Source organism: Lactuca serriola, chromosome 3, assembly GCF_051521515.1.
Source record: "Lactuca serriola cultivar US96UC23 chromosome 3, Lser_US96UC23_V15, whole genome shotgun sequence".
NCBI classification, from domain to species: Eukaryota; Viridiplantae; Streptophyta; class Magnoliopsida; order Asterales; family Asteraceae; genus Lactuca; species Lactuca serriola.
The window spans coordinates 261,830,391-261,902,479 of record NC_136410.1 but is presented as its reverse complement, the minus strand read 5'-3'; positions in this window follow the sequence as shown (position 1 = coordinate 261,902,479).

Genomic DNA, 72,089 nt, shown 5'->3' with positions numbered 1-72,089 from the left:
AGTAAGCTCGGGGATGTATGGTCAGTCCTGGGAATGGCATAGCCTGATCAACTATGCTGGCCCGATGAGTAATTAGCATATGCCCTAGAATGGTTGTGATATGTTAACAAGTCTAAAAACTTACCAACAATACCATAAGGAGAACAGTAGAACCTAAATATAAAATACTATATGGGTATCTACTACAAGCTATTTATACACTAGATTCTTATACCTCTCTTCTTGCGTAGATTTAAATGGCTGGATTTCATCATGGCGACCCGTACTTCCCAAATGAAGGCAATGCTGGGTGGATCGAAGAAGAGCCCGAAGACGAGCATCCAATCCCTTTGGATGATCACCGTCGCAGAAGGCTTTTCTGATGGATCCGACTCTGAGCCTGAAGTCAACAACCTACCGCCAGTAGTTCAAGCCCCAAACAACAACCCCCGACCAGCTTTTCCAGGTCCTACACCTTTGTGGGCAACCAACTTGAATCGTTGGAGCGATGAACAAGGTCAACCCTTACCTTACTTTGGGGACCGAAGCTTTTACAATCTCAGCGAAGGTGGCTCTGCGGATCGAGCTCTGCCCGTCATTATCCGCAGGATAGCTTGTAACGATGAACAAGGTCGAGCAGCCATCGACCGAGTCATGGAGATTGATGCCAACTCTAGTGTCAACACAGTCCGCATCCGCCGTCTGGAAGAGGAAATGGAATGGACCAGGAGAACCAATGAAACACTGCAGCAACAGCTGGCTGCCTCCCGAGCTGAAGTCATGGAGCTTCGAGCCCGTCAGAGGGCTCATGAGCGACACCTCCAAGAGGTGGTTCGTTAAGTGGCAGACCTCAGGGTTCGCCCGAGGAATTCCCATCGCTGTTAGAAGATGTCAAGTACATCTTTGTCTTCTGGTTAAGGAATAGCCTTTAGTATCTGTGCTCTTAGTAGCACTTGTCTGTAAAATATTCCAAACTTTCAGTACTCTAACTAGGAATCTAGGGACTGTCAAACTCTCCGTATGGTATGATGTAAGACCTAATCTTAGGTCGATTTTACCTGAACTTATTACATCAGTAATACCAGTATTATTGACAACTACCTAATCTGTGGGAAAAATCTGTACACTTGTGTTTTCCTACTAATCTTCCATGTTGCAATCTCAAACACTCATTCAACTGTTGGGCTATGGTTAGTTAGTCCATGTGTCACTCTCACCCCACTTACAATTGATTCTTACCATTGTGTTTATCTTTATAAACTTATAGTTGAAAGATGCCTCCTCGCAAATCTACCAGGAATAACCCTGCACCTCCACCACCTCCTCCTCCTCCTCCGGTCATCGATACTGCAGCCCTGAATGCTGCCATAGCTACAGCAGTGGCAACTGCCATGGCTCAGTATCACTCTACTGATGCCAGCAGAGGTGGAACCCCTGTTGACTCTATTCCTGCTGAAATCCCTGTGCGCTCGAGAGGGTGCTCCTACAAGGATTTCACCAACTGCAAGCCGAAGTCCTTTCAGGGAACCGGCGGAGTCATTGCCCTCTCGTAATGGTTTGAGAAGACCGAATCAGTCTTCGAAATTTGTTCGTGCCCTGCTGCGAGCAAAGTCAAATATGCCGCATGCACCTTTGAAGGAAAAGCCCTGACGTGCTGGAACGGCCACGTTAAAGCGCTAACTCTCGTAGTGGCAAATGACATGAGTTGGGAAACCATAAAGGACCTCATGATTGAGGAATACTGCCCGAGGGGCGAAATCCAGAAATTGGAGCAGGAGCTGTTGAGCCTAACCATGAAGAGCTCCGACGTAGTCTTGTATACAGCCAGATTCAGCGAACTGGTGGCCCTCTACCCCAATATGATTCCCACTGAAGGGAAAAAGATCAAGAGGTACATATGGGGGCTAGTGCCTCCATATCAGGGGAATGTTCTATCATCAAACCCTGCTACCTTCGACAGTGCCAAGCGACTGGCACAGCGACTCATAGACCATGGAGTCAAAACCCCTCCAGCAACAACAACCCTAGCCCTCTCGGAACCCTCCAAACCCGCTGACATAAAGCGGAAGTTCTGGGAGGAGAAGAAGAAACAGCAAACTGCCAAAAAGCAGCAATTTATGGCAGTGCATGCCGCAATAACCCCTGTTGCTCCGGTGGGGCAGTATGCTGGAAATTTGCCTAAGCGCAACAAATGTAACTACCACCACAACGGCTCCTGCCGTGAAATGTAGTGCTCTAACTGCAACAGGAAAGGACACACAGTCCGTTTCTGTAAATCTCCAGCGAGGCCGATCACCCAAGTCCCCGGCTCTAGCGTGAGCTAGACCTGCTATGGATGTGGCGAGGCGGGCCACTATAAGAGGGACTGCCCCAAAGCAATGAATGCTGGTGGAGCAGAGAGAGTACTAGCAATAGGCCATGGGGAAGCAGTTGCTGACCCGACGGTGGTGACTGGTACGTTCCTCCTCGATAACTCCTATGCATGCATTCTGTTCGATTGTGGAGCGAAGTGAAGCTTCGTGAACCATAAATTTGCTCGCATGCTTAAACAACAACCACACACACTTAAAGAACAATTCACAGTAGAAATGGCTAATGGAAAAACTGAAAGCACGAATAGCATATACTTAGGTTGTACCCTAACTCTAGATAACCATTCATTCCCAATCGACCTCATGCCGGTCTCGATTAAAAGCTTAGACGTTATCATCGGCATGGATTGGTTAAGCCTTCGTCGCGCTGACATCATGTGCTATGAGAAAGCAGTCCGTCTAAACCTCCTGTCTAACGAAACTCTTATCATCAACGCCGACAAACCTAGTGTGAGACTTCGTATAATATCAAGTATTCAGGCACAGAAGTATCTACATAAAGAATACCAGGCATTCCTTGCTCACGTTGTCGATACGAGCCTCGAAACGAAAGAACTAAAGAACATTCCAGTAGTGAGCGACTTTCCCGACATCTTCCCAGAAGAGCTACCAGGATTACCTCCGCAACGACAGGTCGACTTCAGAATCGACTTAGTCCCGGGAGCTACCCCAGTAGCCAAGTCGCCCTACCGATTAGCACCAGCGGAGATGCAGGAACTATCTGGTCAACTTAACGAACTGCTCAGCAAGGGCTTTATAAGACCAAGTTTCTCGCCTTGGGGAGCACCGGTCTTATTCGTTAAGAAGAAATACGGATCATTCCGTATGTGTATCGACTACAGAGAACTCAACAAACTAATGGTAAAAAATTGTTACCCTCTGCCTCGCATAGACGATCTATTTGACCAACTGCAAGGGGTGAACTACTTTTCCAAAATTGATCTAAGATCCGGATATCAGCAATTACGAGTGCTAGAGGAGGATGTTCCAAAGACAGCCTTCCGAACTCGTTACGGACACTACGAGTTCGTGGTGATGCCATTTGGATTGACCAATGCGCCCACAGTCTTCATGGATCTGATGAATAGAGTATGCCGACCTTACTTGGATTAGTTCGTCATTGTTTTCATTGATGACATCCTGATCTACTCCCAAAGTAAGGAAGAGCATGGCGATCATCTGCGACAAGTTCTAAGAACTTTACGAACGGAGAAGCTCTATGCCAAGTTCTCTAAATGTGAATTTTGGATCTGAAGAGTCGAATTCTTAGGACACGTGGTAAGCGAAGAGGGAATCCACGTGGACCCATCCAAAATTAAGGCCATTGAGAACTGGTCAGCACCGAAGACGCCTACAGAAATTCGTCAATTTCTAGGTCTCGCTGGCTACTACTGCAGGTTCATACAGAACTTCTGCCGAATAGCGAAACCTCTTACAACACTGACCCAGAAAGGCGTGGCCTTTGACAGAGAAGAGAAACAGGAAAGAGCGTTCCAAACCCTCAAGCGAGGTTTGTGCACCGTACCAATACTATCCCTCCCCGAAGGAATAGAAGACTTTGTAGTCTATTGCGATGCATCGAATCAAGGGCTCAGGTGTGTTTTGATGCAGCGAGGTAAGGTCATCGCCTACGCCTCGAGACAGTTGAAGACACACGAAGTTAACTACACAACCCATGATCTTGAGCTAGGAGCAGTTGTGTTTGCTCTGAAGATCTGGAGACATTACTTGTATGGAACGAAAAGAACTATCTTTACCGACCACAAGAGTTTACAACACATATTCAATCAGAAGGAGCTCAACATGAGACAACGACGGTGGATCGAGCTACTCAGTGACTACGAATGCAAAATTCCTTATCATCCGGGTAAAGCGAACGTAGTAGCAGTCGCCCTAAGTCGGAAGGAATATTCTGGTCAAAGAGTCAAGTCGTTGACAATGAATATCCAGTCACACTTGTCTAAGCAAATTCAGGCGGCCCAGCTTGAAGCCATGAAACCTGAAAACATGACGAGTGAATCCCTTAGAGGAATGGATAAAAATTTAGAAGCCAGGGGTGGCGGAGCCTTATATTTCATGAACCAGATCTGGACACCGAAGCACGGTGGTTTCCGAGACTTGGTCATGACCGAGGCGCACAACACTCGGTATTCCGTCCACCCAGGTTCAGATAAGATGTATCTGGATCTTAAAAAGTTATACTAGTGGCCTAATATGAAAGCAGAGATTGCTACCTTCGTAAGTAAATGCCTTACTTGTGCAAAGGTTAAGGTCGAGTACCAGAATCCCTCCGGTTTACTATAACAACCAGAGATCCCGGAATGGAAGTGGGAGCGGATCACTATGGATTTCATAACCAAGTTGCCCAAGACAACGGGTGGACTTGATACCATATGGGTCATCGTCGATAGATTGAGCAAGTCTGTACACTTCCTGCCTATCAAAGAAACTGACAAGATGGAGAAGCTTACGAGAACATACATTAGGGAAATCGTACGGCTACAAGGCGTACCTATATCCATTATCTCCGATAAAGATAGTAGGTTCACCTCAAGATTCTGGCAATCGCTACAACATTCCCTGGGAACAAGGTTGGACATGAGCATACATCCACGGACCGACGAACAAAGTGAGAGGACCATCCAAACACTGGAAGATATGTTGAGAGCATGTGTGATTGACTTTGGAAAGGCATGGGATACTCATTTACCCCTTGTCGAATTTTCCTACAATAACATTTATCACACGAGCATCAAGGCTGCTCCATTTGAAGCCCTCTATGGCCGAAAGTGCAGATCCCCTCTGTGCTAGGCTGAAGTGGGTGATACCCAATTAGCTAGGGGGCAAGTTTCTGACATTACTCTCACAGGCCCGGAAATCATTCGGGAAACGATAGAGAAGATCGTTCAGATCCGTGAACGATTGAAAGCCTCTAGAGACCGACAGAAGAGCTACGCTGATAAGCGAAGGAAACCTTTGAAATTCCAGGTGGGAGACCGAGTCCTTCTTAAAGTCTCACCCTGGAAGGGCTTGATATGCTTCGGTAAGCGTGGGAAGCTTAATCCGAGATATATAGGGCCTTTCAAGATTCTCGCAAGAATCGGCCCTATAGCTTATAAACTCAATCTACCTGACGAACTTCGTAACGTACATTCTACATTCCACGTAACTAACTTGAAAAAGTGTCTGTCCGACGAGACTCTTGTAATCCCACTTGACGAGATCGAGATCAATGAGAGCCTCAACTTCGTGGAAGAACCAGTAGAGATCATGGACCGAGAAGTCAAGCAGACGAAGCAAAGCCGTATCCCGATTGTGAAGGTTCGCTGGAACGCCAAGCAAGGACCGGAACTCACTTGGGAGCGTGAGGATCAGATGAAACTGAAATATCCTCATCTTTTTGCTTAGTTATTTGTAACTACTTTATTTGTTTAGACTTTAATTTCGGGACGAAATTCCCTTTAACAGGGGGATGATGTGACAACCCAAAATTTCCATTCGGTCAAACCCTAAAAGTCAACCACTTCGTATCATAAGTTAATGTCATTATTTCTTATTTTTAGGAAATATAAAGTTCGTTTGATTATTTTAATATTATTTTTAAACAAACGGATGAATGAAAGTGTCGTCTCGGGTATTGAATTTCAAGAACCGCAAACACCTCGCGTCTTAGAAGTTCCCGACCAAACTATTTGGATTGGGTCGAAAAATCACCTAAAAATCCGTAAACTCATGCATATGCATGAGTTTACTCCCTAAGACTAAGCCATTTGTGTTTACTCCCCAATTTCAGAAAAGAGTAAACTCCAAAAAGGCTTTCAAGTATCATCCTAAATTTCATTCCAAATCTTCAAACGTGTAAGTGTTCTAACCATTTCAAGTTAGTAAAACACTTAATCTAGTGTTTGTACATCTAATCATCCACTCATATGTGTATTTTGTCTAGATTTCCAAAACACCAAGAACACACACTAACTGTTCTTGGCCTATTAGTTCAAATCAAGCCTCCTAATAGTAAGTACTTCCATCCTTGAGTGTTATTAAGCTAGTATTACATTTAAACATCAAGAAATTATATCAAGAACACAAGGTTAGAAGTGTTCGTGGTCCAAGAATGTTCTTGGGTCATAAACACCTTAAATGGCACCAAAGTGTGCCTAAGTCCCTAATCTAAGTCCTAGTTGATGTATAAACCATCCTTGACATGTTTAAACATTTCCTTATTGTGTTTAAGCCGTGAAAAACATCAAAGACCAACATTTATAGGTGTTTACGGTTTGGGGATCTCCCAAAACCGTAAACACCCTAAAGTGTGGTTAAGTTGGTCATTTTCCTTCCTTAGGACTAAAAACTAGCTTATACACTTACCTAATTGTGTTAAGGACTTGAAAACATGGCAATACCCTTTTCCATGAGGGTTTATGGTAGTAAACCAAAAGGGAAATGTGTATGAGGCCGTAGACTCCTCCAAGGAGTGTTTTTGATGCCCTAGTCCCTTCCAAAGGCCAAATCACTTAGTAGAAATGCTTCAATAGGCTTGTTAAACCATAAAACAACACATGGTCAACAAGAATAGAGTTTACGACCATAAACTCTAGAGTTTACTGCCGTAAACTCCTTAGGGTATGACCATCAAAACCGTAAACTCCAAGGGAGTTTACCCTTGAACTCCAAACACACTAGCTTTGCCCTACCAACACTCGGATGCAATCCTTGTGATCTTTAACACTTGAAACAAAGTGTTTTCATGTTCTAGAGTGTTCCCACTTAATTTATTAGTTATAAATTGGCTAATTACTTATATATATATATATATATATATATATATATATATATATATATATATATATATATATATATGTTCATTATATGATAACTAGGCTCGTGCGTGTGTACAAGTCTTCCTTTGTCACTTAGCACCGTACCCGACACTTCAATCCAAACCACTCACCACAAGTGAGTTCATAACCCTTTAACTAACCTTTTGAAATACTTTTAAATGTTTTAAATGCTTCAATAAGGGGGGGGGGGAATACAAGTTGAATAGTTATAGTTATTACATCAATCACATGCGATTAATAACTACATACTGTTCAAACTGTTTATCAAACTGTTTTACTTCAAACTGCTTTACAAACTCTTTTACTTATCAATTACTTTTACTTAAGCTCTTTTATACTTATTATAAATTGCATGCCTGTATATGTATATTTATATAAGCAATGTTTAAAAGGCTTAGGAAGGCCGCCCGCCCTATTTCCTTTTCACGCTTGAGATGTGGTCTGGTGGGATATCGGGTAGCCGTCCGAAGGTCGTTTCAATATTAATTATATATCATGTGTACATATATAGTCATAAAAGTTCTTCCATATTAATGCGTACCAGTTACATCATTAGTAAGTTACCATCGGGGTAGCACGGGTTAATACTTATACTATTGCCAGATCAATGAGTCAGTTCATTCATGAGTCAGTACATATTACTATGAGAACATATACATTACATTACTATGAGAATATATACAACTATACTAGAAGAAGAACATGTACAATTATACTAGGAAGAGAACATATACAAACAATACTAGAACGAGTAACAATACATTACATATACATGAATATGGTAACATTTGTGATCCACTGTATTGGAGCATGCCTTCAATGTCATGGCCCGAGTTGTAGCCAGAGTCTCTTGGAGGGAGAGTGTGAGTGTGCGTATAGATCTATAATGGATTGACTATCCGACACCATGCTGCTAGCTACAGCCGGACTTGCAGGTCTGCGGGTGCCAAACGTCATACCTTTTTACGACCTCCATTTGTCGTTGTTACCTAGTCGATATTATGGTACAATTAATCACTTGAAACCTTAATATAAATCCGGTTTATGGTAGTTAGTACAGCAGTAGTTCTTATAATACAACATTGCAGTACTACAATAATTTACCCTTTACATACGTTTGGTGATCATTTCACTTAAACATTAATGTACAAACTATATTTTGTTAATGATAGTTAGACTTGGGAAAATTACACACTTTTACGATAAATGAACATACAAAATAGTTACGCCTTGGTAGAAGGCTACTTTTAATAGAAAATATAGGTTTTTCTAAGAGATTCAAACATTTTGATACAAACACCAACACTAAAATACTTATGAACTCACCAGCATAATGCTGATAAACTCTTTCAAAATAACTTGTATTCTGAGGTCCTTAGTAGATAGGTACTGAGGCAGCTTTTGAGAAGATGGAGCGCATCCAAGACTCATCTTATTATTTTGATTTACTTTTTGATGTTTATAACTATACGGAGCACACTTGTATTAAAATTATATATTTATTGCAATGGATGATGTTGTTTGCTTATTTATTGTTATACTGTGTTGTGATACTTTACATGACGTCCTCTGCCCCAAAATGTTTCCGCCGTTCTTGGTTTTGGGGTGTGACATATTGAGTATGTTGCTATGCTATAGCAATCAGTAGGTCTATCCCCAAGTATTGAACATGCTGATGGAGTATGCTGAAGACTTTGTATGGGTTTTGTTAGTTATATGATCAGGTTCTGAGTATATATGTGTTATTAGGTAGAAACTTGTTCTACAAGTTGTGAAGGACATTATTTAGGCATTCTTGGGTAATAGAGGAGGTGAGTACCTCCAGGATGGAGTGTTGGACATCTAAAGTGACGACAACAGTGTAGATAGGTTATCGGGAGCATTCTAGTCACGAGATGAGGGCCGGAGAGGGCATTCAAGACTCATGTTGTGGGCTGAAAGGCAATCCAGACCTATGTTGAGGACCGTGTAAAGGTATTACAGTCATAAGCTGTGGTCATATAGATTTTGTTGGTTATGTCTCTTGTAGGAACGCGTTCGGAATATATGTATTGTTGAGATTCAGGGGAGTTGCACTCGGTTGTGACGAATCAGAGGATGGTGGATGAGACGCAAGGATAGATCCTTGGATCTCAAGTTATGAGTAGACTAGAGTTATGTTCATTGAGGTATTCCAATCTAGGTATTCCATCTTGTGGATGACCGGACCCTATGATTGATTGGACCTGATGATGTGTTTAAAACAAACTAGTTTTAATCCTAACAAGCTCAAATGAAAACAAACACACGTAGGCAGTGTACCTATCGATAGTAGTTTAGTTTAAGCAAGTAGGGTATCGAACACAGGGAACGGTAACAATCAAATAAGTACTAGTATTATCTAATTAAAAATAATTACATAAAAAAGGGGTTTTCTCTAGTTTTTCAAGACTAGAAACTTAATCAAGCACTTTAAAACTCAAACAAAGACAATTAACAACTAAGAAGAATAAGAAAGGACAACTAGATTCAATGATAAAAGAGACTTCTGTTTAGATTCGATTCATTTATTCCTATGGTTGATTTCGTGGCAAGTGCAATGAATTAATATGTCAATGGTTACCGATTCCTAATGTGATTGGGCTCATGTTCACTATTACCAATCCTTTAGTAGACAAGTTAATTCAAATAGTGGCCAGTTGATTAAACTAACAAGTTTCCTAGTGTTCAGTTCATATCAAATAAGAATTGTAATAATAGCTAATCAAATTTGTTCAATTTAATCAACTCATATGTGGTTGTTCATTACACAAGCTCACACATTGATTTACATATTTTCTAGTTAACCCTAGTTTCATGCTCACTATTCCTAGGCATACAATCTTGTATTCACAAAACTATATGAATCAAGTAATCAAGAAGATGTTCATGCAACTAAATAACTTACTTAATGACAGAAAACATTTATCATCAATACATGAGGATCTTTAACAAGCTTAAAAAGATGAATAACCAAATTAATATTAATCCAACCACTCAATCAAACCATGTTCATAAGATTATCTCATCCAAACAGAAGTAAAAAGCTTTTAGCTCATATCTACAACAAGTAATAACCTAAAATCAAAATCTACTGATTCAAACATGGTTCAAAACAAAGATTAAGAAAAGAAGAATGATTATTTTCCTTTGATTCTCTTTGAAATTGTCTCTTATGTTGAAATCTCGAAAATAGCAGCTCCAAGAACCCTTCTGGTCTTCAAAAGTCGCAGCTAGCCTCCAGCAAAAGTTAGGGTTCGAATGAGAAGAGTTTCTATATATAAATTCTGAAAACAGCGTCAACTCGACGACTTTTTAAGAATAACTCGTCTAGTTTTTTCGATAATCCGCGTATACCGCGTGTACGGCAAGGCATCTACGAATCAGGAACATTCTGACAAAACTCGTCGAGTTTAGGCCCAACTTGTCGAGTTTTTCCGGAATCAACATTTTCTCAAAACACGAAAGTTGTCCAAAATTGTATCTGGTTTTCAGAACATTTTGGATCTCTTCAATTGGAGTTACGGTTCATGAGATATGGCCAAAACACTGATGATGGGTCAAGCTGTCCAGCAACATCCTTCTTTCTTCAAAATTCAAGATCCAAGCTTTCAATCGCCAATTCCGCTTCCTTTTCCTTCCGAGCATGTATTTTATTGCTGAAATTGAAATGTTAAGCTAATTAAGTACCTTTTGTCCATAAAATGATATAAAAACAACATAAAGTATTAACATAATGCATGCATTTTATTACTAAATATGCCCATATCAAAATACCCCACACTTGACATTTGCTTGCCCCCAAGCAAAACTGAATTTTAGCACACTAATATCACATAAGACAATCCCAATTGAACCCATCCATTATGCCATGACTGCAACACATGCATTTGTGTCTAAAATTTTCCTAAGGACCCCCCTCAATTCTAAATACTCACAATCCTCATAAACACTCGTCCACTTCTTTTGAAAAACGCTCATTTTATGCATCCCTCCGAATCCATCCCCAGAAAACTTTCTTAACCTCAAGTAATTTTTGGTTAAATCCCCAAGCATACATATGATAAAAATAACCTAGAAAAGAAAATTACAACTAAAAGGCAAATACAACTTTTGATTGAATCTTTTATACTTTGTAGCTTTTCTTCATGATATTCTTCTTTGTCTTCATAGCTTTGTAGATTCTTTATTCAAACATTTCATCAGTCTTTTTTTCAAAAAAAAATTTCTCTTTTTACTTTTTTTCTTCATGATATTCTTCTTTGTCTTCATAGCTTTGTAGCTTTGTGACTTTTTTTTTCACTCAAACTAAAAACCTAGAGAAAAAAAAAACATATGCTTACGCAAGGGGATTTAACTTCATCCTTTATTGGCTAAAGATATTAGTCTAGTGTGCAATGACTACTTAAGCTCTCCTGGATACATTTCAAGTACACGATGCTAAACATATTGTGATCCTCAAACTAAGTGAGGTTGTGTTTTTGTCCCATGATTTCACTAGAATAAAGGAGGCCACAAATGCATTATAACGTGTATAGGCTCAACTAAACATTTGGTTTCTCAAGGAATCATCAAACACAGTACTAGCATGGAATCCTAATTGCTTTTACCAAATTTTTTTGAATTAATCCTAGCAATTTTTATGTAATTTTTTTTCAAACCAAGCAAGGATTCTAATTTTGACTAAATGTAATCAACCCCCTACCCCACACTTAAGTTCTAAAATGTCCCCATTGCATGTTAAAACAATTAAAGAACGCAAAAGTAAAGAGAGAATTGGAACAGACTGTAACGCCCGTAGATCCGGGCTAGACAATTTAGAGGCAATAGGGGTCGATAACGACCTTTCGACAAAAGATTATTAAGAATAAATAATCTCAACTAAGTTTTAGTATATGTTACAAGGTTTCCGTACATATAAAGTGCGTCGAAATCCGAGTTATAACAAAGAAGTTATGACCCGTCGAAGTTTCGCGACGGAACCGACACGATACCGGGAGGCGTAAATAGTGAATTTAAGATAAAGCGAGATTTAGCCTTAGCGATCTAAACGAAAGTTGTAGTTTATGTTAAACCGATAGTCTGCATAAAAAGAACATCCAAAACTGACTTCGTATGAGGAAGTTGTGATTTTTCTAAGATTTACCATAGCAGTGCACAGCCCGAAATCTGAATGTTAGATCGGTCAATTTTTAGCCAAAATAATCTAAACGATAAATGAAGATATCGTTAATAGGAGTTAAACGATAAAAAGACAGTCGAAAACAGAGCTTGTATGAGAAAGATATGGACGAAGCTTAGTCCCTACTCTTCGAGCGTTGCGAATTCGATATAGTTTTGTAAATGTGAGATAGAGTGAGAATTAGGCGACGGGATCTAAATGAAAGTTGTAGTACTTGTAAATACCAACGTGTGGATATATAGAACATCGATAATAGAGCTCGTATGCAAAAGTTATGGACGAAGCTTAGTCCTTACTTTTCGAGCGCGGCGAATTCGATATAGTTTTGTAAATCCGAGATAGAATGAGAATTAGCCAACAAGGTCTAAATGAGAGTTGATATCTCATTAATAGGAACTCAAAGGTAAAAAGACAGACAAAAATGGAGCTCGTATGCGAAAGTTATAGACGAAGCTTAGTCTCTACTTTTCGAGCGCGGCGAGTTCGATACAGTTTTGTAAATCCGAGATAGAATGAGAATTAGCCAACGAGGTCTAAATGAAAGTTGAATATCTCATTAATAGGAACTCAACAGTAAAAAGACAGACAAAAATGGAGCTTGTATGCAAAAGTTACAGACGAAGCTTGGAGATTACTTTACTATACAATTCCTATAAATAAGAGATGAACTCTTCATAATTTTCTCACACCTTCAAACCTTTCTTTCTCTCTCTAACTTCTCCCTAATCTCCCTAAACCCCTCCCAAGTCTAGGGAACCTCCCTATCACGAGAAGAAAGCCCCGGAGCGCCCTACGGCTCCGAGAAGAAAAGTTTTCGGCTCGGAAACGCTGCTCCAGCGAAGCCCGGTTTTTAAAAACCCGCTGTAAGTGAGCTACACCTATACTATATTTAATATAGATTTTATTTAATTATAGTAACATTATTAGGACCTTAAAATAATTATTTGGGCTATTATTATTGTCACACCCCCAAACCTGAACGGCGGAAACGTTCGGGGGCGGATGACTTCATGTGGTAGCGTAACAATTGAATACATAGTAAAGAAAGCAATACAACCATCATATATATAATTGAAAGTTTACATTTGTCAAAAAGTACATGTTCAAAACCAATTACAATATGATGTCAAAATGTGAGATTTAAGTGGCGCCACAGCGTCCCATCTTCAAAAGCGTATTGTTACCTGTAGTTACTGAATCCCTGGGACATACAAGTAATTTTTGAAAGAGTAGATCAGCATTTAAGCTGGTGAGTTTCATAAGTATTTAAATGACAATGTTTGTATGAAATGAAATGTTTTGTCCTTGGTTGTGTTGTGTTTAGAAAATCCTATATTTTCTACTAGTATAAAAGTAGCCTTCTCTCAAGACCAATGTTGGTTTCTAAAATGTTTGTAAGTGTAAAATAACCAATGTGTTTGAAAACCTTGTAAATCAATGCATTTTGAATACCCCATGTGAGTTTTATAACCATACTATTGACTCGGAATGCCTATACACAACGTTCATCAGGCGTTGGAATGTTATGACGTTTGTCACCCCAAATGGTGGACTGTAGCTAACAGTCAGGGTGCGGGTTGTCAAGCCCGTATAGATCTATACACAAACACCATGCTCCCCCTCCAAGGGATTCTGGTATATAAAACAGGACTTGAAATGTGTACTCGAACGTACGTGAACTTAATGTCTCACAAAACCGTGGTATAAAAACAGATTTACGTGTTAAAATGTTTGTTTGTTCTTCTATATGAAAGTGACTTCTTGAAAATCATGTTTCTAGAATGTAAAAGTTAGCAATATCCTCGTAAAACTATACCTATTATAGTTTTCTAAAAGTGTGACTTGTTTGTTTAGAAAATGCCTAGAAAAGGAATCACATTTCATAACTGTATAGATTTTTGTAGAGCCTAAGGTAGGCAAGTATACATATAATCTAAGAAAATGTTTAGTTTATACATGCAATACAACAATTTATATTTTTAAAGATAGGATTCTATTGTAATATATTTTGTATACGAGAGTTCCCTATAAAGTTTGTAAATCACATATGATTCTACTTAATAAAAGTGTATAAAAATATTTATATATAACACCCGATAGTAGTCGTGTGTTTTACTTGTAATTCCCCCCCTTAGAAAGCATATAAAAGCATTTAGAATATTTAAAAAGGGTTAATTAAGGGGTATGAACTCACTTGAAAGTTTGAAGATAGCGAGATGGAAAACCGGGCAGAGTTTCGTCTTGGGAAACAGATTTTTCTCGGGATTCTCGGGAATCTCGGGAGTAAAATCGACCCTCGGGACTTGAGCAAAAAGACCAGAGCTTCGGGGTAGTGCGGGCACGGAAAATGAGGCAAAACGCAAGAAAATAAAGAGAGAATGAGTAAAATTTCCGGGAACCCTCGCATTTCTATTTATAGGGGGCTGAACCGCCTCGGTACGCGGGGCGTACCCTCGTACGCAGCGCGTACGCGTACGTCATGCATGACCGAGTCCTCGACTGCCTCGGCTTCGGATGGGACGAAAAGGGGGTAGCTTCGCATAGGGGCGACGTGGACGGACCGAGACCAAGGCCCTCGCGTACGCGGGGTGTACGAGGTTACGCGGCGCGTAACTCGGATGAGGACGCTGACTCCTCCTTCGGATATTACCGGATTTTGAATTAAATTTATATATAATTTATTTAATAAACTTCAAAAAATCATATCTTCTTCATACGAACTCCGTTTTCGATGGTCTTTATATCCACGTGTAGGTGAGACTACGCTCTACAACTTTCGTTTAGACTCCGTTGGCAAATTCCGAAATTATTTTTATTATTTATTTATAAAATGACATGATTAAGGAATTTCTTTAAAAATTCATAACTTCTTTATCTGACGTCGGTTTTTGCCAGACTTTTCACCGCTGAAATACCATTGTCGAGACCTTCGATTCTCGTTTAGGTCATTTCGGCCAAAAGTCGCTCGATCTCGGATTCGAGCTTTTAGCTGTCTGCTGCTAAGCCGAACTTGGAAAAATCTTAACTTCAATATACGAAGCCGGATTTGGGCATTATTTTTACGTACGATCCCGGTTTAATGATATTAAACATAGTAGGTAGTTAAATAGAAACTTTTTGGACATTTTATTATCAAATTTAATTTCTTTAACTCGAAAGTGGTTACAATACTTGACTTATTAGGCCATTACAAAGAGTTGAAACATCGGGTTGTCACATCATCCCCCCGTTAGAGAGAATTTCGTCCCGAAATTTAAAGTAGTAAAGATACTAGTGAACATGAAAGAGATGAGGGTACTTTTGTTTCATCTGAACTTCGCGTTCCCATGGGAATTCAGGTCCCCACTTGGCGTTCCAGCGAACCTTCACGATGGGTATGCGACTTTGTTTTGTTTGCTTGACCTCTCGGTCCATGATTTCTACCGGTTCTTCCACAAAGTTGAGGCTCTCGTTGATCTCGATCTCGTCGAGTGGAATAACAAGAGTCTTATCGGACAGACACTTTTTCAAGTTCGAGACGTGGAAGGTTGGATGTATGTTACTAAGTTCACGCGGTAGGTTAAGCTTGTAAGCCATAGGGCCGATTCTGGAAAGAATCTCGAAAGGCCCTATGTATCTTGGATTTAGTTTCCCACGCTTTCCAAAGCGTATTAAACCCTTCCACGGTGAGATCTTTAATAAAACGTGGTCTCCTACCTAGAATTCCAAAGGTTTCCTCCTTTGGTCAGTGTAGCTTTTCTGTCGGTCTCTAGAGGCTTTCAATCGTTCACGAATCTGAACGATCTTCTCTGTCGTTTCTCGTATGATTTCCGGACCGGTGAGAGTGCTTTCAGGAACTCTTCCTCTAGCTAACTGGGTATCGCCAACTTCAGTCCAGCACATAGGGGATCTGCACTTTCGACCATAGAGGGCTTCAAACGGAGCAGCCTTTATGCTTGTATGATAACTATTGTTGTATGAAAATTTGACAAGGGGTAAATGGATATCCCATGCCTTTCCAAAGTCAATCACACAGGCTCTTAGCATATCTTCTAAAGTTTGTATCGTTCTCTCACTTTGCCCATATGTTTGTGGGTGGTAGGCTGTACTGATGTCTAGCCTAGTCCCCAGGGAACTTTGTAGTGACTGCCAGAATCTTGAAGTGAATCTACTATCTCTATCGGAGATAATGGATATCGGAACACCATGCAGTCGCACTACTTCCCTTAAGTAAGTTCTTGTAAGCTTTTCCATTTTGTCAGTCTCCTTGATGGGTAGGAAATGTGCGGATTTGGTTAATCTGTCGACGATGACCCATATGGTATCGAGTCCACTCGTCGTCTTGGGTAACTTGGTTATGAAGTCCATAGTAATCCGCTCCCATTTCAATTCTGGTATCTCCGGTTGTTGTAGTAATCCTGACGGTTTCTGATACTCGACCTTAACCTTAGCGCAAGTAAGGCATTTACTTGCGAAGGTAGCAATGTCTGCTTTCATGTTAGGCCACCAGTATAGTTTCTTAAGATCCAGATACATTTTATCTGAACCTGGGTGAACGGAATATCTTGAGTTGTGTGCTTCGGTCATGACTACGTTTCTGAAACCACCATGTTTCGGGGTCCAGATTCGGTCCATGAGATAGTAGGCTCCGCCACTCTTGACTTCTAGATTCTTTTCCATTCCTCGCAGGGATTCACCCGCCACATTTTCAGGTTGCAAAGCTTCCATTTGTTCCGCCTTAATTTGTGTGGATAAGTGGGAATGGATAGTCATAGTCAGAGATTTGACCCTCCGACCAGTGTATTCCTTTCGACTGAGGGCGTCAGCTACCACGTTGGCCTTGCCACGATGATAACGAATTTCGCATTCGTAGTCATTTAGTAACTCAACCCATCGTCGTTGCCGCATGTTGAGTTCCTTCTGATCGAAAATGTGTTGAAGGCTCTTGTGATTGGTGAAAATAGTACTCTTTGTTCCGTATAAGTAGTGTCTCCAGATCTTCAGAGCAAATACCACTGCTCCTAACTCAAGATCGTGTGTCGTATAGTTCACTTCGTGTGTCTTAAGCTGTCCGGAGGCATAAGCAATAACCTTCCCTCTCTGCATAAGAACACAACCAAGTCCTTGATTTGACGCATCGCAATACACTACGAACTCTTTTATCCCTTCGGGGAGGGATAGTATCGGTGCGATGCACAAGGCTTGTTTTAGCGTCTGGAACGCCTTCTCTTGTTTCGCTTCCCAGTCAAAGGCCACGCCTTTCTGGGTTAATGTAGTAAGAGGTTTCGCAATGCTAGAAAAGTTCTTTATGAATCTGCGATAGTAGCCAGCGAGACCTAGAACTTGACGAATTTCTGTAGGTGTCTTTGGTGCCGACCAGTTCTCAATGGCCTTAATTTTGGAGGGGTCCATGTGTATCCCTTTCTCGCTAATAACGTGGCCTAAAAATTCGACTCTTCGAATCAAAAATTCGCATTTAGAGAACTTCGCATAGAGTTTCTCCGTTCGCAGTGTTTCTAGGACTTTTCGTAGGTGCTGACTATGCTCTTCCTCACTTCGGGAGTAGACAAGTATATCATCGATAAAGACGATGACGAACTGATCCAAGTAAGGACGGCATACCCTATTCATTAGGTCCATAAATACTGTTGGTGCATTGGTTAATCCGAACGGCATCACTACAAATTCGTAGTGTCCATAACGAGTTTGGAAAGCTGTCTTTGGAATATCCCCCTCTAGAACTTGTAATTGGTGATATCCGGATCGTAGATCTATCTTTGAGAAGTAGTTTGCTCCTTGAAGTTGATCAAATAGGTCGTCAATACGAGTTAGAGTATAACGGTTCTTGACAGTAAGTTTGTTCAGCTCTCTGTAGTCGTTGCACATATGGAACGATCCGTCTTTCTTCTTTACAAACAGGACCGGTGCTCCCCAAGGTGAGAAAATTGGTCTTATGAATCCTTTTTGAAGGAGTTCATTAATTTGACTGGAAAGTTCCTGCATCTCTGCTGGTACGAGACGATAAGGCGACTTCGCTACTGGGGTAGCCCCTAGAACTAAGTCAATTCTGAATTCGTGGTAATCCTGGTAGTTCTTCTGGAAAGATATCGGGAAAGTCGCGTACTACTGAAATGTTCTTGATGTCCTTCAGTTCTTGACTTGTATCAACGATGTGCGCTAGGAATGCTCGACAATCCTTCTGCAAGCACTTTCGAGCTTGGATGCACGAAATGATGCGAAGGTTTGTACTTGATTTTTCGCCGTAGATAACTAATGTTTCGTTGTTAGGGAGATTAAGACGGACTGCTTTCTCAAAGCACATGATGTCGGCGTGAAGAAGACTCAACCAATCCATGCCGACTATGACGTCGAAACTTTTAATTTGGACCGGCATGAGATTGGTTGGAAAAGAATGGCCGTTTAAAGTTAACGTACATCCCATGTATATGCAGTTAGTGTTTTCAGTTTTTACATTAGCCATCTCTACAGTGAATGATTTTTCTAACTTGCTAGGTTTAGGTTTAAGTGAATGAATAAAGTTTGGCTCACGAAGCTTCTCTCCGCTCCACTATTGAATAATATGCATGCATATGAATTATCGAGTAGGAACGTACCAACAACTACAGTTGGGTCAGCTACAGCTTCGTCGTGGCCTATCGCCAAAACTCGTCCCACACCGCCGGTGCCTGCAGCCTTAGGGCAGTTCCTCTTGTAGTGGCCCACCTCGCCACAACCGTAGCAAGTCTGGCCTACACCCGCACTAGGAACTTGAGTGATCGGCTTTGCGGGGTCCTTGCAGAAACGTGTTGTGTGTCCCTTTCTGTTACAGTTGGCACACTGCATTTCCCGACAAGGTCCATGGTGGTGGTAAGTGCATTTGGTGCACTTTGGAAGGTTACCTACATAAGGCTTTGTGGGGTAGGGATTTGTAGGGACTGTAGTAGGTACAGTGGCAGCATTCACTGAAACCAGTTGTTTCTTTGCGGATTCTTAGGAAGACCCACCCTTCCCTTTATTCCATACTCTCTTCCTGTTGTTGTTGTTGTTGTTGTTGTTTCCTTTCTGTGGTTCTGGTGCAGAAACGGTTGAGTTCTGATGACCTCCGTAGTCAATCAGAGATTGTGCCAGTTCCTTAGCACTTTCAAAGGTGTCAGGTTTGGAAGCTAATAAGCTTGATCGTATTTGGGGCGTCAGTCCCCAGACGTACCTTTCTATTTTCTTGCTCTTGGGAGCAATCATATCTGGGCAAAGGATTGCCAGATCGCAGAATCTGTTGGTATAAGTTGCGATGTCGGTACCAATCATTCCGAGAGTCCATAGTTCGTGCTCGAGCTTTTGAATCTCTCCCCGTGGGCAGTATTCTCTCATCATCATGGCTTTTAGGCTCTCCCAGCTTATGGAGTTTGCCACTATCAGGGTAAGTACTTTAACGTGGCCATTCCACCAAGTTAAAGCTCTATCAATAAGGGTGAAAGTTGCAAATTTGACTTTGCTGCGCTTGGGACAGGAGCAGATTTCAAAGATTGACTCTGTCCTTTCAATCCACTGTCTCAGGGCTATCACACCACTAGATCCATAAAACATCCGGGGCTTGGCATTAGTAAAGTCCTTATAGGTGCATTCTCGGGGTGGTCCATGACTCTCGCCATGGTTGGATGGGTGTGTGCCAGATCCCGAGCCATTAGTACTCGAGTTATTGATCTGTGACATGGCAGCTGCTACCGCTGCGGTGACTGCTGCTTGGAAGATAACAGCATCAAATTGAGGTGGTGGAGGTGGTGGTGGTACAGGTGCTTCCCCACCGTTGCTTCGCCTTGGATTCCTACGCGGAGGCATCCTTCAACTATAGGTTGAAAAGGAAAAGATAAGAATTCCATAGAATAGAAAATTAATGTGACTCATGAACTAAATTGCTATAGTTCAACAACAGATGCTAGTATGAGTCGTAAAATAAAAGAATGAAAGTTATTTGTAAGACTGAAAGTATGAAACAAGTATTTGGTTTCTCAAAGACTTTTCAAGGTTTGAACGAAATACTCAACGTATTAATAATAGTGTCACTTATATTAATATAAAAGTTGATACAACGATCATGAAAATTTGACCCCTATAAGGGTCTCCGATTACAAAGTTCAAGAAATTTAAAGACTTTTAGCCGAGGTCCTAAGTTATAACAAAATTTGAGTCTTTGACAAGCATTACTTGCGACGTAGGTTGCGCTTGGAGCTTGACTATGCATCTGATTGCTTCGACTCCATTAGACGCCTATCAAAATCGGCTTCTTGTTCCCTCAGTTCAGTGAGGGCTGCAATCATTTGTGCTTGGAATGCCTCGGTTTGGAGTTGAGCACTGTCTTGTATCTTGTCCAGCCTACGGATGTCAGAAGTGTGAACCTGTACTTCCACGTTGACATCCCGGAGTCGGCTAGCTTGAACTCCGGACTGATAGGACTGATTGGCTAGCTTACCCACCATTACTTGGTGTGCCCGATCAGCCGAACCTCTGCCGCAGACATCATAGAAGTCCCGACACATGCCGTAGGAAGGGCGTAAGTTCTGTTGTTGGCTCCAATGATGGAGGTGACTTCCCCAGACGGGAGTCGGTCCTTGAAAGTTCCTTACGAAGATGGGAGGTTGAACGGGTGGTGGATCGATCACTTCCGGTTCTGAGTCGGTACCGGAGTCATCATCCACTTCTATGGGTTCCTCTTCCTCTTCGGGATCATCTTCGACCCATCATCCGTTGCCTTGGTTGGGAAAGTAGGGGTCGCCGGGGTGGTGAAATCCAGCCATTTGACTGTACGAGAAATAGGGTTATAAGAGTTGAATAAAGTTGAAACTTGCAAAACATGTAAGTTAAACTAGTTTAGGTAGCAAATACTCCTATAGTATTTAAATTCTTGTGTTTGATTCCAGTAACGGTTTGGTAAGTTTTGACTTGTTGCTTACTACGATCATTCCTCGATATACGTTGGTCCAATCTCGGGCAAATATAGTTGATCACGCTATATTTGTCCAAAATCTGATTACATATATCGAGTCTTAATCGTAGTGTCAACTAGTCTAAATACTTGTTGTATAGTTAGATATCATGAAAATAATTTGTTGTATGCATGTAATTGTATTTAAATGAACTATCAATTTAAGTTAAACGTAACGCTGCTTAAGCGTAAAAAGAAAAATGTTTTGTCAGAGAGTGTTAGTCCCTTAAGCATTTATAGTTTGTATATCTTATGTGGTTCGATATACTTAGTTCACTATAAACATTGCTCTGATACCAATCTGTCACACCCCCAAACCTGAACGGCGGAAACGTTCGGGGGTGGATGACTTCATGTGGTAGCGTAACAATTGAATACATAGTAAAGAAAACAATACAACCATCATATATATAATAGAAAGTTTACATTTGTCAAAAAGTACATGTTCAAAACCAATTACAATATGATGTCAAAATGTGAGATTTAAGTGGCGCCACAGCATCCCTTCTTCAAAAGCGTATTGTTACCTGTAGTTATTGAATCCCTGGGACATACAAGAAATTTTTGAAAGAGTAGATCAGCATTTAAGCTGGTGAGTTTCATAAGTATTTAAATGACAATGTTTGTATGAAATGAAATGTTTTATCCTTGGTTATGTTGTGTTTAGAAAATCCTATATTTTCTACTAGTATAAAAGTAGCCTTCTCTCAAGACCAATGTTTGTTTCTAAAATGTATGTAAGTGTAAAATAACCAATGTGTTTGAAAACCTTGTAAATCAATGCATTTTGAATACCCCATGTGAGTTTTATAACCATACTATTGACTTGAAATGCCTATACACAATGTTCTTCAGGCGTTGGAATGTTATGACGTTTGTCACCCCAAATGGTGGACTGTAGCTAACAGTCAGGGTGCGGGTTGTCAAGCCCGTATAGATCTATACACAAACACCATGCTCCCCCTCCAAGGGATTCTGGTATATAAAACAGGACTTGAAATGTGTACTCGAACGTACGTGAACTTAATGTCTCACAAAACCGTGGTATAAAAACAGATTTACGTGTTAAAATGTTTGTTTGTTCTTGTATATGAAAGTGACTTCTTGAAAATCATGTTTCTAGTATGTAAAAGTTAGCAATATCCTCGTAAAACTATACCTATTATAGTTTTCTAAAAGTGTGACTTGTTTGTATAGAAAATGCCTAGAAAAGGAATCACATTTTATAACTGTATAGATTTTTGTAGAGCCTAAGGTAGGCAAGTATACATATAATCTAAGAAAATGTTTAGTTTATACATGCAATACAACAATTTATATTTTTAAAGATAGGATTCTATTGTAATATATTTTGTATACGAGAGTTCCCTATAAAGTTTGTAAATCACATATGATTCTACTTAATAAAAGTGTATAAAAATATTTATATATAACACCCGATAGTAGTCGTGTGTTTTACTTGTAATTCCCCCCCTTAGAAAGCATATAAAAGCATTTAGAATATTTAAAAAGGGTTAATTAAGGGGTATGAACTCACTTGAAAGTTTGAAGATAGCGAGATGGAAAACCGGGCAGAGTTTCGTCTTGGGAAACAGATTTTTCTCGGGATTCTCGGGAATCTCGGGAGTAAAATCGACCCTCGGGACTTGAGCAAAAAGACCAGAGCTTCGGGGTAGTGCGGGCACGGAAAATGAGGCAAAACGCAAGAAAATAAAGAGAGAATGAGTAAAATTTCCGGGAACCCTCGCATTTCTATTTATAGGGGGCTGAACCGCCTCGGTACGCGGGGCGTACCCTCGTACGCAGCGCGTACGCGTACGTCATGCATGACCGAGTCCTCGACTGCCTCGGCTTCGGATGGGACGAAAAGGGGGTAGCTTCGCATAGGGGCGACGTGGACGGACCGAGACCAAGGCCCTCGCGTACGCGGGGTGTACGAGGTTACGCGGCGCGTAACTCGGATGAGGACGCTGACTCCTCCTTCGGATATTACCGGATTTTGAATTAAATTTATATATAATTTATTTAATAAACTTCAAAAAATCATATCTTCTTCATACGAACTCCGTTTTCGATGGTCTTTATATCCACGTGTAGGTGAGACTACGCTCTACAACTTTCGTTTAGACTCCGTTGGCAAATTCCGAAATTATTTTTATTATTTATTTATAAAATGACATGATTAAGGAATTTCTTTAAAAATTCATAACTTCTTTATCTGACGTCGGTTTTTGCCAGACTTTTCACCGCTGAAATACCATTGTCGAGACCTTCGATTCTCGTTTAGGTCATTTCGGCCAAAAGTCGCTCGATCTCGGATTCGAGCTTTTAGCTGTCTGCTGCTAAGCCGAACTTGGAAAAATCTTAACTTCAATATACGAAGCCGGATTTGGGCATTATTTTTACGTACGATCCCGGTTTAATGATATTAAACATAGTAGGTAGTTAAATAGAAACTTTTTGGACATTTTATTATCAAATTTAATTTCTTTAACTCGAAAGTGGTTACAATACTTGACTTATTAGGCCATTACAAAGAGTTGAAACATCGGGTTGTCACATCATCCCCCCGTTAGAGAGAATTTCGTCCCGAAATTTAAAGTAGTAAAGATACTAGTGAACATGAAAGAGATGAGGGTACTTTTGTTTCATCTGAACTTCGCGTTCCCATGGGAATTCAGGTCCCCACTTGGCGTTCCAGCGAACCTTCACGATGGGTATGCGACTTTGTTTTGTTTGCTTGACCTCTCGGTCCATGATTTCTACCGGTTCTTCCACAAAGTTGAGGCTCTCGTTGATCTCGATCTCGTCGAGTGGAATAACAAGAGTCTTATCGGACAGACACTTTTTCAAGTTCGAGACGTGGAAGGTTGGATGTATGTTACTAAGTTCACGCGGTAGGTTAAGCTTGTAAGCCATAGGGCCGATTCTGGAAAGAATCTCGAAAGGCCCTATGTATCTTGGATTTAGTTTCCCACGCTTTCCAAAGCGTATTAAACCCTTCCACGGTGAGATCTTTAATAAAACGTGGTCTCCTACCTAGAATTCCAAAGGTTTCCTCCTTTGGTCAGTGTAGCTTTTCTGTCGGTCTCTAGAGGCTTTCAATCGTTCACGAATCTGAACGATCTTCTCTGTCGTTTCTCGTATGATTTCCGGACCGGTGAGAGTGCTTTCAGGAACTCTTCCTCTAGCTAACTGGGTATCGCCAACTTCAGTCCAGCACAGAGGGGATCTGCACTTTCGACCATAGAGGGCTTCAAACGGAGCAGCCTTTATGCTTGTATGATAACTATTGTTGTATGAAAATTTGACAAGGGGTAAATGGATATCCCATGCCTTTCCAAAGTCAATCACACAGGCTCTTAGCATATCTTCTAAAGTTTGTATCGTTCTCTCACTTTGCCCATATGTTTGTGGGTGGTAGGCTGTACTGATGTCTAGCCTAGTCCCCAGGGAACTTTGTAGTGACTGCCAGAATCTTGAAGTGAATCTACTATCTCTATCGGAGATAATGGATATCGGAACACCATGCAGTCGCACTACTTCCCTTAAGTAAGTTCTTGTAAGCTTTTCCATTTTGTCAGTCTCCTTGATGGGTAGGAAATGTGCGGATTTGGTTAATCTGTCGACGATGACCCATATGGTATCGAGTCCACTCGTCGTCTTGGGTAACTTGGTTATGAAGTCCATAGTAATCCGCTCCCATTTCAATTCTGGTATCTCCGGTTGTTGTAGTAATCCTGACGGTTTCTGATACTCGACCTTAACCTTAGCGCAAGTAAGGCATTTACTTGCGAAGGTAGCAATGTCTGCTTTCATGTTAGGCCACCAGTATAGTTTCTTAAGATCCAGATACATTTTATCTGAACCTGGGTGAACGGAATATCTTGAGTTGTGTGCTTCGGTCATGACTACGTTTCTGAAACCACCATGTTTCGGGGTCCAGATTCGGTCCATGAGATAGTAGGCTCCGCCACTCTTGACTTCTAGATTCTTTTCCATTCCTCGCAGGGATTCACCCGCCACATTTTCAGGTTGCAAAGCTTCCATTTGTTCCGCCTTAATTTGTGTGGATAAGTGGGAATGGATAGTCATAGTCAGAGATTTGACCCTCCGACCAGTGTATTCCTTTCGACTGAGGGCGTCAGCTACCACGTTGGCCTTGCCACGATGATAACGAATTTCGCATTCGTAGTCATTTAGTAACTCAACCCATCGTCGTTGCCGCATGTTGAGTTCCTTCTGATCGAAAATGTGTTGAAGGCTCTTGTGATTGGTGAAAATAGTACTCTTTGTTCCGTATAAGTAGTGTCTCCAGATCTTCAGAGCAAATACCACTGCTCCTAACTCAAGATCGTGTGTCGTATAGTTCACTTCGTGTGTCTTAAGCTGTCCGGAGGCATAAGCAATAACCTTCCCTCTCTGCATAAGAACACAACCAAGTCCTTGATTTGACGCATCGCAATACACTACGAACTCTTTTATCCCTTCGGGGAGGGATAGTATCGGTGCGATGCACAAGGCTTGTTTTAGCGTCTGGAACGCCTTCTCTTGTTTCGCTTCCCAGTCAAAGGCCACGCCTTTCTGGGTTAATGTAGTAAGAGGTTTCGCAATGCTAGAAAAGTTCTTTATGAATCTGCGATAGTAGCCAGCGAGACCTAGAACTTGACGAATTTCTGTAGGTGTCTTTGGTGCCGACCAGTTCTCAATGGCCTTAATTTTGGAGGGGTCCATGTGTATCCCTTTCTCGCTAATAACGTGGCCTAAAAATTCGACTCTTCGAATCAAAAATTCGCATTTAGAGAACTTCGCATAGAGTTTCTCCGTTCGCAGTGTTTCTAGGACTTTTCGTAGGTGCTGACTATGCTCTTCCTCACTTCGGGAGTAGACAAGTATATCATCGATAAAGACGATGACGAACTGATCCAAGTAAGGACGGCATACCCTATTCATTAGGTCCATAAATACTGTTGGTGCATTGGTTAATCCGAACGGCATCACTACAAATTCGTAGTGTCCATAACGAGTTTGGAAAGCTGTCTTTGGAATATCCCCCTCTAGAACTTGTAATTGGTGATATCCGGATCGTAGATCTATCTTTGAGAAGTAGTTTGCTCCTTGAAGTTGATCAAATAGGTCGTCAATACGAGGTAGAGTATAACGGTTCTTGACAGTAAGTTTGTTCAGCTCTCTGTAGTCGTTGCACATATGGAACGATCCGTCTTTCTTCTTTACAAACAGGACCGGTGCTCCCCAAGGTGAGAAAATTGGTCTTATGAATCCTTTTTGAAGGAGTTCATTAATTTGACTGGAAAGTTCCTGCATCTCTGCTGGTACGAGACGATAAGGCGACTTCGCTACTGGGGTAGCCCCTGGAACTAAGTCAATTCTGAATTCGTGGTAATCCTGGTAGTTCTTCTGGAAAGATATCGGGAAAGTCGCGTACTACTGAAATGTTCTTGATGTCCTTCAGTTCTTGACTTGTATCAACGATGTGCGCTAGGAATGCTCGACAATCCTTCTGCAAGCACTTTCGAGCTTGGATGCACGAAATGATGCGAAGGTTTGTACTTGATTTTTCGCCGTAGATAACTAATGTTTCGTTTTTAGGGAGATTAAGACGGACTGCTTTCTCAAAGCACATGATGTCGGCGTGAAGAAGACTCAACCAATCCATGCCGACTATGACGTCGAAACTTTTAATTTGGACCGGCATGAGATTGGTTGGAAAAGAATGGCCGTTTAAAGTTAACGTACATCCCATGTATATGCAGTTAGTGTTTTCGGTTTTTACATTAGCCATCTCTACAGTGAATGATTTTTCTAACTTGCTAGGTTTAGGTTTAAGTGAATGAATAAAGTTTGGCTCACGAAGCTTCTCTCCGCTCCACTATTGAATAATATGCATGCATATGAATTATCGAGTAGGAACGTACCAACAACTACAGTTGGGTCAGCTACAGCTTCGTCGTGGCCTATCGCCAAAACTCGTCCCACACCGCCGGTGCCTGCAGCCTTAGGGCAGTTCCTCTTGTAGTGGCCCACCTCGCCACAACCGTAGCAAGTCTGGCCTACACCCGCACTGGGAACTTGAGTGATCGGCTTTGCGGGGTCCTTGCAGAAACGTGTTGTGTGTCCCTTTCTGTTACAGTTGGCACACTGCATTTCCCGACAAGGTCCATGGTGGTGGTAAGTGCATTTGGTGCACTTTGGAAGGTTACCTACATAAGGCTTTGTGGGGTAGGGATTTGTAGGGACTGTAGTAGGTACAGTGGCAGCATTCACTGAAACCAGTTGTTTCTTTGCGGATTCTTAGGAAGACCCACCCTTCCCTTTATTCCATACTCTCTTCCTGTTGTTGTTGTTGTTGTTGTTGTTGTTGTTTCCTTTCTGTGGTTCTGGTGCAGAAACGGTTGAGTTCTGATGACCTCCGTAGTCAATCAGAGATTGTGCCAGTTCCTTAGCACTTTCAAAGGTGTCAGGTTTGGAAGCTAATAAGCTTGATCGTATTTGGGGCGTCAGTCCCCAGACGTACCTTTCTATTTTCTTGCTCTTGGGAGCAATCATATCTGGGCAAAGGATTGCCAGATCGCAGAATCTGTTGGTATAAGTTGCGATGTCGGTACCAATCATTCCGAGAGTCCATAGTTCGTGCTCGAGCTTTTGAATCTCTCCCCGTGGTCAGTATTCTCTCATCATCATGGCTTTTAGGCTCTCCCAGCTTATGGAGTTTGCCACTATCAGGGTAAGTACTTTAACGTGGCCATTCCACCAAGTTAAAGCTCTATCAATAAGGGTGAAAGTTGCAAATTTGACTTTGCTGCGCTTGGGACAGGAGCAGATTTCAAAGATTGACTCTGTCCTTTCAATCCACTGTCTCAGGGCTATCACACCACTAGATCCATAAAACATCCGGGGCTTGGCATTAGTAAAGTCCTTATAGGTGCATTCTCGGGGTGGTCCATGACTCTCGCCATGGTTGGATGGGTGTGTGCCAGATCCCGAGCCATTAGTACTCGAGTTATTGATCTGTGACATGGCAGCTGCTACCGCTGCGGTGACTGCTGCTTGGAAGATAACAGCATCAAATTGAGGTGGTGGAGGTGGTGGTGGTACAGGTGCTTCCCCACCGTTGCTTCGCCTTGGATTCCTACGCGGAGGCATCCTTCAACTATAGGTTGAAAAGGAAAAGATAAGAATTCCATAGAATAGAAAATTAATGTGACTCATGAACTAAATTGCTATAGTTCAACAACAGATGCTAGTATGAGTCTTAAAATAAAAGAATGAAAGTTATTTGTAAGACTGAAAGTATGAAACAAGTATTTGGTTTCTCAAAGACTTTTCAAGGTTTGAACGAAATACTCAACGTATTAATAATAGTGTCACTTATATTAATATAAAAGTTGATACAACGATCATGAAAATTTGACCCCTATAAGGGTCTCCGATTACAAAGTTCAAGAAATTTAAAGACTTTTAGCCGAGGTCCTAAGTTATAACAAAATTTGAGTCTTTGACAAGCATTACCTGCGACGTAGGTTGCGCTTGGAGCTTGACTATGCATCTGATTGCTTCGACTCCATTAGACGCCTATCAAAATCGGCTTCTTGTTCCCTCAGTTCAGTGAGGGCTGCAATCATTTGTGCTTGGAATGCCTCGGTTTGGAGTTGAGCATTGTCTTGTATCTTGTCCAGCCTACGGATGTCAGAAGTGTGAACCTGTACTTCCACGTTGACATCCCGGAGTCGGCTAGCTTGAACTCCGGACTGATAGGACTGATTGGCTAGCTTACCCACCATTACTTGGTGTGCCCGATCAGCCGAACCTCTGCCGCAGACATCATAGAAGTCCCGACACATGCCGTAGGAAGGGCGTAAGTTCTGTTGTTGGCTCCAATGATGGAGGTGACTTCCCCAGACGGGAGTCGGTCCTTGAAAGTTCCTTACGAAGATGGGAGGTTGAACGGGTGGTGGATCGATCACTTCCGGTTCTGAGTCGGTACCGGAGTCATCATCCACTTCTATGGGTTCCTCTTCCTCTTCGGGATCATCTTCGACCCATCATCCGTTGCCTTGGTTGGGAAAGTAGGGGTCGCCGGGGTGGTGAAATCCAGCCATTTGACTGTACGAGAAATAGGGTTATAAGAGTTGAATAAAGTTGAAACTTGCAAAACATGTAAGTTAAACTAGTTTAGGTAGCAAATACTCCTATAGTATTTAAATTCTTGTGTTTGATTCCAGTAACGGTTTGGTAAGTTTTGACTTGTTGCTTACTACGATCATTCCTCGATATACGTTGGTCCAATCTCGGGCAAATATAGTTGATCACGCTATATTTGTCCAAAATCTGATTACATATATCGAGTCTTAATCGTAGTGTCAACTAGTCTAAATACTTGTTGTATAGTTAGATATCATGAAAATAATTTGTTGTATGCATGTAATTGTATTTAAATGAACTATCAATTTAAGTTAAACGTAACGCTGCTTAAGCGTAAAAAGAAAAATGTTTTGTCAGAGAGTGTTAGTCCCTTAAGCATTTATAGTTTGTATATCTTATGTGGTTCGATATACTTAGTTCACTATAAACATTGCTCTGATACCAATCTGTCACACCCCCAAACCTGAACGGCGGAAACGTTCGGGGGTGGATGACTTCATGTGGTAGCGTAACAATTGAATACATAGTAAAGAAAACAATACAACCATCATATATATAATAGAAAGTTTACATTTGTCAAAAAGTACATGTTCAAAACCAATTACAATATGATGTCAAAATGTGAGATTTAAGTGGCGCCACAGCATCCCTTCTTCAAAAGCGTATTGTTACCTGTAGTTATTGAATCCCTGGGACATACAAGAAATTTTTGAAAGAGTAGATCAGCATTTAAGCTGGTGAGTTTCATAAGTATTTAAATGACAATGTTTGTATGAAATGAAATGTTTTATCCTTGGTTGTGTTGTGTTTAGAAAATCCTATATTTTCTACTAGTATAAAAGTAGCCTTCTCTCAAGACCAATGTTTGTTTCTAAAATGTATGTAAGTGTAAAATAACCAATGTGTTTGAAAACCTTGTAAATCAATGCATTTTGAATACCCCATGTGAGTTTTATAACCATACTATTGACTTGAAATGCCTATACACAATGTTCTTCAGGCGTTGGAATGTTATGACGTTTGTCACCCCAAATGGTGGACTGTAGCTAACAGTCAGGGTGCGGGTTGTCAAGCCCGTATAGATCTATACACAAACACCATGCTCCCCCTCCAAGGGATTCTGGTATATAAAACAGGACTTGAAATGTGTACTCGAACGTACGTGAACTTAATGTCTCACAAAACCGTGGTATAAAAACAGATTTACGTGTTAAAATGTTTGTTTGTTCTTGTATATGAAAGTGACTTCTTGAAAATCATGTTTCTAGAATGTAAAAGTTAGCAATATCCTCGTAAAACTATACCTATTATAGTTTTCTAAAAGTGTGACTTGTTTGTTTAGAAAATGCCTAGAAAAGGAATCACATTTCATAACTGTATAGATTTTTGTAGAGCCTAAGGTAGGCAAGTATACATATAATCTAAGAAAATGTTTAGTTTATACATGCAATACAACAATTTATATTTTTAAAGATAGGATTCTATTGTAATATATTTTGTATACGAGAGTTCCCTATAAAGTTTGTAAATCACATATGATTCTACTTAATAAAAGTGTATAAAAATATTTATATATAACACCCGATAGTAGTCGTGTGTTTTACTTGTAATTCCCCCCCTTAGAAAGCATATAAAAGCATTTAGAATATTTAAAAAGGGTTAATTAAGGGGTATGAACTCACTTGAAAGTTTGAAGATAGCGAGATGGAAAACCGGGCAGAGTTTCGTCTTGGGAAACAGATTTTTCTCGGGATTCTCGGGAATCTCGGGAGTAAAATCGACCCTCGGGACTTGAGCAAAAAGACCAGAGCTTCGGGGTAGTGCGGGCACGAAAAATGAGGCAAAACGCAAGAAAATAAAGAGAGAATGAGTAAAATTTCCGGGAACCCACGCATTTCTATTTATAGGGGGCTGAACCGCTTCGGTACGCGGGGCGTACCCTCGTACGCAGCGCGTACGCGTACGTCATGCATGACCGAGTCCTCGACTGCCTCGGCTTCGGATGGGACGAAAAGGGGGTAGCTTCGCATAGGGGCGACGTGGACGGACCGAGACCAAGGCCCTCGCATACGCGGGGTGTACGAGGTTACGCGGCGCGTAACTCGGATGAGGACGCTGACTCCTCCTTCGGATATTACCGGATTTTGAATTAAATTTATATATAATTTATTTAATAAACTTCAAAAAATCATATCTTCTTCATACGAACTCCGTTTTCGATGGTCTTTATATCCACGTGTAGGTGAGACTACGCTCTACAACTTTCGTTTAGACTCCGTTGGCAAATTCCGAAATTATTTTTATTATTTATTTATAAAATGACATGATTAAGGAATTTCTTTAAAAATTCATAACTTCTTTATCTGACGTCGGTTTTTGCCAGACTTTTCACCGCTGAAATACCATTGTCGAGACCTTCGATTCTCATTTAGGTCATTCCGGCCAAAAGTCGCTCGATCTCCGATTCGAGTTTTTAGCTGTCTGCTACTAAGCCGAACTTGGAAAAATCTTAACTTCAATATACGAAGCTGGATTTGGGCATTCTTTTTACGTACGATCCCGGTTTAATGATATTAAACATAGTAGGTAGTTAAATAGAAACTTTTTGGACATTTTATTATCAAAGTTAATTTCTTTAACTTGAAAGTGGTTACAATACTTGACTTATTAGGCCATTACAAAGAGTTGAAACATCGGGTTGTCACAATTATGAGTTATATTGAGTGTTATTTAACGCTTATATAGTAGTAATAATAGCTAGACTATTAAATTAGTCTCGTCAAGCGTTAGACTAAACTCTAGTGGTAATGATACTAGGTTTCGTCAGGGATAATTGTTTTAAGAGTAACGAAATGTTGTCCGAGTGCCGACTCACCACCTTTCAGGTGAGTGCATAGTTACTTTCATCTTACACATAGATATGAAGTATTTTATACAAATTACATGCTAAGTACATGCTGTCTATTCTGGATGAACGTTTTATGCATGTTTTAAATGATTTAAATTGTATACGTATTTTATATATACGAATATGTTGGGTATGACATGGGTAGATGAACGAGGAGAGATAAAAGATGATGTGAGTAAACATTGGCAGCTATGGACTTAGTGCCTAATAAACATCGGCAGCTATAGACTTAGTGCCTATTGGACAAACACCGGTAGTTATGGATTTAGTACCTGTTGCGAATTGGTAGCTATGGACTTAGTACCTATTAGATAAACACTAGTAGCTATGGATTTAGTACCCGATGAATAGACTATAGCAGCTATTGAATTAGTGCTTTACGAACGACCATTGGCAGCTATGGACTTAGTGCCAGTCCTATAACCCTGGAAGTAAGGGACTTCAGAATAAACGAATGCAGGATAGATGACTCTTAGGTTAAATCCTTAAGAGTAAAGAAGATAATGGGGATGGGTAATTGGGTTGATTGTTTAATTGTTTAAACATAATAATTATAATATTGTGGGTTGAAAACCCTATGTACTCACCAGGTTTCCCAACCTGACCCACTCAGTTTATTTATATCACAGGTGTTGATACGAAGTCACATTACACTGAGAGATTAAAGAGATGTAGATCACTAGTGTAGATAAATGTAAGTTCCGTTTATGCTTATGTTTCTGTATTGACGATGACACCCCAAACATTTTAAAATGAATAAAATACGTTTCTTTGAAAATGTTTTGATAACGTATTTATCGTGTTTTTCTGGGAACAAATTCCACAATATTTTTATGAAATGAAGTACTCTGATTTTTATAAAGCATAAACAAAATCGGTCTTTTCTGGCCGTGAAAATTGGGGATGTCACACAGACTCCGCTGGGATAGAAGTTGCGAGGTTGATATTCTTCATATTAAGCTCCATCTTTAGCTGACTTTAGACATGGGAACAGCTCATCCATGCCTTGGGTGTCAAATCTCGTGTGGTATAGCTCTAATTATTCAGGAAAAAGCTCTTGGAAATGTTCGGAAAATGATCTCCTTATACTCTTCAGTGACGAGACTCCTTTTTAATCATTTTAAGCATCAGACTCATACCATCACTCAAATCCTCACATCTTCTCGTCTAGACTCGACCCTTCACTTTATTTCTCTCAAGCTTTTAATTAATTCATCAACTCTCACCCTAACTTCTGCAAGATCATAAACAAATACCAAGCAATAATAATAATAATAACATCAAAATAAAAAATCCTAAATTACCCCTAAATACTAGAAGTTTAGAAAGAAAAAGAAAAGCAAACTCTAATGACGGGTTGCCTCCCGCAAGCGCTTCTTTTTGTGCGAGTCTGTAGCTGCACTCTCAACTTAATAAACTTCCAATCAACTCAATTCCAATCCATCTCTTTCATTGAGTATCTTCTTTGGTGGACCAATTTGTAAAATTTGGCTCTTTGCTTCTGTAATTGGCCAAACGAGCTTGAATATATAAAACCAATGAATCTTGATAAGGGTTGGGACCGATTGGATACTAATCAGAAGTGGAGCACATTTCATAACTTTCTCCAAATTTGGAGTCATCACCCCATGCTTCGAAACACAATCTAGGAAAATAGGGGGCCATGTCGTGATAATGGTCAAACCACGGCTTGGTTCCTGCAACTCAGCTTGTTCGTGTTCTTCATCCGACCCTTCTGCTAGCAATCTTTCCAGCTCCTCCAAATCTCTTTATGGATTAAATTCTTCATCTTCTAACTCTAGCTCTTGTAACTCAGATTGCTCTTTTTCATTAGGCAAGATGTTATCTAACCATCTTACAAATTCCTTCAAATCATTATCTGAGTCATATTCCTCATCTTCTTGCTCAATTTTTTGTACTACTTCCTCAAGAAAAGCATCAAAAGCATCGAGATTTGGAAAATACATAATACGATAATAAAAATTTAAAACAGAAAACGTGTAACTTTAAATGAGATTAATATCACACAAAGGATCGATAACACTAGAAAATAAAATAAACTATTAGAACCGTTCCCCGGCAACGGCGCCAAAAACTTGATGTGTTTAAAACAAACTAGTTTTAATCCTAACAAACTCAAATGAAAACAAACACACGCAGGCAGTGTACCTATCGATAGTAGTTTAGTTTAAGCAAGTAGGGTATCGAACATAGGGAACGGTAACAATCAAATTAAGTACTAGTATTATCTAATTAAAAATAATTAAATAAAAAAGGGGTTTTCTCTAGTTTTTCAAGACTAGAAACCTAATCAAGCACATTAAAACTCAAACAAATACAATTAACACCTAAGAAGAATAAGAAAGGACAACTAGATTCAATGATAAAAGAGACTTCTGTTTAGATTCGATTCACTTATTCCTATGGTTGATTTCGTGGCAAGTGCAATGAATTAATATGTCAATGGTTACTGATTCCTTATGTGATTGGGCTCATGTTCACTATTACCAATCCTTTAGTAGACAAGTTAATTCAAATAGTGGCCAGTTGATTAAACTAACAAGTTTCCTAGTGTTCAGTTCATATCAAATAAGACTTGTAATAATAACTAATCAAATTTGTTCAATTCAATCAATTCATATGTGATTGTGCATTACACATGCTCACAAATTGATTTACATATTTTCTAGTTAACCCTAGTTTCATGCTCACTATTCCTAGGCATACAATCTTGTATTCACAAAACTATATGAATCAAGTAATCAAGAAGATGTTCATGCAACTAAATAACTTACTTAATAACAAAAAACATTTATCTTCAATACATGAGGATCTTTAACAAGCTTAACAAGATGAATACCCAAATTAATATTAATCCAACCACTCAATCAAACCATGTTCATAAGATTATCTCATCCAAACAGAAGTAAAAAGCTTTTAGCTCATATCTACAGCAAGTAATAACCTAAAATCAAAATCTACTGATTCAAACATGGTTCAAAACAAAGATTAAGAAAAGAAGAATGATAATTTGCCTTTGCTTCTCTTTGAAATTGTCTCTTATGTTGAAATCTCGAAATAAGCAGCTCCAAGAACCCTTCTGGTCTACAAAAGTCGCAGCTAGCCTCCAGCAAAAGTTAGGGTTCGAATGACAAGAGTTTCTATATATAAATTCTGAAAACAGCGTCAACTCGATGACTTTTTAAGAATAACTCGTCGAGTTTTTTCGATAATCCGCGTATACAGCGTCTACGGCAAGGCATCTTCGAATCTGGAACATTCTGACAAAACTCGTCGAGTTTTTCCGGAATCAACATTTTCTCAAAACACGAAAGTCGTCCAAAATTGTGTCTAGTTTTTAGAACATTTTGAATCTCTTCAATCGGAGTTTCGGTTCATGAGATATGCCCAAAACACTGATGATGGGTCAAGCTGTCCAGCAACATCGTTCTTTCTTCAAAATTCAAGATCCAAGCTTTCAATCGCCAATTCCGCTTCGTTTTCCTTCCGAGCATGTATTTTATTGCTGAAATTGAAATATTAAGCTAATTAAGTACCTTTTGTCCATAAAATGATATAAAAACAACATAAAGTATTAAGATAATGCATGCATTTTATAACCAAATATGCCCATATCACCTGATATGTTTGGTATTCCAACCCAAGGGTTGATTGGGCCAAACATGTGTGGGATTAGACGGTATTCCATCTTAGGGATGACTGGACTTGTAACGACATTAATTTTTAAAACAATTTTTCATTTTTTAGACAACATAATTATCATTTAAACATTCTCAAATCTCATGTTCAACAATTGTCATCAAATAAAACATATCCCAAGATCACAAATAAAATCCTTGGTCTGTGTGTACGGATCATGTCGGCGCCTTCCCACAATCGTCACTAGTATCTGAAACACATAACACATAACACTGTAAGCATAAATGCTTAGTGAGCTCCCCAAAATACCACATACAACACATATTAACCACTCGAGGCTATAACTCTATATGACCCTCTGGTCACAGTGTCTCAATGGGACCCTCCAGTCCCATAACTCTATGGACCCTCTGGTCCTAACTCTGTGGACCTTTCGGTCCTACTCTGTAAACTCTAAATCACACATAGCACAAAATCACATAGATATCACATCATATAATAGCATACAACATACTCTGTCACATAACTCTAATTACCACTCTAGGTAAAGTATAGTGAGAAGACTCACCTCGGGTAACTCGGTAAATCTCGAACTCGAAAGTACTGATCTACCCTCTGCCTAATCAAATAAAATAATTACTCTAATCAATACGAGTCTCAAAGGCTAGGCTATTCCCTCTCTAAGTTCCCTCAGGAGGGTAAAAGACCATTTTACCCCTCCAATGGCTCAAAAGTCCAAACATTGACTAGACTCTAAAAGTCAACGAAAGTCAACGGTCAACTTTGACCAGACTCATCGAGTGCACATAGGTGACTCGGCGAGTCCAAGCGTATCCTCTGGGTCTTTCTAAACCTTACTCGACTCGTTGAGTGATCCTTCCACTTGACGAGTTACCACTGGTCATGAATTATGGGACAACCCGACTCGACTTGTCGAGTCTCCTTATGCACTCGGCGAGTTTCTTCCACGACAACACTCAAACGACCTTCTGAGGTCAGATCTGCTTCACTAACTAGTAGATCTAACCTTCTAGCACTCAAAAGTCACGTAAAGGTTCAAACATTACGTTCATGCAACACTTACAAAGCCATAAATGGAGAAATAACCTTTAAAATGGTAACCTACTCACAAAACTCTCATGAAATAACATAAAGCTGGAAGGTTGGGACTTTTTGCACCTCTCATGGAACAGATCTAACATCTACACCACCTTAGGACATCACATGCTTCAAGATCCAACTCAAAAAGATGCAAAGAACCCCTAGATTCAAGAAATCTATCAAATACACGAAATTGGAAAGGATTTGTACCTCCAGAAGCGAATCTCATTATGAACAACATACATCCAAGCTCCACAACCGATCTAGCTTGCACTTTCCCACTCCGTCTTGAAAGACCACACCAAAAGGATGAAGAATTAGCCTTTCCCTTGCTCTCTAAGCTCTCTTCACTCTTTAGGGTTTCTCCGGGGAGTAAGTGGCCGCAAATGAAGTCCATAAGGACCTTTAAATAGGTCCTCAACCCGAGAAATTAGGGTTTTCCTCGTTAGCGCCGACTCGGCGAGTCCAGTCGCTAAAACGTGTCAAAAGTCACGACCCTACTAGACGAGTTGATGCACCAACTCGTCGAGTCCCTCCAATGACTCCAAAAATTAAATAATCAAAATAGCATACCCGCAAATCCGGATGTCACAGGACTCGTCATAGGCATGCTTAGTATTCTAACCCGAGGCTGATTGGGCTAGGCATGAGGGTTCGTGTTTATTAGTGGATTGATTTTTTATGATTTTTGGGAGCTGAACCATGCATTACCCTGTCACCACAAACGGTTCTCTTCATGAAGAGGGAAATTTGGGTTTCCGATACTTTGGATCATCAGGATTTTGTCAGGTTGGCAAAGTGGCATGTAGGATAATCCTTTTGAAAAGGTTCGATTGGATTCACATCGCTTTTCATATTTGGCAGCTGCAAAGGCGCATATTGGATGAGTAGGCGGTTGTATCGTTGGGTGATGTTCAGGTCGGAGAGCACTTGAACTATGTAGGGAAACCAGTGGTAGCATCGGAAAGGATCCGAGTAGACGTGGGAGCCAGAGTCCAAGATGTGGGAGCATTATTGTGAATGGTTCGCTGCAGCCGGCATCTAGGACGAAGCCTAGTTTAAGTGTGGGAGAATTGTAACATCCCAAGATTTGTCATTTATAGTCCCTAGGGATAGAAGGGTGAAGCCATGAAAGTCTAAGGTCTAAATTGCAATTATTGGGATCAAGAGGAGTACACTGCGCGTACATAAGGGTACGATGAGCGTACTAGGCACGCCCTAGTACGCCGGGCGTACACTTGTGTATACTGGGCGTATTCATCGAAGAAGGAAACCCTAATATTTAGGGTTTGGGGGATATATAAGCAACATTATGAGCACGAAACCCTCCCTTACTGTCACACCCCCAAACCAAAATGGCAGAAAGACTCAGGGGTGGATGACTCCACGTAGTACCATAACAATTGAATATTGTAAAGAAAGTAACACAACCATCATATATATAATAAAAATGTATATTGTAGCGTTATACATATTTCCAAAAGAATATTACAATATGTTGATGTAAAATGTTTAATAATAATAAACATCCTTAGCGTTCCTTCTTCAAAAGCTGATAGTTACCTGTATTACTGATTCCCTGAGAAATACAAGTGGTTTCGAAAAATGTGTCAACAATAAAGTTGGTGAGTTCATAAGTGTTTTGTATTGCAAAGTATGTCTTTTTGGTAGAAAATCGATGAACGTGGTTTTCAAAAAATCCAATATTTTCTATATAGTTTGAAAAGTTCCCAAAGTTTGAGTGCGTTAGTATCTTTCGTACTTGAATGATAAAGAAAAACTTGGTGCTCAAAATAATGTAAATACTGAATGCATATATAAATCTCGTAAATCAAACTTGTTTTTATACTTTCATGTGAGTCTTATAACCATACTATTGACACAGACTGCCTGTAACAACATTCTTCAGGTGTTGTAGTGTTATGACATTTGTCTCCCCAGACTTTCCGGTCTAACTGTAGCTAACAGTTTAGGTGTGGGGTTGTCAATACCATATATATCTATACACAAGTATCACGCTCTCCCTCCAAGAGATTATGGTATATAATACAGGACTTGAAATGCATACATAAAAGTACCTTGAAGTTTTAATATCTCACATCACTTTGTATAAATAGATTTACGATAAGAAAGACTTTACTTCATTTTTGTTGAAAGTATTTCGTTTTTCAAGATGTATACATAAGAATGTATGAATAACTTGCTAACTATACCCATTATAGTTTTTCAGAAGGTATGTTCCATTTGGTGAAAATAACATGATGATATACGAAACTTTATACGTAAAGTAAGATGTTTATATCGATACATAATAAGATAGATGTTTCATTTATGTTTATAAAACGATACGTTTACTTGTATTGTACTTGTATTTCCCCCCCCCCCCCCTAAAACATAAAAATACTTGAAAGTAGGGGTATGAACTCACCTGTTTGGTTTGAAGATAGTGGGACTAGATTCGAGCAGAACTTCAACCGCGGAAAGCTGCATCTTCGAGTTCCTCGGGGATCTCGGTAGCGTAGATTCTTCGTCGGGGGCTCGAATGCGGAAATCGAGGGTGTCGGGACGGCTTCTAGTGCTTGCAAGTGTGTGAGAGTGAGTGGGAGTTTGAGAATGTGTGCCAAAAATCCGGAGCTTATGCCTTCTATTTATAGTGATGAGGGCGCGAGTACGCTGGGCGTACTTCGGTTACGTTGGGCGTAACTTTGCGTCATGGCTTACGACTCGAGTCTAGCTAGGCGTAGAGTTGCAGCCGATGGGACTCGACCCTGCACCTGAATACGCTGGGCGTACTCCTACATTACGTTGGGCGTAATCCTGGCTTCCGTCTTCTAAATTCCGTAACTTTCGCATACGGGCTCCATTTTTCACGTTCTTTATATCCACGCGTAGATGAGATTATGCTCTACAACTTTCATTTAGACTCCGTCGGCTAGTTTTGAATTTATTTTTAATGATATGTTTTTAATAGGTCGGGACTGCTAAAGTCCGTTAAAAATTCATAGTTTCTTTATCTGACGTCGGTTTTCGTTTGTCTTTTTATCATTTTACTCCTATTGTGGAGACCTTCAACTCTCGTTTAGGTTGCGTTAGCTAAATATCACTCGATTTTCAATTCGAGTTTTTATCCCTCTACTACTGTTACGAAACTTAGAAAATTCGTAACTTCTTCATACGAGGTCCAATTTTGGCGATCTTTTTATGTACGTTTACAGTTTAATGAACTCTACGACTTTTTTTTTAGATACTTAAGGCTGAAATGCATTTTATTGTAATTTCACTTTTTACGTTAAACAGTGTTTTACCGTGTGTGCCGTAATATTTGAGTGGTTATAGTTTCTTCAATATAACCCGGTTTCGAATGTTCTTCATGTTTTTGGAAACCTTGGCACGATGTCTAACATTTGATGCATCCCAATTTAGATATCTGAACACTTTATTTTGAGGTTAATTTTGTTGATTCCAAATAGTTTTCATTGTCTTTGACTTTTGAGTGTTACATTGCTTTTGGAAAAATATAGGGTTGTCACATCATCCCCCCGTTAAGGGAATTTCGTCCCGAAATTTAATCTAAGACTGAGTTTATGGGTTAGGGAAGATATACGGGTACTTTTGTTTCATCTGATCCTCGCGTTCCCAGGTGTATTCAGGTCCTCGCTTGGCGTTCCAGCGGACCTTTACAATAGGTATGCGGCTTTGCTTAGTCCTTTTAATTTCCCGATCCATGATCTCTACCGGTTCTTCTACGAACTGGAGATTCTCATATATTTCAATTTCGTCTAGAGGGATGACAAGGGTCTCATCGGACAAGCACTTCTTTAGGTTTGATACGTGAAAGGTAGGGTGTACGTTGTGGAGTTCCTGAGGCAATCGAAGTTTGTAGGCCACCAGACCGATCCTAGCAAGGATCTCGAATGGTCCAATGTATCTTGGGTTCAGATTCCCACGCTTTCCGAAATGTATTAATCCTTTCCAGGGTGAGACCTTTAGTAGGACACGGTCTCCAACCTGGAATTCCAAGGGTTTCTGTCTTTTATCCGCGTAACTCTTTTGTCTGTCCCTTGATGCTTCTAGTCGTTCCCGAATCTGAACAATCTTCTTCGTCATTTCCCATATGATTTCTGGCCCAGTGAGTGTGTTGTCCGTTGCTTGTCCTTTTGCTAGTTGTGTGTCCCCCACTTCAACCCAGCACAGGGGTGATCTGCACTTATGGCCGTAGAGGGCTTTGAACAGGGCAGCCTTGATACTAGTGTGGTAGCTATTGTTGTATGAGAACTCGACCAAGGGTAGATGGGTGTCCCATGCTTTGCCAAAATCGATTACGCAAGATCTCAACATATCCTTTAGGGTTTGTATGGTTCTCTCACTCTGGCCGTCAGTTTGTGGGTGATAAGCAGTACTCATGTCTAGTCTTGTTCCTAGAGATTTTTGTAGCGACTGCCAGAACCTTGAGGTGAATCTACTATCTCGGTCCAAGATAATGGATATGGGTACACCATGCAGTCGTACAATCTCTCTGAGGTATGTTCTAGTTAGTTTCTCCAATTTATCCGTCTCTTTGATTGGTAGGAAGTGCGCTGATTTAGTTAACCTATCGACGATCACCCAGATGGTGTCGAGTCCGCTTGCCGTCTTGGGTAGTTTGGTTATGAAATCCATGGTTATCCATTCCCACTTCCATTCGGGTATTTCTGGTTGTTGCAACAATCCTGAGGGCTTTTGGTATTCTACCTTGACTTTGTCGCACGTCAGACATTTACTCACATAGGTAGCAATTTCGGCTTTCATGTTCGGCCACCAGTACAGTTTCTTGAGGTCGAGATACATCTTATCGGAGCCGGGATGTATGGAGTATCGTGTCTTATGGGCTTCGTTCATGACGACTTCTCTGAATCCGCCAAACTTCAGCGTCCAGATCCGATCCATGAAGTAATGAACTCCATCACTCTTGACTTCAAGCTTCTTATCCATTCCCCTTAAGGCTTCCCCTGTCACATTTTTAGATTTTAAGGCTTCTGTTTGGGCTTCCTTGATTTGCGTCGACAGGTGTGAATGGATTGTCATGGTTAGAGACTTCACTCTGGGGCCCGAATATTCCTTCCAGCTGAGTGTGTCGGCCACCACGTTAGCATTTCCGGGATGATATCGAATTTCGCATTCGTAATCATTTAGTAGTTCTACCCACCGTCTTTGTCTCAAGTTGAGTTCTTTCTGGTTGAGGATATGCTGGAGGCTTTTATAATCGGTGAAGATTGTACATTTTATGCCGTAGAGATAGTGTCTCCATATCTTTAGAGCGAAGATGACTGGTCCTAGCTCGAGATCGTGCGTTGTGTAGTTTACTTCGTGCGTCTTTAGTTGCCTTGAGGCGTAGGCGATGACCTTCCCTCGTTGCATTAGGACAAACCCGAGTCCTTGGTTGATGCATCGCAATAGACCACGAAGTCCTCTGTTCCTTCTGGCAAGGTTAGGATGGGCGCACCACATAAGGCTTCCTTTAGTGTCTGAAACGCGATGTCTTGTTTTTCTCCCCAGTCGAAGGTTACACTCTTTTGAGTTAAGGTGGTAAGTGGCTTAGCAATCTTCGAAAAGTTTTGTATAAACCTTCGGTAATACCCTGCCAGTCCCAAAAATTGCCAGATTTCTGTTGGGGTTCTCGGAGTCGTCCAATTCTCTATTGCTTTGATCTTAGAAGGATCCACGTGTATCCCTTTTTCGCTTACTATGTGACCTAGGAAATCTACTTCCTGAATCCAAAACTTACACTTAGAAAATTTTACGTATAGCTTTTCTGCCCTCAATGTTTCCAAAACTTTGCAGAGGTGTTGGTTGTGTTCTTCCTTGCTTCTTGAATAGATGAGTATATCATCTATGAACACAATCAAGAATTTATCCAGGAAGGGACGACATACCCGGTTCATCAGGTCCATGAACACTGCTGGTGCATTTGTCAATCCAAAGGGCATCACTACAAACTCGTAGTGACCATAGCGTGTTCGGAATGCTGTTTTGGGGATGTCTCCTTCCAGCACTCGCAGTTGGTGATAACCAGACCTTAGATCGATCTTTGAGAAGTAGCTTGCTCCCTGAAGTTGGTCGAACAAATCGTCTATGCGCGGTAAGGGATATCGATTCTTGAGCGTGAGTTTGTTCAGCTCCCGGTAATCGATGCACATGCGAAAAGATCCGTCCTTCTTCTTCACAAATAGAACTGGTGCTCCCCATGGTAAGAAGCTTGGTCTGATGAAGCCTTTGTTCAGCAGCTCGTTCAATTGACTGGACAGTTCCTGCATCTCGGCTGGGGCTAGTCGGTAGGGCGACTTTGCTACTGGAGTAGCTCCGGGGATTAAGTTGATTCTGAACTCGACTTTACGTTCTGTTGGGATTCCTGGAAGATCTTCTGGGAAGATGTCTGGGAAGTTGCAGGCTTCCGGAATTTCTTTAATGTTCTTCGGTTCTTGTTTCTGGTCTACTACGTGAGCTAGAAAGGCATGATATTCCTTGCGAAGATATTTTCGTGTTTTAACACAGGAGATGATTTGTAAATTTGTACTAGGTTTGTCACCATAAATGACAAGAGTTTTTCCGTTTGGCAGTTTGAGGCGAACGGCCCTTTCGTGACAAAGTATATCGGCATGGTGAAGACTTAACCAGTCCATGCCGATGATGACATCAAAACTTCTTATCGAAATGGGCATAAGGTTGATTTGAAATAAGTGCTCGTTTAAATTTAATGTGCACCCTACGTACATATCGCTTGCGCTTTCCGTTTTACCGTTTGCCATTTCTACAATGAATATTTTATTGAGTGGTTGGGGTTTTTGATTAAGTAGGTGTTTGAATTTATGGCTCACAAAACTTCTCTCCGCACCGCAGTAAAAGAGTATGCATGCATAAATGTTGTCGAGGAGAAACGTACCCGTAACCACCGTGGGATCAACTCTTGCTTTGTTCTGACCTATCACCTGCACTCTCCCAACACCGCCAACATTCTTTGCTTTGGTGAAATCCCTCTTGAAGTGCCCAGTTTTCCATACCCATAACATGCCTGGCTTATCCCAGTACCAGGAACTTGAGTGATTGGCCGCGCTGGTGCCTTACAGAAACAGGCAGTGTGCCCTTTCCTGTCGCAGTTTTTACAATGCATTTTGCGGCAATTACCGTGGTGATGGTAGTTGCATTTGATGCACTTTGGCAGGTTCCCAGCATATTGTTTTGTTGGCGCAGGGGTAGAAGGAGTTGTAGTGGGAGAAGTAGCGGCATGAACCGCCACCGTCTGTTTCTTTGAAGGTTCTTGCGAAGTTTTCCCCTTTCTCTTGTTCCAGAATTTCTTCTTGCTGTTGTTGTTGGCATTGTTATCGTTGTTGTTGTTCCCTTTGGTTGGTTCCTCGACGATAGCCGGGACTCCTTGACAGACACCATGATCAACAAGAGATTGCGCCAGTTCTTTGGCGTTGTCTAATGTCATGGGTTTGGAGGCTAACACACTCCATCGAAGTTGGGGTGATAGTCCCTAGATGTACCTCTCCACCTTTTGGCTTTTCAGGATCAACATCCCTGGGCAAAGTATTATCAAGTCACTAAATCTGTTGGTATAGCCTACGATGTCCGAGCCTACCATCTTAAGGCCCCACAGTTCCTGTTCAAGTTTCTGAATCTCGCCTCTTGGGCAGTACTCTCGTAGGAGCATTCGTTTCAGGTTTTCCCAACCCATGGAGTTCGCCACCACTAGGGTTAGTGCCTTGACGTGGCCGTTCCACCATGTCAGGGCTCGTTCGTAGAAAGTAAAAGCGGCAAATTTTACTTTGCTCTCTTCAGGGCATGCGCAAATTTCGAATACAGCTTCCGTTTTCTCTATCCATTAGGATAGAGCCATCACTCCCCCAGTCCCATAAAAGGGAATAGGTTTTCCGTTGGTGGAATCTTTGTAAGTACATACTCCGGAACAGCCTTGGCTTTGGCCATTTGTAAAGTTGTTTATTCCTCCTCCTGACCCGTTGTTACTCATTTGAGCCATCGCTGCGGTCACAGCGGCTGTTACAGCGGTTTGGAACATGGCTGCATCCATAGTTGGAGGGGTGGTGGAGGTGGTGTTGGAGCTGAGTTTCTGCGTGCTGATCTACGAGGAGGCATGTTCTGGTAGAGAAATAATAATGAACACTGTAAGTTTCTAATGATTTGCCAATCGTGTACTAGAGGGTTAGTTGTATCCTGTAATTTGTTTTGACTTTGGTTCAAAGTAGATATAACAATTTAGATAAACCCATACGTTTCGAGAGGTATGTAAAGAAGTACTTCATATTTATACATATGTCACACATACGGTGCGTTACATTATGCTTCGTGTTTAGGAAAATTTGACCTATCTAAAGGTCTCCGATAACAAGTTCAAAGGAAATAAGAAAAACTTTATCCGAGGTCCTATTCTAAATCAAAATTGTTGGAGTTGGGCAAATTCTACTTGCGTCGTGTTGTGTGTTTGGAGCTAGACTCGGCATCCGACTGCTTGACTCCCATTAGGCGCCTTTCAAGAGCTTCTTGTTGTTCCTTCATCTCTCTTATTTCTGTCAGTGATGTCATCATTTGGTTCTGAAGTGTCCCTGTGTAGAGTTGGGTATTTTCGTGTAGTCCTTCCAGACGACGGATGTCTGCGGCGTTACCCTGTGTAGCAGCATTGATCTTGTGAACTCTGGCCGCTTGCTTGTCCGCATGGTAGTTCTGGGTAGCTATAGTGCCTACAATAACGGGAAGTGCTCGTTCAGCTGAGCCTCTCCCGCTGACATTATAAAAATCTCGACACATGCCGAAAGGAGGGCGTACACCTTGTTCACGGCTCCAATAGTAGAGGTGGCTTCCCCAGATAGGAATGGGTCCTGGGTGATATGGTGTGACTTCGGGAGGATGAGGGACAGGAGGCTTGATTTCTTCCGGCTCACAGTCTGTCCCATCAGTAGCTTCTTCTTCCTCCTCGATCTCCTCGTCGACTTCGAATTCCTCTCCGACTTCGACTTCGAATTCTTCTTCGACTTTGTTACACCGTAAATTTCAAAACAATTTTTTGCATTTTATAAAAACATAATTCATTTAATATTCATAAAAACATCAATGTTTGAAACTCAATCCATGACATATAAAAATCCCAAGATCTCATAACATAAAAATCCCGTGCGTGTACTGATCAAGTCGGCGCCTTCCCACGGTCATCACTAGTACCTGAAACAAATAACACCAAACACTATAAGCACAAAGCTTAGTGAGTTCCCCAAAATACCACACATAGCACATATTAGCCACTCGAGACTATAACTATGTGGGTCCGTGGACCCTACTCTGTGAACCCTAGTTCTAACTCTGTGAACCTTCCGGTTCCAACTCTATAAGCATGCACAACATAAGTCACATAGAAATAGTGCAATACAACACATAACATACATATAGCATACAAATACTCTGTCACATAACTCTGATTACCTACTTAAGGTAAAGTATAGTGAGAAGACTCACCTCGTGTATCTCGACAACTCGCAAATCCCTGAAATCACTAGCGCTCGATCTCCCGAGCTATAGTCCTCCTATAACACAATATATCTCTAATTAACACTTTCACAAATTAGGTTGACTAACCCTATCAAGTCAACACTGGTCAACTCTGGTCAATGGTCAATGGTCAACTTTGACCGGACTTTGCGAGTGCACTAGAGCGGCTCGGCGAGTCTATACGTCTTCACTGACTCCCTCGAATCCTCTCTTGACACATCAAGTACTTCCCTAACTCGACGAGTTCCACCTGGCATGAATCACGGGGCCACCACGACTCAACTCGCCGAGTCTCAAGAACAACTCGGCGAGTTCCGGCTTGACTCAGCCCCCCTTTGATTCTCCCTGACTCATTGGGTCATCCCCCAACCCGGTGAGTCTACTCGCTGAACAATTTACGTGAAACCCAAACCCTACTCGCTGAGTCTCAAGAACAACTCAGCGATTTCATGCCATGCATAAAGTCTATTGACCTCCTGAGGTCAGATCTGTTTCCCCAAACCATAGATCTGGCTTTCCCAAACATGAATGTCACGTAAAGTTCGAAACTTGATGCTTGTATAACCACAACAAGGCATCAAAAGGAGATTTGGTCCCAAAAATGACAACCTAAGTCCAATAACTCCATACTAACCCGAAAAGCTCCAAGGGTTAAGGTCTCTGGACCTCTTTGAGTCCAGATCCAAGGCACAAACTCGAAGAGGGACCATTAGCTTCACATAATCACTCTCCAAAAGGGGTTAGAAAACCCTAACTCTAAAGATCAACCCTAAAACTGAAGGAGGTTTGAACTATTACCTCAAAATGAAGCCTCTGGACTCTGGATCTGCTTGAATCTCACCTCCTCCTTGCTCTTATCACCCTCTTCTTGCTAAACAAAGGATACAAAGATCCAAAAGTGACTTCTTCTCTCTCAAAGCGATTTAGCTCTCTTAGGGTTCTCTCAAGGGACTGTTAACCGCAAAGGGAGGCTATAAGTGCCCTTAAATAGGCTCCAAACCCGGGGAATTAAGGTTTCATTAAACAGCATGGACTCGCCGAGTCCAGACGCGAACCCGCACCCATAACCGCGATCATACTCGGCGAGTTTGGGCTCCAACTCGCCAAGTCTCCTTACAAATCACTAAAAATACAATAATAAATAATACCTGGGAATTCGGGATGTTACAATTCTCCCCCACTAGAACTAGACTTCGCCCTCGAAGTCTCGCTCTGCAAATAACTCTGGATGCTGCTCACGCATCTCATGCTTTGGCTCCCAAGTCATCTCAGACCCCTTCCGATGTTGCCACTGAACCAAAACCAAGGGTACCCCCTTGTTCCTCAAAACCTTGAGTTTTCCGATCTCTGATTGCCACCGGTCTCTCAGCATAATTCAGGTTCGCATCCACCTGAATATCCTCTAATGGAACCACTGCCGACTCATCGGCTATACACTTCCGCAATTGCGACACGTGGAAAGTGTCGTGAATCTGACCCAACTCTGCTGGCAACTCTAAGCGATAGGCTACCCTACCTACCCTCGCGACCACCCGGAATGGACCAATATATCGAAGACCCAACTTGCTCCTCTTCCTGAATCGAATCACTCATTTCCAAGGAGAGACCTTCAGGAGCACAAAGTCGCCGACCTGAAACTCAAGCTCGGACCTGCGTCTGTCCGCATAACTCTTCTGACAACTCTGAGCGGTCAACAACCTCTGTCTGACCTGCTGGATCTGCTCTGTCATCTGAAGCACAATCTCTGTACTGCCCATAACACGCTATCCGACCTCTCCCCAACAAATGGGGGTTCGACACCTCCTCCCATACAACAGCTCAAAGGGTGGCATACCAATGCTCGAATCATGGGTTTTGTTGTAGGAAAACTCTGCCAAGGGCAAATACGTATCCCAGCTCCCCCCGAAATCCAACACACATGCCCAGAGCATGTCCTCGAGCGTCTGGATCGTCGGCTCACTCTGTCCGTCTGTCTGGGGGTGATATGCGGTACTAAAATGCAGCCTAGTACCCAACTCCTTGTGAAACTTCTTCCAGAATCTAAAAGTGAAACGTACATCTTGGTCTGAGACAATCGAGATCGGCACCCCATGTCGAGATACCACTTCCCTCACGTACATCTCTGCTAGCTTCTCCGCGGAGGAGCTCTCACTGATAGCAAGGAAGTGGGTGCTCTTTGTCAACCTGTCCACAATCACCCAAATTGCATCGACTCCCCTAGCAGTCCTTGGCAATTTGGTGATAAAATCCATGGTAATCTGTTCCCACTTCCATTCGGGAACATCCAATGGCTGCAACTTACCATGCCGTCTCTGGTGCTCGGCCTTAACCCTACGGCAGGTTAAGCACCTCTCAACAAACCACGCAACATCCCTCTTCATACAGGGCCACCAATACTCTCTCCTCAGGTCCAAATACATCTTAGTGGCCCCAGGATGGATCAAGACTTTTGACCGATGAGCCTCTTCCATCAAAATGGTACTCGTCCCACCCACAAATGGTACCCATATACGCCCTTGAAATGTCATAATCCCCCGACCATCGGTAACGAACTCCGATACCAACCCAACAACTCGCTCTCTCTTCTGGTTCTCCGATCTCACGGCCTCAGCCTGTGCTCCACAAATGGTGTCCAACACCGGAGCCATCACGGTCAATCGCAAACATACATCTCGCAATGGGGCGCTCTCCGCCCTGCAACTCAGGGCGTCGTCTACCACATTAGCCTTGCCCGGATGGTACAGGATCTCACAATCATAATCCTTGACCACATCTAACCACCTCCTCTGCCGCATATTTAGGTTGGGCTGATCCATCAAATACTTCAGGCTCTTATGGTCTGTGTATATCATACACCAAACCCCATACAGATAGCGACTCCAAATTTTGATGGCGAACACCACTGCCCCCAACTCTAGATCATGGGTGGGATACCTCGTCTCATGAGGCTTCAGCTGCCTCGATGCGTATGCTATCACATGCTCTCTCTGCATCAGCATCGCTCCCAACCCCAAGATCGACGCATCACAGTATACCACAAAGTCCTCCATCCCCTTCGGGAGGGCTAACACCGGGGCTTCGCATAACCTTTGGCGAAGCGTCTCAAAGGAGGCCTGCTGCACGGGGCCCCATGAAAAAGTGACACCCTTCCGGGTCAACCTGGTGAGTGGCACTGCGATCTTAGAGAAATCCTTGATAAATCTCCGATAATAACCTGCCAACCCTAAGAAACTCCTGATCTCGGAGGGTGACCTCGGCACCTCCCAACTCATCACTGCCTCAACTTTGGCCGGGTCGACCAATATCCCTTTCTGGTTAACGAGATGCCCTAGGAACTGGACCTCTCGCAACCAGAAATCACACTTGGAGAATTTGGCATAAAGCCTCTCTGATCACAGAACTCCGAGGATCTCCCTCAAATGCTCCTCATGTTGCTCTCTAGATCTCGAATATACCAAAATGTCGTCGATAAATACAATCACCGACCGATCCAACATCGGCCTGCACACTCGGTTCATGAGATCCATGAACACTGTCGGGGCTTTGGTGAGCCCAAAAGGCATCACCACAAACTCGTAATGCCCATAACGCGTCCTGAACGCTGTCTTCTGGATGTCCTCATCTCGCACCCTCACCTGATGATATCCAGACCTCAAATCGATCTTGGAGAACCAAGATGCTCCCTGTAACTGATCGAACAAATCGTCGATCCTCGGCAACGGGTAACGGTTCTTGACCGTCAGCTTGTTCAACTCCCGGTAATCAATGCACATCCGGTGTGAACCATCCTTCTTCTTGACAAAAAGGATAGGCGCTCCCCACGGCGAGTTGCTCGGCCGAATAAACCCCTTTCCCAGCAGCTCCTGAAGCTGCGAGGATAACTCTTGCGTCTCTGGAGGTGCAAGGCGATAAGGCACCTTGGCGATAGGCGCAGCCCCCGGAACCAAATCAATACTGAACTCCACTTGCCTCACGGGAGGCACACCCGGCAACTCCTCTGGAAATACATTCGGGAACTCACGCACTATCGGAACCTCCTTAACTGACTTCGGCCTCTCTGAATCAACCCGCGTATCCATCACATATGCCACAAAGCCTTTACAGCCCTGCTGTAGACACTGCCTCACCCTAGCGGCCGAACAAAAAGCTGACCCAGAACATGTACCCTCGCCGTACACCGTAAGAACTCCCCCACTAGGGTCTCGTATAGTCACCAGCTACCGCTCGCAGTCGATAACCGCACCGAATCCGCTCAACCAATCCATGCCCACAATGACACAGACATCACCCATCGCAATAGGAACCAAATCAATCGGGAACTCAACACCGAAAATCTTGAATACGCACCCACGGATAACCTCCGTGGCATATATCACCCTCTCGTCAGCTATGGAAACTCTCAGAGGCCGACTCAATGCCTCACGACTAACACTGAGATGCTGACTAAAAGCCAAAGATACAAAAGACCGACTCGCACTCGAGTCAAATAACACCAAGGCAGGTACAAAATTCACAAGAAAAGTACCTACGCATAACATAATATAAGCATAATATCTCAACATCAAAATAAATACACGAAAGAATATATACCAGCCACGCCATCGGGCACTCCGCGAACCTCCTCCGTGGTCAACTGAAAGGCTCTCCCTCGTGCCCTCGGCACCTCGGCCTTCACTGGCCGACTCTCAGTAGCTCTGATGGTGGTACGGGCAGATCCCTGAGGTGCTCCTTGAGCTGATCCCCACAACTGCGGACACTCTGCCTTCCGGTGTCCGGTCTGGTTGCAGTGGAAACACACTGCAAACCCCTTGGGGCAGTCCTTGGCCATATGCCCCTCCTTACCACACTTGTAGCAAGATCCAACTCTACAAACTCCATCACGACATTTGCCGCACTTCCCATAAGTGCGGCCCTTCTGGCTCCCTGATTTGGGATTAGCGGGCTTGGCCCACTTGGCTGCCGGCTGGGACTGTGCCGGTCGCCGATCCCTCCCCTGAGACTCCGCCTCCTCCCTAGCCTGAGTCTCTAGCTCAATCTCCCTCTTCCGGGCATTTGCCTGAAGCTCGGCAAATGTCCGATACGAGGAGTTCGCCACAAACTCCCGAATGTCTCGCCTCAAGATACTCAAATATCGGCTCATACGTGCGTGCTCAGTGGACACGTGCTCAGGGCAGAACATCGCCCTCTCGTGGAACATCCTGGTAATCACCGTAACAGACTCAGTACCCTTCTTGAGGGTCAGAAACTCCTGGGCCAAACGCTCCCTCCCTACCTGGGGAACGTACTCATCTCGGAACATGGCAGTGAACCTCTCCCAGGTCACTGCCACATGCTCAGCAGGCATAAAGTGCGCCGTCACAAACTTCCACCAGTCCTTCGCTCCCAAGCGAAGTTGGTTCAGTGCGAACCGAACTCTCAAATGCTCAGGAGATGAGCAAGTGAAGATACACCCCTCTATGTCTGAAATCCATCTCATAGCCGCCACCGGGTCCTGGGTCCCATCAAACTCCGGGGGTTTCGTGTTGCTGAACTCTCGGAACAGCAACACATCACCACCCTGCGGCCTCGCGGCAGCAATAGCTGCGGTGGCCGCTGCAACAGCAGCCTCAGAAAGAGCAGCATAACGCTCGTCGAAGGTCTCAATCAACGTGGTCTTAATAGACCCAAACATCTCTTGTATCTCTGCCCTGATGGCCGCAGCCACCTCCTCATGGATGATCCGGCAGATCTCCTCATCACTGGCCCCACTGCTCTTATGCATAATACGTGTCCTCACCATGATCTACCTCTGAAATACAACATACGATAAATTAGAATCCATTCGAGCATACTCACACTCGACAACTCATCCCTCCATGATCCTTGGCATTCCAAAGATTCTTACTTGGGATGTACACTGCCCCGGTGCTTTCGGTAGTACGGGCCCAATACTACTGTCCACACCATATCAGAATACACCCCAACTGTTGGATAAGGTGTCTAAGTCCATAACTTATTTGGTATATACTTGACCCGACCGGCATGGTCCATTTGGGTTGCATCTCATCCAAACTATTATGGATAATTTTATGAGAGTTATACACATATGTTTATTAATATATTATGAGTTATAATATATTAATATGAAGTTACGTTATTTAATTAGTTTTAGTCTTAAATTAATTATGGATTAATTTAGAGATTAAAAGGAATACTAATTAAATTATGGGCTATTTGTTTTATATAGTGTGGGCTAATACTCATTTGTTAATGGGCTAGGCTTATGTGGAAGTCCATGGATGATCCATGGAGCTTTTAACCCATGGATCCTTGGAATAGGAAAAGACATGGGTTATTAGGGTTTCACCCTAACCATGCATACTATATAAGCATGCTTATGGAGCATGAAAGATAGCCTAAGATAGCCTAAGAGAAAGCTAGTGTTCTAGTGTGTGTGTGCATGTGTGTGGCCGAAAATACAAGAGTGTGTATACTCTCTCAAAGTTTTCCGAGAGTTTGTGGTGTTTGTGATTCCATTTGAGGCATTCACACTATTGGTGCTTGGCCCTCAAACTCCTAAGAACCCAACACAACAAAGGTATGTAATCTCTTCTAACTCTTTTATGTTGAAATGTTCCCCATGCCATGTTAGATAGGTTATAAACCTTGGAAAATTATTATTTTGCATGTATTTAGACAAACATAGATCCAAGGTTTATTAGGGTTGCATGCACACTTAGGAAGTGTTAGATTGCTCAAAACCCAACAGTGGTATCAGAGCCTAGGCTTGCTTGTTTGATACTTGATGCAAAATAGTGAAAAAAAGTCGAAATCGTTGCTGTCTGCATGCTAGACTCGCCGAGTCCATTGGGGGGACTCGCCGAGTCCAAGGCAAACTTCAACCTACTCGACGAGTCCGTTCGTGCACTCGGCGAGTAGGATCGAAAGAATGCAGAATCTCGACTTTTGCTGCTGGAAATGGACTGGAAACATTACCCTAAATTGTTTTGGTGTTGTAAAACTTATTTTAGTTGGTGTAATGGTTGTTCTAATCCATTTACAATAGCATATATCAAAAATCCATGATTTTATGTGTTCATATAATTCTTGAATTTTTGATGATCATGTTCATGTTCTTATGAATTTAGAAAATGATAGAAATTATTTGCTGAATTGTTTAGAATTAATTCTTAATCATTTATGTGTTTTAATGGAGTCCATAATTTGTCCTCAAGTTATGGATTACCAAAGGTCACTTTCATTTAACACACACTTAAAACACATAAGTTACATGAAAATGAAGAGTCTTCATTTTTATGAACCTTTAATTCATAAGTTATGAAATGAAGAGTTTTGCAAAGTTACAAAACTTGTCCTCAAGTTTTGGAATTTGTAAAGTTTCACACACTTTAATAAACTTTAATTCCAAACCTTAGAGTTTTAATAGTTAAAATTCAACCCTTATACTATTTATAACATTAATGGTTAATTATTATATATATGTATAAGAATAAGTCGTTTTACCGTTAGTAGGCCTCATTCACGAAGCCGGTCTATAAGGTGGGTATAAGGTTGTTGCCTATAAAATGGCGACTTAATGGGTGTATACTCTCACCCACCGCTTGCTTGATCGGTGGAGGGTCGTTAGCCGAACGGGTAGAACAACGACTTTAAATCCTCATTAAAAGTATAATGAATCTTATAAAATAACTAAACTCTTTTAATTCCCAATCTTAGTTATTTTAGGAAAATGTGAACATGGTGCTAATCCATGGAATTCACACTTTGTACCTTACCAAGTCGTTAGTGGAGCGTGTGTGGTTAACCGGCACACTAATTAGACTAGTAAAGATCACGAAGGGTAACTTAATGTTGTCATAGATCAATGCAGTGTGTGTGGTTAACCGGCACATTGATTAGGTGATAATATTAGGAGTACCAAGTGAGTTAGCATGGTTATTCACACCTTGTTTTGTGATCCTCGGCATCCCAGTCACAAAACTTGAAGGGCACAATCGAGATTGAAACATGCCATTGAAAAGTTCAATGAATCTCAAAAGAATCTAGGAATTTCAAATCCAATTAAACCTAATTAATCATTTCGTTTTCATGGTGGAAATTGGTGAATCGTCATTCGCCTACCTTTCAAATATATTATTACTTAGATTACGGCATCCCTCTTCTAAGTGTAATATATTGTGATTGGATCCTAGCCTTAATATTACATTTGGGTGTCTTATTAAGGATCCTAAATATCTAATCTAAACTTACTTTCTTCTTTCAGATGTCTTCCAACACTAATGCTTCAGGCTCTAACCCAACTGGTTCTTTCTCTCTCATGAATCTTTGTGGGAGGGTCATCTTTGATGGTTCCAACTTCATGGATTGGATTAGGAACATCAGGATGGTTACTCGTTACGAGGACAAGGAATATGTCCTCGATAAGGAGTTAAAAGAACTTGATGAGTCTACTGCTACTCCTAAGGAGATCGCTGAATTCAGGACTCATGAGAGAGATGCTACTAAGGTGGCATGTATCATGATGGCCACGATGACAGCCGAGCTCCAAAAGTCATATGAAGATTTCTACCCTTTTGAGATGCACCAAGACTTGATGGAAAGGTACCATCAGAGTGCTCGTCAGGAGCGGTATGAAATAATCTCCTCCATAATAACTACCCGCATGAAGGACGGTGAATCCGTCACGGGCCACATGCAAAAGATGCAAAGGTATGTGGACCGTTTGCTGAAGCTGAATGTTAACATCCCCGAGGAGTTAGCAATTGACATCATTTTGCACTCCTTGCCTTCTTGTTATGATCATTTTCGAATGACATATCATATGAACAAGGAGGAAGTTACCCTCAGCAAGCTTCAAGGACTCTTGAAGACCGCTGAAACCGGTCTTAAGGGTAAAGCGGTTGTTACCTCTACTACTCCTACTCCAACTTCTACCCCTGTTTTAGCTATTGGGCAAGGCAAAGGGAAAAAGAGGAAGCACCCTTCGAAGGGTACCAAGGGAAAGTCTCTTGAAGGCTCCTCATCCAAGACTAAGAACGGTTCTGTCACTCCTTCTGCCATTCCAAAGGATGCTGAATGCTTTTATTGCCATGAAAAGGCACACTGGAAGCGAAACTGCCCTAAGTACTTGCAGGATCTAAAGGATGGGAAAGTGAAACCCACCTATGCAGGTATTTACACTATATTGTCTAATTACTCAACATATTCTAACTCTTGGGTGCTTGATACAGGATGTGGTATTCACATATGTTCTGATTTGCAGGGCCTAAGAAGAAGTGAGGATGTGGAGCACGGGAAGATAAACTTAATCATGGGGAATAGGAAGGCTTCACCTGTTTCCAAGATTGGAGTTTATACTTTGTTGCTTAATAATGGGTTAAAATTAGATTTGAATAAATGTGTATACTCGTCTGAAATGGCGAGGAATATTATTTCTTTTCATGCTTTGTACAAACAAGGTTTTACCTTTTCGTTTGATAATGAATGTGGTGGTATTAATGCTTTCTTTAATAATGTATTTTATTTTAAAGCATTACCTTGTGATGGCGTGTATGAAACTGTGTCGATTGTAGACAACTTAGGAAATAATGTGTTGTATATTGATTCTTCTACTAGCCTAGATAAAGCATCATTGTGGCATTGTCGTCTTGGACATGTAAACAAGAAACGCATAGACCAACTCCAAAAGAGTGGAGTCTTGGAATCATTTGACCTCAAATCAGATGATAGTTGTGAATCTTGTCTACTTGGAAAAATGACAAAATCACCCTTCACTGGAACTTGTGAGAGGGGTGAAGGTTTGTTGGACCTAATACATACTGATGTATGTGGGCCATTCAAAACCGCCACAAGGGACGCTAATCGGTATTATGTGACTTTTATTGATGATTATAGTAGATATGGGTATGTCTACTTGATCAAACACAAGTCCGAAACCTTTGAAAGGTTTAAGGAATTCAAACAGGAAGTAGAAAATCAATTGGGCAGGAACATTAAGATGCTTCGATCCGATCGAGGTGGTGAGTATCTTAGTACCGAGTTCCTTGACTATCTTAAGGAGTGTGGGATTGTCTCACAATTGACTCCTCCCAGGACACCACAGCTGAATGGTGTAGCTGAGAGGCGTAATCGTACCTTGTTGGACATGGTTCGCTCTATGATGAGTCGAGTTTCGTTACCAATCTCTTTTTGGGGGTATGCCTTAGAGACTGCCGCCCATATCCTTAATCTAGTCCCTACAAAGAAGGTTACCAAAACACCTCATGAGATGTGGACTGGGAAGGTTCCCAATTTGGACCACATCAAAATTTGGGGTTGCGAAGCCTTCGTGAGGCGTGAAACTCATGATAAGCTTGAACCCCGAAGTGAAAGGTGTATTTTCATCGGCTACCCACAGAAATCCTTCGGTTACCTTTTCTACAGACCCAGTGAGAATGTGGTCTTTGTAGCACGAAGAGGGATCTTTCGCGAGAAAGAATTTATAAGCCAAGGAGACAGTGGGAGGCAGATTGATCTTGAAGAAATTCAAGAATCAATTGGTGAAGGAACCTCAGACACTAGCAATCAACCTGAGGTAGAAACTCCTGTTGATCCAGCTGACGAGTCTGTACCTCCGAGACGTTCCACACGGGTTAGGAACACACCTTCGTTTTATTATGGTTTTCATATTACTACGGAAGGTGATACGTTTATTAGTGATAGTACACTAGTAAATTTGGATGAACCTAGCAGTGTTAAGGAAGCCATGGCAGGCCTGGAGTCTGCTAAATGGAAGGAGGCTATGGACAGCGAGATACAGTCCATGTATGACAATCAAGTTTGGAACTTGGTTGACAATGTACCAGGCCGTAAAACAGTCGGGTGCAAATGGATCTTCAAAAAGAAGACCGACATGGAAGGAAAAGTGCATACTTATAAGGCTCGACTGGTTGCGAAGGGTTTTACTCAAACTCAAGGTATTGATTATGATGGAACCTTCTCGCCGGTGGCCAAGATTAAGTCTATTAGGGTTATGTTAGCCATTGCAGCATTTCATGATTATGAAATATGGCAAATGGATGTCAAAACCGCTTTCCTTAATGGAAAGTTGGCTGAGGATGTGTACATGAATCAGCCAGAGGGTTTTGTCAATGCAGAGCACCCTAATAGAGTATGCAAGCTTAAGAAATCCATTTATGGATTAAAACAAGCATCTCGTAGCTGGAATCTTTGTTTTGATGAGAAGGTAAAAGAGTTTGGCTTCTTGAGAAGCGAAGATGAGTCTTGCGTGTATGTCAGAGCTAGTGGCAGTATAGTTAGCTTCTTGGTACTGTATGTGGATGACATACTACTCATAGGAAATGACATCCCAACCTTGCAGGAGGTTAAGTCCTGGCTTGGGAAGTGCTTTGCTATGAAGGACCTAGGGGAGGCTACCTATATCCTAGGGATAAGGATATTAAGAGAAAGGAGTAGAAGACTAATTGGACTTAGTCAGAGTATCTACTTGGATAAGGTGTTGAAAAGGTTCAACATGGAGAATTCCAAGAAAGGAGATTTACCGATCCAAAGCAATACCAAACTGAGTAAGACTCAGAGTCCGAGTACAGAGGCTGAGATAGCTGAGATGAGCCAATTACCATATGCTTCCGCAGTTGGCTCGATCATGTATGCTATGACTTGTACCCGTCCTGATGTGCATTTGCTTTGAGCATGGTCAGCAGGTATCAGGGGAACCCTGGCAAGGCTCATTGGACCGCGGTAAAGAACATTCTCAAGTACCTGCGGAGGACTAAGGATTGGGTCCTTACCCTTGGTGGCAGTGATGACTTGAGAATATTAGGGTATAGTGATGCTGGTTTTCAGACTGATAGGGATAATTTCCGCTCTCAGTCGGGCTGGATCTTTACCTTAAATGGAGGGGCAATTTCTTGGAAGAGTTCCAAGCAGGAGACGGTGGCTGATTCGACTTGTGAATCAGAGTATATAGCAGCGAGTGAAGCAGCGAAGGAGGCGATATGGCTAAAGAACTTCATCGGAGACCTTGGAGTTGTACCAGCTATTAAGGAACCTATAGAGATTTTCTGTGACAACAATGCTGCGGTTATCTTAGCCAAGGAACCAAGAGATCATGGCAGATCCCGACACATTGACAGAAAATATCACTTCATAAGGCACAAGATTGAAGAAGGACTCCTTGTGACAAGGAGGATATCGTCAGATGAGAATCCTGCAGATCCCCTTACGAAGGGACTGACGAGGGTTAAGCATTTTCAGCATGCGAGACGCATCGGGCTGAGGGACGATATTAGTTTTACAGATTAGATAGTTTTCCTGAAACTTGTAAAATGTAATCGACGTTTGATGATGAATAAAATTTGTGATTTATTTATGAGTAAAGTGTTACTATCATTGTCAATTATTTACTATTGTTTCAGTTTTGCATGTTTTGACTTCCAGAATAATTAATTTGTTCAAACCTCCACAATCGATCATACGTCGGAAGTAGGTATGAATCAAGATTGTCATGAATTGGGTTTGTAGATGCCTTAAAGGTGTTTAGGCATGGCAATGGTTGCTGCAACATTCATGAGTACTCGTAAGTTATGAGTATTGGTATAAACCCACGCTCACTTGTATCACTTCATGGAATTTATCTCGAGTGATCGTGAGACGATAACATCATATAAATCTTTAAACCTAGAGATATGAGTTGTTACCTATGAGTTGGTTGTGCATTGATTGCACGTAAACGCATCAGTAACTTGATGTTATAAAACGTGCCTTTGTGTACAATTCAATAAGTAGTAGAACAAGCATATCAGTCGAAGTTTATCTGTTCCTTCTAGAAATAGAAGCGATATCCGGGCCCCTCGATGATTTTGTGTTGACCCATATACCAGGCCTGGTCAGAACTAAACCGATGTGTTCAGTGAAGTTCTTCGTCAAACAAATCGGATAATCGAGAAACAACTGCTAGACAATAAGCAAGACATAGTTCCATGTGTTTGTCCGGCTGATATCATGAGAACAGAGGATTATGTGATCACTTATCTAAAATGGCGCTTCATAGTTCGACAGAGTCTTCATTGTTCGAGGGAGTTTTCGAGAGCTACGATTGTTGGTTGGTTCCTGAAGTTATAGGCAAATATAGTTATTAGACTTATCCAAGTGGGAGTCTGTTGGATAAGGTGTCTAAGTCCATAACTTATTTGGTATATACTTGACCCGACCGGCATGGTCCATTTGGGTTGCATCTCATCCAAACTATTATGGATAATTTTATGAGAGTTATACACATATGTTTATTAATATATTATGAGTTATAATATATTAATATGAAGTTACGTTATTTAATTAGTTTTAGTCTTAAATTAATTATGGATTAATTTAGAGATTAAAAGGAATACTAATTAAATTATGGGCTATTTGTTTTATATAGTGTGGGCTAATACTCATTTGTTAATGGGCTAGGCTTATGTGGAAGTCCATGGATGATCCATGGAGCTTTTAACCCATGGATCCTTGGAATAGGAAAAGACATGGGTTATTAGGGTTTCACCCTAACCATGCATACTATATAAGCATGCTTATGGAGCATGAAAGATAGCCTAAGATAGCCTAAGAGAAAGCTAGTGTTCTAGTGTGTGTGTGCATGTGTGTGGCCGAAAATACAAGAGTGTGTATACTCTCTCAAAGTTTTCCAAGAGTTTGTGGTGTTTGTGATTCCATTTGAGGCATTCACACTATTGGTGCTTGGCCCTCAAACTCCTAAGAACCCAACACAACAAAGGTATGTAATCTCTTCTAACTCTTTTATGTTGAAATGTTCCCCATGCCATGTTAGATAGGTTATAAACCTTGGAAAATTATTATTTTGCATGTATTTAGACAAACATAGATCCAAGGTTTATTAGGGTTGCATGCACACTTAGGAAGTGTTAGATTGCTCAAAACCCAACACCAACTCCTCCTCTTCGGATCCCAAGTTCCATGTAACATCCCGAAATATCAAGAGTAGAGTTGAAGGGCTAAAAGAGTAAATTGGGAAAAAGTGACTCGGCGAGTCCATGTGCGGACTCGGCGAGTAGAGTCGCGACTTGGTCGCGTGTTAAGTGGCCGACTCAGCGAGTCAGTGTAATGGACTCGGTGAGTAGGCGCTGAGTGGAGAAAACCCTAATTCTCGGGATTGATCCCTATATAAAGAACATAACATCCATTCCCCCAGCATCCTTACTCATCCTTAAGTCCAGAAACCCTAACCCTCGTGTGTGAGTGGATCAAGTGCATTTGGAAGCTTGGAGAAGCAATTGTTGAGGAAATCTTGAAGGGTAAGAGGCTTAGAGCAAGGGGCTTTGCTTGGATTCGAGTTTCATTGCAGTTGGGGCGTTCCTTTGAGGTAATATCTCGTTTTTGAGCTGCTATTTCTTAGATGCATCATTTTGGGGGTGTTAGAGATCATATCTTGGGATGTATTGGAGTTTAGGGGTTAGATCTGAGGTTGCTACCTAAGATCTGGAATGGAGAAGGTCTAGAGTGCATGAAAGTCCCTGTTTGTGAGTGGTTGATGGAGCCATCTTGTCCCAAACCCAAACCCCAGAGTGAAAACGCATAGATCTCTTTGGATTCACGTAAAGCTTGCCACTTTACGTCATGGATGGGTTGTAGGAGGCTAGATCTATGTTTTGGATCAATTGCATGGCCTGGAGTGCTTCTGAATGGATTCAGACCGGTGGTACTCGGCGAGTCACATGGGTGGACTCGACGAGTTGCTTGAAGATGAGCTGCGACTCGACGAGTTAGAAGAACAACTCGGCGAGTTGGATGAAGATGGCCTGGAACTCAACGAGTTGTATGAACAACTCGGCGAGTAGATTGAAGATAACCTTAGACTCGGCGAGTCTGTTCTTGAACTCGGCGAGTCTTGTCGAAGGGTCCCGATATTCCCTGGTTGAGTCGAGAATCGGTGAGTCAAGGGTTGACTCGGCGAGTAGGGTCAGTCAGGGGTTAACTTTGACCTTGTCTTTGACCAAGAGTTGACCGTTGACTTTTAGGGTTTGGTCAGCGATGTGGTCTTTGGGCCAAGAGAGGGGTAGAATAGTCTTTTACCCTTAAGAGGGTGCGTTGAGAGGATTGATTCTAGTCTCGAGAGTTATAGTCATGAGAGTTTTTGCCTTACGTGTTAGGTGGTGGCTAGTTCGAGATTCAAGTGTGGAGAAATCTGCTTTCTGCTTGCCAGGTGAGTCTTCTCACTATACTTTACCTTGAGTAGGTAACCAGAGTTATGTGACATAGTATTTGTATGCTATGTATGTTATGTGTTGTACTACATTATTTCTATGTGATTTATGCTGTACATGTTTACAGAGTTGGAACCGGAGGGTTCCCAGAGTTAGAACCAGAAGGTTCACAGAGTTAGAACCAGAGGGTTCACAGAGCAGGGTCCACGGACCCACAGAGTTATAGCCTCGAGTGGCTAATATGTGTTATGTGTGGTATTTTGGGGAACTCACTAAGCTTCGTGCTTATAGTGTTTTGTGTTATGTTGTTTTCAGGTTTCTTTCAGTATCACGGGACGGCACCGGCTTGATTGTACACACCAGAGGAAGAGTCATATTTTGGAGGATCCTGGTTTCTATGCAAGTGAAAATGGAGTTATGTTTTGTAATTCGATTATAAATGAGATTTTAAACAAGTGTTTCTAAGAATAAAATGATTATTTTAAATGAAAATTTTGTCTTGAAATTTACGGTGTTACAAGTTGGTATCAGAGCCTTGGTTTGAGGGATTCGGATGCACCTTCGGGTAATTCTGGACTCAAACTGAGGAAGTAAGAAAAGTTTTCAAAGAAATAATTTTATAAAGCGAATAAGAGTTCAAAGAGAAAACGAGGAAGAGCAGTGTGTACAATCAGCCAGAGCCCAAACGGTGATTTCCCAAAATACCCTTACTTTTGTGTTATAAGATATTTATGATGCACTTTATGAGATATTATTGCATGCTAGAGACAGGCTAGGTATTTCATATCTTAGGACTAGAGTGGCCTAATTTGTGATGCCTTAGCCTAGGACTTGTTGTTATATGTGTTATGCTTTTGAGTATGTGATGAGTGAGAGTATCCGGTTAGAACCCATGAGGGGTAGAGTTGTAGAGTTTGGTGGTACTTTCGAGGATGAGCCAAGAAAGTGGAGTTATCACCTCAAGTGAGTTTATGTATTCTTCGATGCTCGAATGTTGCTTTCTTTGTGCTTTGTGGAACTCTAGATGATGGGAGTCAGCTACCATGTGAATATGACGATATTCAGGAGGTAGATGGCTAGCATCATTAGGAGCTCTTCAACAGCTGATAGCAAAGAAGTGGGAGGACAATGGAAGAGCCTAGGGAGTAACCCTAGCCAGATGAGTGCGCTGGTAGAGTAGAGAATTTCGCTGGGGAGCGAGCACGCGCGATGGGATTGGTGAAAGAGCAGGTTGAGCAGCTACTTAGGAGCTCTGGGATGGTCCGTGTGGAAAGTATGGGTAGATGTGGCAGGTAGTATGGGCCCGTACTACTGAAAGCAGAGGACCCATACTTGATACAGGGAGTATTCTGAAGGTTTTAAGGAGCGGATTGAGGGGTGATGTTATGGTTCGAGTACCATACATCGGAGCGGATTGAGGAGTGATGTTATGGTTCGAGTACCATACATCAGAGCGGATTGAGGAGTGATGTTATGGTTCGAGTACCATGCATCGGAGCGGATTGAGGAGTGATGTTATGGTTCGAGTACCATACATCGGAGCGGATTGAGGAGTGATGTTATGGTTCGGGTACCATACATCGGAGCGGATTGAGGAGTGATGTTATGGTTCGAGTACCATACGCCGGAGCATATTGAGAAGAGATGTCATGGAATGAGTACCATGGTTCGTAAGGAATGATGCTTGTGGTTCTCCGGCTATCCGGTCATGATTGAGTTCGAAGAGGGTTCCCTTGAGAGGGAGATCGAGAGACCCTTAGAGTATTTTAGTAAGGAGTCAGTGAGAAGGGAGAATTTCGATCTGAGTTGAGCGATCAGTCGATAAAGGAGATGTCACCTTCTATGATCTGGGTGGTACTAATTATGTTCGTGTGCAAAATATGAGAAGCATGATGTTTAAGTTTTGGGTTTGGGGGTAAACCCTGCAGGTCGTCATTGATGATGATTTCCCACCAGAGTATCAGGTAGCATGTGTGCCGCGAGGCAGTGATTTATCATGAGCAGATAGTCAGTTGGGACTGAGATAGTCGAGGACCACACTACACCTATTTGAGTATAGTAGGATGTATTGTAGTGGTATCAGTGGGGAGTCCAGTCGAGTTTAGCAGTGCAGAGAGTTTTCTATCTATGTTGGATGTTGAATATGGGAGTGGGTCTCTGTTCTTGGGATGATCTCGATGTTGGAGCGTTGGTTGATGAGTTGAGGTGAGGGGAACGATGATTTTGTGGTTCAGTCTATGAGCCAGGGATGTTATTGAGCAGTTGAGTTGTTTGGTACTAGATTGGTACGAGATTTGGAACGACTAGAGGCAGTCGTGACGAGAAGTTCTTGAGGAGTTCATCAGAGGTTTAGAGTATATGAGGTCGATTCATCTCCTTAAGGGGGATTATCGGGCGTTGTGTAGCACTTTCCGGGGGCAGGTGCGATTTTGCTGGTGAAAATAGTTATGGGTTGGTTGTGTGCTATTTGGTGAAGGTTCGAACCCTAAGTGGGGGAGAACCGGGTACCGTATGTAAGAAAGCAGAGATTTGTTAAGAGCAGTTATAAGTGGAGTATAGAGATCTGTGGTAAGAAATCATGAGACCAGAGATGTCGGTGATCGAGGAAAGGGGTCAGAGTGAGTTAATGCGGGAAGTACTTGCTTGAGAAGGATGAATGTCTCCACGATAGGTGTTTTTGGTCAGGAATCTGGTATTGGTCAGTGTTGGGGCAAGTAGATAGAGAATGATTGGGCAGCCAACTCCTGGGTCGGTATGCGTATCCTTGTTTGGATTTTGAGCGGCGGGAAAAAGGGTTTCGGAGAATTATCAGCGTATTTCGTAGCGCTAGCGTTTTCTCGTATTCCAATTGAGAAATTGGATACACTGAAGTTGCATTTTGCGAAAAATGTAGATCTATTTATGGGGTTCAGAGGAAAGGTATTATTGTGTCTATATGATGCTTGGGGCAGGAGATCAGTGGTTGTGGCAAGATCTTGTGATGTTCTGTTGGGGTATTCCGAAGTATCCGGGTATGATAACTTTATTTCGGAGTTACTCGTGAATCTTGAGTGGAGACGACTTGTGGTATATCAGGTATCTGTGGATCTAGTGGGAGCCCTTCGAGTATGGGCATCCAGGGAGATTATTTGAGAGAGTGGATCTTCGCAAGGGTGGGCATCTGTTATGTCGATTGCCTCCAGAGTCTGTGATGCATATTCGAGTCGAGTATGGGCAGCCGCCTAGGATAGCCTGCGGAGCACGAGCTAGTGGGGTCAGAGGGTGTTGTGATACTGCGGGGAGACGTAGTACTCACTAGTCAGAGGGTGTTGTGACACTGTGGGGAGCCGTAGTACTCACTAGTCAGAGGGTGTTGTGATACTGCGGGGAGCCGTAGTACTCACTAGTCAGAGGGTGTTGTGATACTGTGGGGGGCCGTAGTACTCACTAGTCAGAGGGTGTTGTGATACTGCGGGGAGCTGTAGTACTCACTAGTTAGAGGGTGTTGTGATACTGCGGGGAGCCGTAGTACTCACTAGTCAGAGGGTGTTGTGATACTGTGGGGAGCCGTAGTACTCACTAGATGGCAAGAGAATGTGATGATGGAATGTTCTCCAATCAGTGTATGATGTGGAAGAGTTTTGGGCTTGAGTAGCCCTAGTATTGAATTTTTGGAGCCTGGTGTTGAACCGGGGGTGAGACTGGGGTCTCCGTCTCTATCGGGAGATGCGGTGAGATGCGCAAGGGATATGCGTGGCAGAAACCAGAGATCAGAGTTGAGACGATCCTCGGTTGGATTGTATTTTTCTCGCATGAGGAAAAGAAAATTTCGTGACTTGCGTGTCACTGGGCCGGGATAGTGGTCACGGGGGAAGAAGTTAGTGAGATATTTGGATCATGATATGGGTGACCTTTGGAGGCTCAGCTGTGGAGTCAAAAGCTGACCTGGTGCTCAGTCTCGAAGAGGGATATGAGAAATGAGCTAGAGCTTATCATGATGTGTCTGAGGACACTTCAGAGCGAGCGAACGATTCAGACGCTCGAAGACATGCTTCGGGCATGTGTATTAGATTTCGGAGGGAGTGGCGGCACATATTTATCCTTGGTTGAGTTATCCTATATCAACAGCCATCATTAGTGCATTGGTATGCCACCCTTTGAGCTGTTGTATGGGAGGAGGTGTCGGACCCTCATTTGCTGGGGAGAGGTAGCGCATGGACCCGAGAGTCCTTGCGAGCAGATCCAGAGCATGTGCGATACATGGAGTAGTGGCAAGTTTGTCAAGTGGATTTCCCTGGGTAAGGGAAGAGAAAGGTATGTAACCCCAGGGGGGAAGTGTTGGTTCGCGGAAGTGAAGGTAGTAGTGAGAATGGATGATTTGGAGTATGGGGGTTGAACATTGTGTTTGTGGCAGTGGTATGGAATGACATCATGATGGGATGTCTGCTGAGGACGCGGAAGGGATTCCGCGGGTGTAGAGCCAAGAGTCTCAGGATGGATGCAGGGATGGAGTCTGGGACTCCCAACATGATTCTGATCAAGGGTTGTGTGCGTAGTGGTGGTTCCTCCTAGGGATGTTGGAGATGTCGTCAGTGTGACGGTTTTCCTAACCCGAGGGTGCGAAGGCTGGTGCATCATGTGTGTGTGATTGCAAGAAGAGGACTTGTGGGAGTTGCTCTGAGATTGAAGAGTGGGTCTTTCTGTCAGCATGGAATGGATAGAGTGGGATTCAGATCAGGGATCCGGTGGTTCGTGATTATTTCTAGCTCGTAGGGGGTCGAGCGATTGTTGAGATTTGGAGCAGTGATGCATCTCGGGTAATTCTCGATTGTTGCGTGTGATTATCAGAGGGTACAGCCGGTGCCCGGTTTGAGACGGTGGTCAGGACACCACAAGGATAAAGGAAGTGAGTTCGAGTTCGATGGTTATGCATTGAGGAACCTGGTCCAGTTAGGGCCAGGTGGCGCGTCGTGGGAGTATTTTGGAGTTGAGTTGCCGTAGGCTTCGAGGACGAAGCCTAATTTAAGTGGGGGAGAATTGTAACATCCCGAAATATCAAGAGTAGAGTTGAAGGGCTAAAAGAGTAAATTGGGAAAAAGTGAGTCGGCGAGTCCATGTGCGGACTCGGCGAGTAGAGTCGCGACTTGGTCGCGTGTTAAGTGGCCGACTCGGCGAGTCAGTGTAATGGACTCGGCGAGTAGGCGCTGAGTGGCGAAAACCCTAATTCTCGGGGTTGAGCCCTATATAAAGAACATAACATCCATTCCCCCAGCCTCCTTACTCATCCTCAAGTCCAGAAACCGTAACCCTCGTTTGTGAGTGGATCAAGTGCATTTGGTAGCTTGGAGAAGCAATTGTTGAGGAAATCTTGAAGGGTAAGAGGCTTGGAGCAAGGGGCTTTGCTTGGATTCGAGTTTCATTGCAGTTGGGGCGTTCCTTTGAGGTAATATCTCGTTTTTGAGCTGCTCTTTCTTAGATGCATCATTTTGGGGGTGTTAGAGATCATATCTTGGGATGTATTGGAGTTTAGGGGTTAGATCTGAGGTTGCTACCTCAGATCTGGAAGGGAGAAGGTCTAGAGTGCATGAAAGTCCCTGTTTGTGAGTGGGTGATGGAGCCATCTTGTCCCAAACCCAAACCCTAGAGTGAAAACGCATAGATCTCTTTGGATTCACGTAAAGTTTGCCACTTTACGTCATGGATGGGTTGTAGGAGGCTAGATCTATGTTTTGGATCAATTGCATGGCCTGGAGTGCTTCTGAATGGATTCAGACCGGTGGTACTCGACGAGTAACATGGGTGGACTCGACGAGTTGCTTGAAGATGAGTTGCGACTCGACGAGTTGGAAGAACAACTCGGCGAGTTGGATGAAGATGGCCTGGAACTCGGCGAGTTGTATGAACAACTCGGCGAGTAGATTGAAGATAGCCTTAGACTCGGCGAGTCTGTTCTTGGACTCGGCGAGTTTTGTCGAAGGGTCCCGATATTCCCTGGTTGAGTCGAGAATCGGTGAGTCAAGGGTTGACTCGGCGAGTAGGGTCAGTCAGGGGTTAACTTTGACCTTGTCTTTGACCAAGAGTTGACCGTTGACTTTTAGGGTTTGGTCAGCGATGTGGTCTTTGGGCCAAGAGAGGGGTAGAATAGTCTTTTACCCTTAAGAGGGTGCATTGAGAGGATTGATTCTAGTCTCGAGAGTTATAGTCATGAGAGTTTTTGCCTTACGTGTTAGGCAGTGGTGAGTTCGAGATTCAAGTGTGGAGAAATCTGCTTTCTGCTTGCCAGGTGAGTCTTTTCACTATACTTTACCTTGAGTAGGTAACCAGAGTTATGTGACAGAGTATTTGTATGCTATGTATGTTATGTGTTGTACTGCATTATTTCTATGTGATTTATGCTGTGCATGTTTACAGAGTTGGAACCGGAGGGTTCCCAGAGTTAGAACCAGAAGGTTCACAGAGTTATAACCAGAGGGTTCACAGAGCAGGTTCCACGGACCCACAGAGTTATAGCCTCGAGTGGCTAATATGTGTTATATGTGGTATTTTGGGGAACTCGCGAAGCTTCGTGCTTACAGTGTTTTGTGTTATGTTGTTTTCAGGTTTCTTTCAGTATCACGGGACGGCACCGGCTTGATTGTACACACCAGAGGAAGAGTCATATTTTGGAGGATCCTGGTTTCTATGCAAGTGAAAATGGGTTTATGTTTTGTAATTCGATTATAAATGAGATTTTAAACAAGTGTTTCTAAGAATAAAATGATTATTTTAAATGAAAATTTTGTCTTGAAATTTACGGTGTTACTAGTTGGTATCAGAGCCTTGGTTTGAGGGATTCGGATGCGCCTTCGGGTAATTCTGGACTCAAACTGAGGAAGTAAGAAAATTTTTCAAAGAAATAATTTTATAAAGCGAATAAGAGTTCAAAGAGAAAACGAGGAAGAGCAGTGTGTACAATCAACCAGAGCCCGAACGGTGATTTCCCAAAATACCCTTACTTTTGTGTTATGAGATATTTATGATGCACTTTATGAGATATTATTGCATGCTAGAGACAGGCTAGGTATTTCATATCTTAGGACTAGAGTGGCCTAATTTGTGATGCCTTAGCCTAGGACTTGTTGTTATATGTGTTATGCTTTTGAGTATGTGATGAGTGAGAGTATCCGGTTAGAACCCATGAGGGGTAGAGTTGTAGAGTCCAGTGGTACATTCGAGGATGAGCCAAGAAAGTGGAGTTATCACCGCAAGTGAGTTCTATGTATTCTTCGATGCTCGAATGCTGCTTGCTTTGTGCTTTGTGGAACTCTAGATGATGGGAGTCAGCTACCATGTGAATATGACGATATTCAGGAGGTAGATGGCTGGCATCATTTGGAGCTCTTCAGCAGCTGATAGCAAAGAAGTGGCAGGACAATGGAAGAGCCTAGGGAGTAACCCTAGCTAGATGAGTGCGCTGGTAGAGTAGAGAATTTCGCTGGGGAGCGAGCACGCGCGATGGGATTGGTGAAAGAGCAGGTTGAGCAGCTACTTAGGAGCTCTGGGATGGTCCGTGTGGAAAGTATCGGTAGATGTGGCAGGTAGTATGGGCCCGTACTACTGAAAGCAGAGGACCCATACTTGATACAGGGAGTATTCTGAAGGTTTTAAGGAGCGGATTGAGGAGTGATGTTATGGTTCGAGTACCATACATCGGAGCGGATTGAGGAGTGATGTTATGGTTCGAGTACCATACATCGGAGCGGATTGAGGAGTGATGTTATGGTTCGAGTACCATACATCAGAGCGGATTGAGGAGTGATGTTATGGTTCGAGTACCATACATCGGAGCGGATTGAGGAGTGATGTTATGGTTCGAGTACCATACATCGGAGCGGATTGAGGAGTGATGTTATGGTTCGGGTACCATACATCGAAGCGGATTGAGGAGTGATGTTATGGTTCGGGTACCATACATCGGAGCGGATTGAGGAGTGATGTTATGGTTCGAGTACCATACGCTGGAGCATATTGAGAAGAGATGTCATGGAATGAGTACCATGGTTCGTAAGGAATGATGCTTGTGGTTCTCCGGCTATCCGGTCATGATTGAGTTCGAAGAGGCGTCCCTTGAGAGGGAGATCGAGAGACCCTTAGAGTATTTTAGTAAGGAGTCAGTGAGAAGGGAGAATTTCGATCTGAGTTGAGCGATCAGTCGATAAAGGAGATGTCACCTTCTATGATCTGGGTGGTACTGATTATGTTCGTGTGCAAAATATGAGAAGCATGATGTTTAAGTTTTGAGTTTGGGGGTAAACCCTGCAGGTCGTCATTGATGATGATTTCCCACCATAGTATCAGGTAGCATGTGTGCCGCGAGGCAGTGATTTATCATGAGCAGATAGTCAGTTGGGACTGAGATAGTCGAGGACCACACTACACCTATTTGAGTATAGTAGGATGTATTGTAGTGGTATCAGTGGGGAGTTCAGTCGAGTTTAGCAGTGCAGAGAGTTTCTATCTATGTTGGATGTTGAATATGGGAGTGGGTCTCTGTTCTTGGGATGATCTCGATGTTGGAGCGTTGGTTGATGAGTTGAGGTGAGGGGAACGATGATTTTGTGGTTCAGTCTATGAGCCAGGGATGTTATTGAGCAGTTGAGTTGTTTGGTACTAGATTGGTACGAGATTTGGAACGACTAGAGGCAGTCGTGACGAGAAGTTCTTGAGGAGTTCATCAGAGGTTCAGAGTATATGAGGTCGATTCATCTCTTTAAGGGGGATTATCGGGCGTTGTGTAGCACTTTCCGGGGGCAGGTGCGATTTTGCTGGTGAAAATAGTTATGGGTTGGTTGTGTGCTATTTGGTGAAGGTTCGAACCCTAAGTGGGGGAGAACCGGGTACCGTATGTAAGAAGCAGAGATTTGTTAAGAGCAGTTATAAGTGGAGTATAGAGATCTGTGGTAAGAAATCATGAGACCAGAGATGTCGGTGATCGAGGAAAGGGGTCAGAGTGAGTTAATGCGGGAAGTACTTGCTTGAGAAGGATGAATGTCTCCACGACAGGTGTTTTTGGTCAGGAATCTGGTATTAGTCAGTGTTGGGGCAAGTAGATAGAGAATGATTGGGCAGCCAACTCCTGGGTCGGTATACGTATCCTTGTTTGGATTTTGAGCATCGGGAAAAAGGGTTTCGGAGAATTATCAGCGTATTTCGTAGCGCTAGCGTTTTCTCGTATTCCAATTGAGAAATTGGATACACTGAAGTTGCATTTTGCGAAAAATGTAGATCTATTTATGGGGTTCAGAGGAAAGGTATTATTGTGTCTATATGATGCTTGGGGCAGGAGATCAGTGGTTGTGGCAAGATCTTGTGATGTTCTGTTGGGGTATTCCGAAGTATCCGGGTATGATAACTTTATTTCGGAGTTACTCGTGAATCTTGAGTGGAGACGACTTGTGGTATATCAGGTATCTGTGGATCTAGTGGGAGCCCTTCGAGTATGGGCATCCAGGGAGATTATTTGAGAGAGTGGATCTTCGCAAGGGTGGGCATCTGTTATGTCGATTGCCTCCAGAGTCTGTGATGCATATTCGAGTCGAGTATGGGCAGCCGCCTAGGATAGCCTGCGGAGCACGAGCTAGTGGGGTCAGAGGGTGTTGTGATACTGCGGGGAGACGTAGTACTCACTAGTCAGAGGGTGTTGTGACACTGTGGGGAGCCGTAGTACTCACTAGTCAGAGGGTGTTGTGATACTGCGGGGAGCCGTAGTACTCACTAGTCAGAGGGTGTTGTGATACTGCGGGGGGCCGTAGTACTCACTAGTCAGAGGGTGTTGTGATACTGCGGGGAGCCGTAGTACTCACTAGTTAGAGGGTGTTGTGATACTGCGGGGAGCCGTAGTACTCACTAGTTAGAGGGTGTTGTGATACTGTGGGGAGCCGTAGTACTCACTAGATGGCAAGAGAATGTGATGATGGAATGTTCTCCAATCAGTGTATGATGGAAGAGTTTTGGGCTTGAGTAGCCCTAGTATTGAATTTTTGGAGCCTGGTGTTGAACCGGGGGTGAGACTGGGGTCTCCGTCTCTATCGGGAGATGCGGTGAGATGCGCAAGGGATATGCGTGGCAGAAACCAGAGATCAGAGTTGAGACGATCCTCGGTTGGATTGTATTTTTCTCGCATGAGGAAAAGA